Source organism: Lontra canadensis, unplaced genomic scaffold (genome assembly GCF_010015895.1).
Source record: "Lontra canadensis isolate GAN:19392208 unplaced genomic scaffold, GSC_riverotter_1.0 scaffold60, whole genome shotgun sequence".
Classification (NCBI taxonomy): Eukaryota; Metazoa; Chordata; class Mammalia; order Carnivora; family Mustelidae; genus Lontra; species Lontra canadensis.
The window spans coordinates 7,640,104-7,701,051 of NW_022631054.1; the positions used below are offsets into that span (position 1 = coordinate 7,640,104).

General features: G+C 50.5%; 2 protein-coding genes and 1 pseudogene across 3 annotated transcripts; 2 read left to right on the forward strand and 1 right to left on the reverse strand.

Moving 5' to 3' along the window:
* The first annotated feature begins 21,804 nt into the window (after positions 1-21,804).
* On the forward strand, positions 21,805-52,407 carry CTPS1 (CTP synthase 1). Of its 2 annotated transcripts, XM_032877437.1 has the most exons (19): positions 21,805-22,049; positions 26,532-26,710; positions 27,568-27,738; positions 30,319-30,419; positions 31,141-31,257; positions 33,631-33,714; positions 34,531-34,611; positions 38,820-38,971; positions 40,246-40,378; positions 43,272-43,360; positions 44,100-44,194; positions 44,880-44,942; positions 46,889-46,932; positions 48,375-48,471; positions 49,480-49,535; positions 49,636-49,732; positions 50,200-50,344; positions 50,845-50,936; positions 52,067-52,407. In XM_032877437.1, exons 2-18 carry the CDS (start codon positions 26,545-26,547, stop codon positions 50,927-50,929), a joined length of 1,776 nt encoding a protein of 591 aa, XP_032733328.1. In that variant the 5' UTR covers positions 21,805-22,049; positions 26,532-26,544; the 3' UTR covers positions 50,930-50,936; positions 52,067-52,407. The 2 variants fall into 2 exon arrangements, with proteins under 2 accessions (XP_032733328.1, XP_032733329.1); XM_032877438.1 differs by lacking the exons at positions 26,532-26,710; positions 27,568-27,738 and having other exon boundaries at positions 21,806-22,049.
* LOC116879301 lies at positions 23,922-24,685 on the forward strand (annotated as a pseudogene).
* A 203-nt stretch (positions 52,408-52,610) lies between the features above and the next one.
* SLFNL1 (schlafen like 1) lies at positions 52,611-59,875 on the reverse strand (the record flags this gene model as incomplete). Its single annotated transcript, XM_032877439.1, has 5 exons — positions 52,611-52,720; positions 56,077-56,206; positions 56,829-56,972; positions 57,201-57,671; positions 59,420-59,875. Coding segments are annotated over 4 exons (1,194 nt in total), but the record flags the coding sequence as incomplete, so codon positions are not given.
* Positions 59,876-60,948: the final 1,073 nt, after the last annotated feature.

Genomic DNA, 60,948 nt, shown 5'->3' on the forward strand with positions numbered 1-60,948 from the left:
ACAGGAAAGCATTTGGATCCAGCCCACTCTGCAGGAGGGCTCACCCAGCTTAGATCATATCCTGTTGGGCCTTTGGCCAAGCCAGCCTCTCTCAAGTGTTAGTTTCCTCTTTGGTAGAATGGGGGTGGTAAGAGTCCCCCACTCAGAGGACGATGGTGGCCGTGGAACGAGTTAGCACAGGTAAAGCACTTGGCACGGAGCCTGGCCCAGAGTGAGTCCTCGGCAAATGGTAGTTACTATCATTATTAATTCAGGGTAGGAAGTCTGGACATCTCATGCTAATCAGAAACTCTGATTGGAGCTATGTATATTGATTAATAAATAGTAGGAAATGAATGAATGATTAATTATTTAGAGCAGCTTTTTGGAGGAGAACATCTTTCAAAACATGAGACCCCTAGAGAGAAATCAGGATCGTACATGGAGGGACAAAGATTGAACCCCTTAGTGTAAATTCTCTGTCCGCCAGTGTCTAATAAGAGACTGGGCCTTTCCTCGTAGGAGCCTTTGTACAATTGTTCTCTCTGCTTGGAAAGCCTTTCTCTCCTGCTCTCTGCCTGCCTGACTTCTCCCAGGACACCTCCTCCCAGGACACCGTGGCCCTTCCCCAGCACACCGGGCTCACTCCTCTGAAGTCACCCACTACAGCGTGCGGTGCTTTCTTAGACCAGTGATTCTCAACCTTGACCATGCATCAGAACCAAACGAAGGGCTTGTTAAAACGGAGATCCAAGGATCTCACCTGTTTATACCATGGCACCTGCAGCAACTCCTCCGTGTCAAATAACAAGATGTAATACGGAAGATTTCCCAAGATTTTGTGTGCTGACAACCATACGGCAGTGGTGACCGGCTTGGAAGTGTCACGGGCCTGAAGGCTCAAGGTGAGGAGCCCTCCAAGCGGTCAGGGAACTCAAGAGGCCTGTGTCCTAGGTCATAGCGCCCTCTGGTGGCAACAGCTCAGCTCTGCGTCTCGAGCTGGGAGGAGCTGGGTGACGGAAGGGATGGGGTTTCCCTCTCCGCCTGGTGAGGCAACTTGCTGAAACCTGGCCCCGACTATTCTCCCTTTTGTTCTTCCTTCAGGTTAAACCTTATCCATGGCTGTCTACTGCCTTCTGGACAAAGCTAAACATTCAAGGTCCTTTGCTGCCTGGCCCCTCTTCTCCTGCCTCGGGCCCCTCAGTACACTGTGGTTCTCCCCAGAACCCTCTGTTTTATCCACACAGCCAGGCTGTGGCTTTTATGCCTTCCCATATGCTAGTTCTCCTAACGGGACTGCTGCCCACGTTCTCCTCCTAGAAGTGGACTCTTTCTTTAATGTCAAATGTGGACTCTTCCATGAAGCCCTCTTGGACTCCTCCAGACAGAAGTAATTGTTTTTATAACCCTGTGCACAGGCCAGTATAGAGACCCCATGGTGCTTGTAAGTACCAGTTTGTGGGGGCTGGGCCCTCTTTGGGACCAGGAGCTTCTTTGGGGTTCCTGACTTAGCTTTGGTGTCTCAATAAATAATTATAGAATCCAAAAAGCTGTTTTTCTGCCTTTCTTTCTCTCTCACACACACACATCTCCAATACTCTCTCAACCCTCCCCTTTCAAAGCTGAAAATCACTTTCTAATTTCTAAGGCTGCATAGATCCTTCCATGTAATTCATTCGTTAATTCAATCGGCAAATATATTTGAGGCAAGCCTTCTGGCAGGCATTAATCCTAGTGCAGGGTATATGGAGGAGAATAAAGACAAAGTTCCTAGCCCTGGAACTTACATTCCACTGGAGGAGAAAGATAATAAACAAAATATATTATATATTGTTAAGTAGTGATAAGTGTTATAAAGAAAAGTAGGGTAAGAGAAATTGATGGAGGGGTTTACTTTAGGTAGTGTGGTTAAAGAGCCTCACTGATGAGATGATATTTGAGCAAAGACCTGAGCAAAATGAAACTCTGAACCATGCATATATCTGGGAGAAGACATTCCTGATGACATGCAAAGGCCCTGTGACATATTCTAGGAACAGCAAGAAGACCAGTGTCTTAAATTGGGAAATTCGGGTGCAAACTCTGGGATGAGGATATTGCACAAGTGACTTATTAAATGTTCCCTTTGGGTGATCCCCAAGGCCATGGGGAAGGCAAGGCTGAGAAGAGGAGTCCAAGCAAAGATGTGGCTTCAGGCAGAATGCTGCAGGGGGTGGGCTCAGCCTGATTCTTCAGGGAGATCTGGTGCATGAGTTATGCCTTAGAGTTTGTCCCAAGCTAAGGCAAGGTTGCTGAGACTTTCAGACTCCCATCATCCCTCGATTTAGGGCCACCCCAGGGAGATGTAAATGCTCAGACACTTCATGCAGGCAAAGTGGACTCCAGTAGCTTGAGGGCAGCCTTGCCCCCAAAAGAGCCATGAGTACTGAGTGTTGAAAACAAAAGCATACCAAAGTTGGAGAACACACACAATGAGAGGAAAGGGGGTTATCTGAAGCAATCCCAACATTATCGAACATTATTAGTGGAGCACTAACATTATCCATTGTAATCAATGAGGCTGAAGAACAGAAGCCAAGGGGAAGAATTATGAAATGAGATCCAAGAGTTGGCTAAGGCCAGATTAGGTAAACCAATATCTGATTTTGCTCAATGAGGCAAAGTGCCAAGCTAAAAATCTATACTTCCTAGCCTTTCTTGTATCTAAAGGTAGCCAGTTCAAGACACAGATCTAAGTAGTATGCCGGAGGCTTCTGAGAAAGCACTGATTTCCTGATGGAAGCACCACTTCTTCCATCTTGCTGTTCCCTTCTTCTTACCTGGAATGTGAACCTGAGACTGGAGGTTCAGCAGCCACCTTGTAACCAAGAGGTCATAATGATGCAAATGTGATAAAAAAAAAAAAAGCTTCACGCTAAGGATGGTGGAGCAGATAGACAGAAGAGGTCTGAGTTGTTGGGGCTGTGGCAGTGTGGCTGCACAGCCCTAGATGCCCATCTCTGAACTTTTTCGGGAAGAGGGTAATAAATTCCTATTTGATGAAGTCGTTGGCTTTCTATTACGTGCCACTGAGCGTCATCCCTAAGTGACATCACCTCCAATCAGTCTGTGAGTCTACACAGCCTCTTACCTTTTGTGAGATCACCTGTTCCCACCCAAGTACGGTGGATGTTGTAAAGCTTTTTCAGATCTTCTGTGTGACTAACCCTATCTTGTTTTATTGGGCATTTATTTAGCTACGAGTAGGGCTGAGGGTTTTTATATGTTTACTGAATGTTTATGTTTACACGAACTGCATGCCTTTGCGCTTTGCCTGTTTTCATTTGGGGACCCCAAAGAACTCACGCTGGGCATTGGCATCTTAAAGGCTCTGAAAATTCCTGTAGTATTAAATCCGGAGCTTAACTCTAGCATAGAATCCTCTAAAAATAACCACAGAACATGTTTGGTCTTGGAATTCCTTTTGCTATTAGTTAGGACAGAACATTCCAACCAGTTTGCCACGAATGGGCTGTGGGCATGTTGATCTGTTCGACCCCTCAAAAAGTGTCTGCAGCTGAAAACGTGTTTGAACGCTATCAGATGGCTCCCTCTGTAATTGGCAATAATTATCTGTGTGGCCAAGATTTTATGCGAAGTCCCTGCTGTCAGCAAGGCTCTGTCTGGGCCACGTTATGCCACAGCACCCCCGGAGGTGCACAGAAAGTCATCTCCGATAGGCTCATTATCACTCTAGTTCCTGTTTGCTTAGCACCTGCAACATTATTTTATGAGGACCTAGAAAATATTGACATAGCTTTAATTTTCTTATTTGTCATATGTTGCTAATGTGGGAGTATGGATATGATTATTTAATAATGGTGTTTCCATATTAAAAATAACATATCGTGTTAATTTTCTCACTTGTCATTTCTTGACTGAGTGAATGACTGTTGATTTCTAGCACGAATGTTTAACACAGTCTGATTCTTGGTGGAATTTCAGAATGAATTGTTGTTGGATTTTATTTTATTTCATTTTAATTTTTTGTTGTGGTTGGCTTTTCAAGACAAGAAAATGTATCTAAAGATGAACATAACCTGCTCGGTCCCCGTGCTTCTAGTCTTCAGGACTGATTGATCCAATGGCAGGGAGAGCTCGCATCCAGGAAGAGACTTGCACGAGCAGGCTCCTAGCAGCTGTGTTCGTAATAGCCATGAACTGGAAACAGCCCAAATGTTCATCAACAGATGAATGAAGAAATCGTGGTATCTCCCCACAACAAGGCTGAATTTCTCAAACGTGATACGGAGTTAAAGAGCCAGCTGAAAGAGCACCCACCATACGATCCCATTTACTTAAAGTCCTCAAACAGGCCAGTGTAACCTATGGGGATAGAAATCAGATTAGGGCTTCCCTGGGAAGGGAGGAGGCTGCCTCCTGGAAGGATGGCAGTCGTCTCTATCTGGAGCTGGTGCACAGAGTTGGAAAGATACACCAAGTGTGGGGCGCCTGGGTGGCTGAGTGGGTTAAGCCTCTGCCTTTGGCTCAGGTCATGATCTCAGGGTCCTGGGATCGAGCCCTGCATCGGGCTCTCTGCTCAGCGGGGAGCCTGCTTCCCCCTCTCTCTCTGCCTGCCTCTCTGCCTGCTTGTGATCTCTATCAAATAAATAAATAAAATCTTTAAAAAAAAAAGAAAGATACAGCAAGTGTGTCCTCTAGGTGTGTGTACTTCACCCACCCACCTCATTCTATGCATTGAAGCTCAATAAAAATAATGTAAAAGAAACGATAAAAATGTTATGTCTAGAAATGAAAGTAATTGAAAAAAATCAAATCAATTATTTAAAAGACCCAGACGTTATGGCGCCAGAAGATGGATTTTCAAAATATTTTCATTATGCTTGAATAGGAGTAACATCTTAATGTCACGAATTTTCAGAAATTTAATTACTAAATTAAATGAAAATTAACATTTTAGTACTTCCTATTTTGCCTGCTGAATTCTTTTTAAAAAATTTAATGCCCTGTGTATTTAACATTCTTAGAGTTGCAGGAGACATATAGGCATAGAGGCCTCTAGTAACCTTAACTACCTTTTTTTTTTTTTTTTAAGATTTTATTTATTTATTTGACTGAGATCACAAGTAGGCAGAGAAGAAGGCAGAGAGAGAGGGGGAAGCAGGCTCCCCGCTGAGCAGAGAACCTGATGCGGGACTCAATCCTAGGACCCTGAGACCCTGACCTGAGCCGAAGGCAGAGGCTTTAACCCACTGAGCCACCCAGGCGCCCCCCCCCCTTAACTACCTTTTATTTAAATAGATATAACTTAAAAATTATTTAAATTCAATTTAATTAACATATACTGTATTATTGGTTTCAGAGGAGAAATTAGGGATTCATCACTTGCATACAGCACCCAGTGCTCACTACTTCAAGTGCCCTCCTTAATGCCTGTCACCCAATTACCCCATCTTCCCACACACCTCCCCTCTAGAAACTCTGTTTGATTCTTAGAGTTATGAGTCTCTTACGGTTTGCTTCCCCCTCTGTTTTCACATTATTTTAGTTTTCCTTCCCTTCCCCTATGTTCATCTGTTTTGTTTCTTAAATTCCACACATGGGTGAGATCATATGATAATTGTCTTTCTCTGACTTATTTCAGTTAGCATAAGATCCTCTAGTTCCATCCACGTTGTTGCAAATGGCAAGATTTCATTTCTTTTGATGGCTGCATAGTATTCCATTGTGTATATATATACCACATCTTCTTTATCCATTCATCTGTTGATGGACATCTGGGCTCTTTCCATATTTGGGCCATTGTGGACATTGCTGCTATAGTCATTGGGGTGCAGGTGCCACTTCGAATCACTATGTTTGTATCTTTTGGATAAATACCTTAACAGAGCAATTGCTAGATTGTAGGGTACCTTTATCTTCAATGTTTTGAGGAACCTCTGCTCTGTTTTCCAGAGTGGCTGCACCAGTTTGCATTCCCACCAACAAAGAATGTGAGGGTTCCCCTTTCTCTGCATCCTCGCCAACACCTGTTGTTTCCTGAGTTGTTAATTTTAGCCATTCCGATGGCTATCCGCGGTGGTATCTCATTGTGTAATTTTTATGGATAATTATTTTCCCAATATAATGAAAAACTTTTTAATTAGAACTGGGATGTCATCGGAGCCTGGGTGGCTCAGTCGGTTGAACGTCAGACTCTTGGTTTTGGCTCAGGTCATGATTTCGTGGTTGTGGGGTCCAGCCCTGGCATCAGGCTCCACTGAGAGAGTCAGTGGAGAGAGTCCACTGAGAGAGTCTGCTTCAGACTCTCTCTTTCCCTCTCCCTCCCCCTCTGCCCCTGCTCTCACGTTCTTTCTCTAAAAGAAATAGATGAATCTTTGAAAAAAAAAAAAAACTGGGATCAGGATCCCATCAGGATCACTATACACAGTAGTGACAAAAAATGTTTGTCATTCAATAGTCAATAAATACACAAAGATACCCTCCCTTTGGACTCTGGGACATGCCAGCTTTATTCCTTGACCCAGAAGTCTAATGTTCTGGAAAAGTCATCATGTGACACAAGGTGGTCAGGCCTTCCTTGCCCACACCTGCCTGTGAACCATTCAGCTACTGAAGGAAAATAATTGATTTTGGTAAATGTCTGTCAGTCCGAAGCAAGAAACAAAGTACTTTTATAAGCTCTGTTACAATACTTTCAAGAAACAGGTTACAAGTTCCTGCACTAATAGCCAAAGTCAAAATATCTCATCCATGTGCACAATCACTCATCTCACCAGTCCACATGAAAATTATCAGTACTGAGCTTGGGACTGAAAAAGCAAATAGAGGTTTGGTTTCGGTCATTGAAACCCCCGGCTTTGGAGGAGGAATCCTTGTTCACAGAGGACACCATTGGAAATGTTGTCCATATTACCAAAGCCTTGACTAGTATTACGTATTTGAGAGAAACATGCATTGAATCAGATATGACCCAGACTGCTTTAAGGGAATAAGGTTGATTTTATGGAGACAAGGAAGGCCCTTGGAAATGTCAGCCTGATACCTCACTTACGGAGTTCCCAACAGCCTTACCAGACCCCACTCACTCACTCAAGGCTCTGTAGAAGCTTGAACTCAAGATCAACTGATATGGTTCCAGGCGATGAACAAACAAGGACCTGCATTCCTTACCTGAGACAACAAGCCTCAGACCCCGTCCATGTTAGACCAGCTCTTTAAGCAGGCCCATAGGCCCTTCTCCTTGTCCTAAGATAACCTCCTGACATCAGGGACTACATTTCACCTCATTCTGATGTCAAGTCTCTGCCCCGAAGTAAACATGGGAATATACCTTACGCATATGTTTGCTCAGTGTGCCTGCTACATCTTTTCTCCTGAATAATCCTAAATTTCCCTGCCCTTTTATCGAGATACAGGAAAAGGATTATTTGGGGGTTTTTTCCCTCCTGTTAATTCAAGGTTATTCCAATGTCACATTGGTTCCTTCAAATTGTACTTTTAAAAATTCTTTTGAAAGAAAGAGGGGCACTTGTGTGGCTCAGTTGGTTGGGCAGCTGCCTTTGGCTCAGGTCATGATTCTGGAGTCCCAGGATCGAGTCCCACGTCGGGCTCCCTGCTCTGGCGGTGGAGGGGGGAGTCTGCTTCTCCCTCTGACCTCTCCCCTCTCATGGTCTCTCTCTCTCTCTCAAATAAATAAATAAAATCTAAAAAAAAAATAAAATTCTTTTGAAAGAAAGAAAGAAAGAAAGAGAAGTGTCTAGAAAAGTTGCCTCATCCAAACAATACTCAGGACTCACTGAAGCCATCTCAGGGGATATAGAACCAGAGCTATTCCAGAAGCTCAAAAAACCTTCCATTGCAGATGCTGAAGTTCCAGTCATCAGCAGTGGTGTTCAGCCAGAAGCAGCAGCAAGCAGAGTTCTCAGAAGCCAGTGAGGAGCAGGCAGTCAGGGGTAAACAAGCACCCTGGGCTGTGTTTTCCTGGGGTGGTTGCTGCAACAGGATGTAGATGCTTGACTTCACGAGTTCGTCCCCCAAATCCTGAGACGTGAAAAATATGTTCTTTCGTCCACAATAACCTACCATGTGTAAAGATCTGAATTCCACAAGAAATAATGGGATCAAAATGATAAATCAAAACCCAACCCCTGCACCTCCTGAGGGGCCCAGTCAGTTTAGTGTCCAACTCTTCAGGTCTTGAACTCAGGGTCATGAATTCGAGCCCTGCCTTGGACTCCACGCTGGCCATGGAGCCTTAAAACTAAAACCAAAAACCAAAAAAGACCCCCAAGCCTGTCAGCCCTGTGCATTTTCAGCTTCATGTGAAGAAACAGGACAATAAAATGACTCTCTGCTGTTTGGTTCAGAAATACATCAACTCGCCTAAAGAAGGGTTATGTCAAGAGCTTGTGAGCTTAAAAAACAAAAATAAAATGTAAGAATTGTTCACCAGTCTCACTTTGCAATTTTTTTTTTGGAAGGATTATAAGTGGCTTCAAAATCTGACTTACTTAGTTGACATTTCTTGAGTATCCATGAACTTGAACAAAAGTTGGGAGAATTAGGCAAAAGTACATTCGTGCAGTCATGAGTTAACAACTCAGCAGGCCTGGGCTGCCCAAACTCTGCACATTCCAAAGATATTCAGGACTAGCCCTTGACCAGCTCTTGGAAGATGACCTCTGAGCCCTTAGGCCATGGACTGTGAGGCTTTAGTTTACTATTTGGGGACCTGGAGCTGAGTTCACATAACATTGCTGGCAGAATTAGGACCTCTCTGGGTGACTTCATCACAGGAGGACAATTATAAGCTTGTGCCTAGTTTCTCCTGAACTTCTCCACCCAAGCACCTTTTCCCTGCACTGATTTCCTTCTATGAATCCCCTAGCAAATCAGAGCCTAGGGGCGGTCTTGGGATTAGCCTCCCAGGATTAATACATGTTACCAACACTTAGGGACAAAGAAAAAATTTGCCTTTGGAGAAGTGAAATTACCAGTGAACTAACTTGGAGTTATGATTTGAATCCTAAAAAGAAACTGCTGAGTCTGACAGACCAATGCCTCCGTATGTTGGGAGAAAATTTCATCATAACTTCAAAACACCTGACTTGAGAAAAGTACAATGGCATTCTAAAGCCCTTTCTATCACTACTGGAAATTTCAACCTTACGTGTTGTCCATGAAAGAAAACACAGAACTGTTAGTGTTTGAGAACAATGGTCTCATCACAGTAAAATCCAAAGGATTCCAATTCTACTAAGAATAAGAAAGGAGTTTCTGACAGCTGGAGGGGGAAAATGGTGGGTATTGCTGCCATTCACAGTATCTATTTGTGAACTATTTCTTGTCGGTGGTGAGAATCATGAATTTGAAGGGAGCGTAATTGGGAAAACATAATTGGAAGTACTGTGGCCATTTCCGAGATAGAATCTAGTCTAAAATGTTCATGAGAGCAAGCAAATTTTCTATCAGACATTTGAAAAGAGGTTATTTGGAAGTTTTATTCTAGTTCAGTATTTACTATTTGCCTAAAGACTTTGTATTTTGTTTCCTTTCATAATCATGTATGAGAAAGAAAGTATAATTAGTATTTTTACCAAGTTCTATGTAGACAGCCCCAAATCTCGAGTATATTCTAATATGCCATATAAATACTGCCATTTCCTACAGGTCCCATAATGGGGAACATGTTTGGGAAACACTGAGTTAAAAGAGTTTGCTGTAAAAAGATTCAAATTATGGGGGCTTAAAAATACAGAATTGTAGGGGCACCTGGGTAGCTCAGTCAGTTAAGTGACTGACTCTTGGTTTTGGCTTAGGTCGATCTTAGTGATCCGACGGTCCTGGGATCAAGTCCCACGGTGGGCTCCAAGCTCAGCTTGGAGTCTGCTTGGGATTCTCTCTTCCTCTGCATGCCCCATACACATGCAAGCTCGCTCTCTCAAATAAATAAATAAATTTAAAAAAATACAGAGTTGTATTTTTTATATACAATAGTTGCCCCGTCTGGTAACAGTTCAAACGTAAGCAGTCGGGGATGCTATGTTGGCTCCTTGGGTCATCACTTGAACACATGCCGGCCAGTAAGAAGGTATAAGTTTTACTTTTGTCATTGTTGCATGCATCAGGGGATGTCAGTAATCTTCCCACCTCCCTGTTCCCCTCCTGGCCACAGGCTTTCGGGGCAGGGAGCCTCTCTCATTGAATGAAGCATCTTGGAGCCAGACAGACATGGGTTCAAACCTCATCTCTGCTGATTATAAGCTGGGGACTTGGACAGGTACTTATCCTTCCCAAGGCTCAGTTTCCTCATCCGTAAAATGGGGAGAAGAGAATGAACCTCAAAGGACTGCCAGGAGAATTAGATGAGGAAGGGGGGACAAGCACTCAGTGTTGCATCTGGTGGAAAGCGTGGGCTGATGGGGCTCAGGATTCGTCTGTACCCCTGGTATCCAGCACAGAGCCTCGAACAGGTGGGTCTGCCTCAGTGTTGGTTGAGATGAGTAGGACTGAACTGAGCTCAGGGGAAGGCCGCTAATTCTCCAGCACCTCAGGTCTGCCCTGGGTGCACAGAGGCTCCGGCAACCACGAGAAGATCTAGGTGAAGATTTTCGGAAGCGGACAGTTGGAAGTCAGGGTAACGTGCCAAGGAGCGCTAAGCACACGGGCAGGGTGATGACAATATCCGCTATACTGGATGTTGCCTTTTTTATGTTTTTAGAGGAAAATGTCTGCGTGGACCCTACATTCTTCCTGGAATGGAGAAAGAATGTTACAAGAAGTGAGCAGTAATTATCCTCTAGGCCTTAGGGGGCAGCCTGGCCGTGATGGGCTTTTGGTTGTCTACTTCCCGCCCACCCTGCCCCCCACCTCAGATCTATTCTCTGCTTCTTCTTTAGTAATAAGAGCTTCCCTGTGCAGATGGTCACCTGCTTGAGACTACATTCCCCAACCTCCCCTGCACCCCACACATGGCCATCTGGCTCCATTCTGATCCATAAAATGGGACAGAAGGGGTGCAGGCAACGTCTACATTATTGCCTTAAAGGAAATCGTTTTCCCTCACTTCCTTTCTCTCTCCACTCCTGTGGCGGTGTGAATACAGACATGGCAGGAAGCAAGGCTTGGCCATGTGGGAAGGCAGAGCAACAAGATAGAAGGAACCTGGGTCTAGGATGGCCGGCTTGTCAGCCAGGACCACTCACCCCAAGGGCATTACATGGTGAGAGATAAACATGAATCTTATGGAAGCCACACATTCTGGGTTTTCTGCCCTGGGCAATTAGTTTGCCCTGAGCTCTGGGGCGAGGTAGCCTTGATTAAGACAGGAGAACCCACGAAGGGCCCTCCGGAGCTGATGGAGCCCTTGAATGCTTTCACACAACTGGCCAGCTGGCGGGGAAGGAGGTCTCTAAGGGAAAGCATGTGTTCTCCGGGGTGAAGGAGCTCTGCCAGAGCTGGGAGTCTGCAGGGCAAAGTGCAGGCAAAGTGCAGACTGAGACCAGTGTGGGAAGAAGCAAGAAAGCAAGAAAGGCGGGCTGGGCTCCCATAGAAGAAAGAGGACCTCTACACGGGCGGCAGTTTCTCTTCTGCCTGGAGGAAAGGCCATGGGGGGCGGGGGTTGACAGTGAGCGGGGACAAGGCTCTCCTTGGACCATGAGTGGCTGCGGATGTGGAGGCTGCCAACCAGGGCCTGGGAGAGACGACGGGGCAGTTAGCAGATCCACAACCTGGAGGAAGATGACATTTAAAGTGACAATTCCAAGTGGAGAAGCAGGGGGTGTTTTCTCTGGGCTGTGCATTCCGCTGAAGGAACAGAGCCCAGAGCCTCAGGAGTTGGCCCTTCACTTGGTCATGCAGACCTGAGCAGTGCGGGGCTGGAATCGTGCTCCCAGGAGCCAGAGTCAGGCCTTTGTCTGATTCGTTGCTCCCCTGCACTCCAAGCTCCAAGGTTTACTTTCAACTTGGTTGGACTGCAGCAGCATTTCCCAGCACCCCTTTCCCTGTAGGGTTCTGCAAGGATGGCCCCCAGAGGACCTCCTTTGAAGACCCGGCAGCGAAAGCAAAGCTATGGCCACTGTTCTTTGAAGGGAGTTCTGGTGACAGGGGGATGCCAATGTGCTGAGTGGCTTCCCACTTGTCCTGTGCTCCTCAGCCAGCATCTCGGCTCCAGGACTGGTCCTGCTGACCGCGATGGCCCCCTGGGTGCTCCATCAGAGGCCTGGGCCCCTGAGGGGGTGTCGCCAGACCTCCCACAGCCCTTCCCCGTGGCTGGGCCTGGTCGGCTTCTCAACACCCCAGCCACTCCCTGGCGTCCACCTTGATGGGTTTTCACAAGGATTTGTTAATGACCCTTCTCTGATCCCCATCTCCCCACCCCAGGCCTTCACTTCCTCAGCGACTCCTACACTTGTGCACAGTTTAATTACTGTAATACATCCCTCGTGCCTCAGCAAGTCAAGGTGGCTCTCGGTGCTCCCCATGCTGGCCGGGCTTTTGGCTTCTTTGAGTGTCTCAGTTTTCACTCAATCATCCAATTTCTTACGGCCTAAGTCTTTACTCCTGCCATCTCTCCTGCTCTCCTGACTTTATACATATTAGCATGCTTTTATTTTTATTTTTAAGGATTTATGTATTTATCTGAGAGGGAGAGCACGTGTGAGCGCAGGGGGAGGGGGAGAGGAACAGAATTTTCAAGAAGACTCCCCGCTGAGTGCAAAGCCCATGCCGGGCTCCAACTCAGGACCCTGAGATCATGACCTGAGTTGAAATCAAGAGTCAGATCCGTAACCAACTGAGCCATACAGATACCCCTGGATTAACATGTTTTTAAAAAAACATTTCGTTATTATAGTTTTGATGAAGTTTCAGTGGGGAGGGACAGTTTGGCGTGTTTGTTCAATCTAGCAGTGTAACGCAGAGGTTTTCTCACTACTGAGGTCTCAGGGACCGCTGACAGCTTCCTACCAGGATCTGTGACTCAGCACATGAACCCCTCGTCCAACCCCTTCTGTCCCCCACTTTGCCAGTCTGTCCATCCTTAGAGACACTCTCTGGCTGCATTAGGTGCCCCTCTTGGGGGTTTCAAGGTGCCCCTCCCCTTTTTCCCCTAGTCTTATACTGACCTCAGTATGGTAATTGTCTTTGTGACCCAGGCACCTGGGACAGTACCTGGCATGGGGGCGGGGGTGGGCAGGAGACCAATACACGTTTCATCATTGAATGAATGAAATAGATACCCATTTTGCTGACCCTTTTGCTTTGTGTGCATACAAGGCAACAGAGGAAGATGACTTATTTACCTAAAAAGGAAGAGGATCTGGCATGGAGTGGGGAGAGAGGAGACAACTACAATTTAAAGGAGCCAAATAAAATGTTGTTCTTGAAAGAAAGAAGAGCTTTGATGACCATACTATTCTTTAAAAAGAGCCTTGAGGAAACGAATCTACCTTGTCAAAAGTAAGGGCGGTGGTTATGTGGAGGGAGGTGGGGGGGTGTATAAGTGGTAGCTAGAGGGGAATGAGGGGCCCTCTGGGGTGCTGGTAATGTTTTGTCTCTTAGTCTGGGTGCTACTTTCCTGGGTGTGGCCAATAGGTAAAAATACATCACGTCGTGCATTTAAAATTTTTACAATTTTTTGCGGGATGTTACATTTCAGAAAAGGTTTACAAAATATAATTTTGAAAAGATTTTTAAGAAGATTTTATTTATTTATTTGACAGAGAGAGAGAGAGATCACAAGTAGGCAGAGAGGCAGGCAGAGAGAGAGGGGGAAGCAGGCTCCCTGCTGAGCAAAGAGCCTGTTGCAGGGCTCAATCCCAGGACCCTGGGATCATGACCTAAGCCGAAGGCAGAGGCTTTAACCCACTGAGCCACCCAGGTGCCCTTGAAAAGGTTTTTAAAGGTGTTATTGATTTAAGTAATCTCTATACCCAATGTAGGGCTTGAACTCATGACCCCGAGGTCAAGAGTCGCATGCTCTTCAGACCAAACCAGCCAAGCGTCCCAAAATATGATTTTTCAAAGCAAACAAAAATCCAGCCTTAGATTTCTTCCTCCAGAATATCATCACCTCTATCCTATCATCCTCATCCATCTTTCCAGTTATTTAAACCTGCAAACAGATGGGTGTTTTCCCCGTAGTGCCTTGAGATCAGATTAGTTAACTAAGTGTTGGATGCAGGTATTTTAAAAGGTTGAATCATTTTGAACGCTCTAATCATGTGTGACAGGAATTGAAGGGTTAATTATGCAAATGTGGGAGTTGTTGGAGATCCTACACAAGTTTTCCCTATTTCCCCCTAGGTTTAAAAGGTGACTTTCAAGTGATCATGGCACTAATGGCAGGAGTATGAGTCGTTCTTGGAGACCGAAATAGATCTCTGAGAGAGATCCGGGATACAGATGTCTGGAGCCTGGCCCCAGAATTTGAAATGATAACTGTGGAGTTTTGTATACATCCAAGGCTCCACGGAGTGCTTCCTGGAGGCAAATCTTTCCAAATCTCTCTATCTCCTGACTGTTCATCCTCTTTGTGCCAATTGGTTATGTCACGCAACCCTGTGGCAGCTGGGAGAATGCTAGATGCCTACTGGGGTCCGGAGAATACTGACATACTGACTCCCCGGTGATCCTCAGTCCACAAATCACCCTGAGGAAACATTGTCGGGAAACATTAGAGTTCCTCGGATTACTGAGTTGGGCTGAAGTAAGGATTGCTTTCGTGGTGTCTTCTCAACTGAAATACAATTGGTTTTCTTTTTTTGTTTTGTTTTAAGATTTTATTTATTTATTTGACAGAGAGAGAGAGAGATCACAAGTAGGCACAGAGGCAGACAGAAAGAGAGAGGAGGAAGCAGGCTCCCTGCTGAGCAGAGAACCTGATGTGGTTCTCCATCCCAGGACCCTGAGATCATGACCTGAGCTGGAGGCTCCCCGCTGAGCAGAGAACTCGATGTGGGTCTCCATCCCAGGACCCTGAGATCATGACCCGAGCTGGAAGGCAGAGGCTTTAACCCACTGAACCACCCAGGCGCCCCACAATTGGTTTTCTTGCAACAACACTTGTTTGTCTTGTTTGGACAAATAGGTGGAAAAAAGCCACACCACGAGAAAGTTGAACATCACAAGGTTAATTTCATTGTCTTAATCTGGTTCATCAAATATCTATTGAGGGCTTGTTGTAGGCCAAGTACTGTGCTAGGCATGGACAGAATGCTCTGCATCTGGGATTTTCATATGGGAAGGGTAGAGGGGCCACTGTTTGGTTGGAAGTAAGCGGTGGGAGCTTGTCCTGAAGCTGTTTGCACAAGGAACGCAGAGTATTTAGGGAGATGAGACGTTTGCGGTGGTTCTGGGGGGCTTGTGACGTTTGAGGGAGGCTTTGCGACCCCTTCCTGAAGCTACTGGCACTGAAGAAAGGCTGTTCTTTCTCTCAGTCTAGAGAGAAGCAAATCCAGGTAATCTCAATCTAATGCAGAAAGTGCTGGAACAGATGAATGAAAGAGTGCTCTGTAGATCAGAGGCGTAATAGTTAACTAGCATGGGGAGTGGGGAGGGCTTCTTAATTCCAAGGCTACTGGAAATGAGTCCTATTTGCCAGGTTTTCTGAACCCAAAAGTCAAAATATATGATCTAAAAAGTAATCCCTTTCTCATCTGCCTATTTATTTGCATTAGAAGTCTTACACGAGTATAATGACAAAATGGCATTTAGTTATACATGAAATATATTACTTTTATTAAAAAGAGTAAAATTCCAAGAAATCAGAACTGTCCCCCTGAATCTGGGATAGGTGGTGATGTTAGATATAATTCATCAAAGAATTCATTTATGCTTGCATAATAACATGTTTTTAATACAGTGTTTTTAATTCTTTGTCTTTTACTATGTTTTTTCCTTCAATGTGTTATTGAGGTACTAGTGTATGATTATACCATAGGACCATATATCATACTAATAATGCACACTATGATATGCCCTACATGAGACAGATGTCTCTCTTAGATTATTCTAACATCCCATCATGTTCTGGTGAAGGACATCAATTAATTCGGAGATGACATACGAATTTTGCCCCAAGCTCCAACAACTGTTGAAAGCCTTTGAATGTAACGTGAATAGTTTTATTCCATGTCTCTCCCAGAGTGTAATAATCACCACCCCTCACAATCTATCCAGCACTCAGGCTAGAGAAGTTTCTTTACAAAGATTGATTGATTGATTTGACAGAAAGCACAAGCAGGGGGAGCAGCGTACAGAGGGAAAGAGAGAAGCAGGCTCCACAGAGAGCCCGATGCGGGGCTCGATCCCAGGACCCTGGGATCGTGACTTGAGCCGAAGGCAGACACTTAACCGACTGAGCCACCCAGGTGCCCCCAAAGAACTTTCTTTATAGACGAGCACAAGAAGATGCCTCATAATTTGCTTCTGTATAAGCCGGGCTTCTGGTGGCTTCTCCCCGACACTGCATACTCTTGGCATCCTGTTGGCTCTCAGCAGAACTGCTTTGCCGGAATCGCCCTGTGTGGCACTGCCTCCAGCCCTTACCTGAGAATCTTTCCAGGCAGGAGCCCTGTGAGCACACAGTTCTGCTGTACCGGTGTTACTGAGACCATTCTCTGTACATTACATATCCTGCGTCTTCTCCAGGAAGACTCTCAGAAGAAATTGATTTCTGATCTCAGTTATAGGAATAAAGATCCTTTTAATTCATTCAGTAAACACTAACTACAGGCAATGTGAGGGGTGCTGGGGTACACTCATAAACAAAATACAGTGTGGTAGAGAAGACAGACATCAAATAACGAATCATCCCATTCATTGTTACAGCTTTGATAAATACGACCAAGGAAAAATTGTGTGTGGGGGCACTTAAGAGTGCCAATAAGGGGCACTAGGGGGTCAGTGAAGGGTTATTTGAGGAAATGATATTTCTCCTGAGCAACTATTATAGTTTTCTGTGATCCTTCTCACTTTGGCTGCTAGGAAGTTAAAAGTAAAATTTGTGACTCACCTCTAGAAAGCTTATAGGATTTGGGATTTAGTTTAACTTCTGGATTTATTTATTTGCAGAGGAAAAATATTTTCCCAATGTGCACTGTGTGCTGGGACCGGCTAGGTACTGGGTATACACCAGTAAATCAGATAAACTGGTCCTACACCTCACAGAGCTTAGAGATAAGGGCGAGATCTGGACATGGAAATGAGCCGTCAAAACACAACTCATGAGTGCTGTGCTTGAAGTCTAGGCAGCAACAGAGGAATGGAGGACAGGTGCTAGGCCCCGGGAAGGCTGTCCAGGAAAGTTACTTGGGGCAAGTGAAGGCCAAGCTGAAACGTGACATTAGGAAGACAAAGGGAAGGGGGTTTTCCAACAGAGGTCTGCGCAAAGATCCAGATGTGGGAAAGAGAACAAAGGGCATGTTTAGGCAACTGGAAGAGTCTGATGTGGCTAGAATATAGGGGGTGTTGTATGACTGGAGGAGCAAACTCAGGCCAGTTGGTGTATAACCTCATTAAATCCAATTGTGGTTTTGAGTTTATCCTGAAGGCGGTGGAGTGTCATTGAGGAAAAAAAGTTCCTACCCCAATTTTTGCTTTGCCTCATTTTTTCTCTCATATTTTACACACACACACACACACACACACACCTTTCAATCCTCTCATGTCCAAGTGAGGGTATAACCAACTAATTCAGTAAACAGCATTAAAGAAAACTGGCTCAAATGAGGCAAGCCCAGTTTAACGTATTCGTCCTTAAATAATAAATAACCAATAAGAGAGGATACAGACTGTGCACAGAGTATCTCTTGAAAGACAAACAAGAAACTGGTAATACTGGTTGCCTCTGGGAGGAAAACTAGGTGGCTGGGGAATAGATACATTTGGAAAATTTTTACTGTGTGTGTGTGTGTGTGTGTGTGTGTGTGTGTTTCTTTAAGATTTTATTTATTTATTTGACAGAGATAGTTCGAGAAAGCACAGTAGGAGGAGGGGCAGAGGGAGAGGGAGAAGCAGACTTCTCGCTGAGCGGGGAGCCCGACTCCGGACTCGATCCCAGGATCCTGGGATCATGACCTGAGCTGTGGGCAGACGCTTAACCGACTGAGCCACCCAGGCACCCCTGTGTTTTTCCTTTTACCTTCTGAATTTTGTACCATTAACATATTTGTTAAAAACTAAAAAAAATTTTTTAAATTTTAGTATAAGTAGCCCCCATCTGGGCAAAACATACAACTTTAAGTCAGTAGTCATGGGCTACTTTCTGCTCCGCGTCTCGCCCAGAGAAGCTCTTAGCACACCTGGCCAGGGGGACAGCACAGTGATGTGAAAGTGAAGAAAACCACGCAAAGGAGCCTGAGCAGGGAAACAATTAGCAAGATCTGGTGATGGGCAGAAAGCAGGGGGGGTGGGCGGGGTAGAACAGAAAGGATTCAAAGTGAACGTGCACAGGGGCTCTCAGGAAGGAATCCTTACTTCATCATACGGAATATAGTAATAAGCATGGCATTCACATCCCAGGGTGGTAGTGGGAATTAAAGTTATTAAAAGGTGAATGAGAATTATCCCTGATTAGGGATCTGAGACATCGAAACGTGAAGTAATCTCAAAGAGATTGCCATCGGCTGGGGAGGAGACACCCAAGACGGCCTGCAATTCCAGCTCCTGGTGACAAATGTCTTAGGGAAGGCAGGGAGCACACCACAGGAGGGACGAGTAGGAGAGGCGCTGTCCTGGGTCACGTTCCCTAGCAACAGGGACAGAGATGGGGTTCTTGTGTAAGTGAAGAGTTGAGTAATGCTCTCAAGTGAAACCTGAAAGGCGAAGCAGCATAGGGCAGGGAAGGAGCTACACCAGACAAGAGGTGTGTTTAGTTCAGGGTTTGGCAAACTCTGGCCTTCCGATCAAATCCGTATTTCTATTTCTGGGACGCGTGTTTTGTTCAGGTATTACACTTTTTGCGCTACCAAGACAGAATTGAGGAACTGTGACCTTACGGCCCCCAAAGCCTGAAATATTTACTATCGGGCCCTTTTCAGAAAAGTTTGCTTCCCCGCACCCCCCAGGTGTAGGCCTGGGCCTGGTCCCCGGGGTTCCCCAGAGCAGGTCCGGCACTGCCGAATTGTCCCACCTGGAGAGGAGGTGCCTGTTTATTCGTGCCGGGACGTTCAAGCTTAGAAGAACCCCAAACCTGGAGTTCAGGAGACAGGTCTGGGCTGGAAATATCAATTTGGGAGTCGTCAGAATAGAGATGGTACTTAAAGTCTGGATGAGATCATGTAGAGAATGATTATAGATGCTGAAGGGATCTTTTGAGCCCTGGGGCATAGCAATGTTTACAGGTCAGAAACAGGGACGGCTCCAGGAAAGGGCACCTAGAAGGAGAGCCCTGAAAGAGGAGAAAAACAGAGAAAATGGTTTTCTAGAAGCCTGGGAAAGAACACGCTTTAAGGAGGGAGCGGCCATCTGTGACACATGCTGATAGGAAGTGGTCAGTTGAGGAGCAGGACCTGGGGACAGTGTGCCTGGGAGTGTGTGAGCTCAGGGTTGGGGAGAGGAGCAGTCCAAGCATGCAAACACACACACACACACACACACACACTCTCTCTCTCTCTCTCTCTCTCTCACTCACTCATGTTGCACGTATAGCCACACTGGCATCTTTATCTGGGACTTGTGAGACCAGGTTGGGACACAGAGGTCTAAGAACACAGAGCCTTAATTTTCGATAAGCACAGTTTCAGTGGAATTGTGTGAGCAACAGCCTGATCAGAATGAGTTCCAGAAAGAGGGAGGGAATTGGAGACTAGTACAAACAGCACCTTCTAGGAGCTGTATTGAAAAGGACACAGAGAAATGAGGAGTAGCCAGAGAATCACGTGCCGTCAAGAGAGGGCTTTTAAGATGGGACAAACTGCCTCATGCTGGTGGAAATGATCTGGTAGAAAAGGGAGAACTGATGCACGAGGGGAAAATTGCCAGAGTGACATTATCGAGTTGATGAGAAGATATGGTGCTTGAAACAATGAGGGTCGTTTGTCCACAGCCCAGGGGAGAAGACAGAGCCTGTGAGCAGAGATAGAAGCAGGCCCATGGAGCTCAAGGAAGTTCTCCTGATGGCTTCTATTTTCTCAGTGAAAGAGGAAGCAAGACCACTGCTGAGAAAGAGTATGGGGGAGGAGAAGGCAGAGGTTCAGAGAAAGAGAGGAAAGGGTGAAATGATCATCGGAATACTGACTAGCTCATGCTTGTGTCTCCTACAGCATCTCTATTCCTTCAGCAAGTATGTTCTCAGTGTCTACCATGTCCCAGAGCTAAGATAAACACCAAATGCTTCTCGAAAGAATGTGTGGCCATAGCACATCTTCAAACACATCCCAAGCATGTTTTAGATTTGGAGCTGAGTGCCGCTTGGGTAGCTTGGCAGGGTAGGAGCAGTGGTGATCCAGATTTGGAAGAAGCCAGAAGCTCTCATTGGGCCACAGCAGAAACCTCCTAACTGGTTTCTTGGAAACCATGTGTTTGAGTCGTTTTCCTGAAAAACAAACCTGATCATGTCACATCTTCCCTTTAAATCTTTCAATGAAGTCTGCAAGAGCTTGTGACAAATTGCTTCTAGGGAAGAAAACAGGAACACTGGGGTAGAGAGGTGAGATATTTTTCAATGTATCCTGTGTAGTGTTTGAAGGGAAAAAAATTAACTATGTGCACGTATTCACTATTCAAAAGAAAAACAAAATCCCCTCCTCAAAAAAATTTCTATGGCTTTCCACTGTCAGTAGAACGAAATTCCTCATTTTGTCTATAATGCTCTTCATGGTATGGCCGTGCCCACCACTCCACCCTGATCTCATGATTTCTTCTATGCTGGCCTTCCATTCATCTATGCTAGACTCTTCTGGACCTCAGAGCCCTTTCACAGACTTTTCTTTCTGCCTCACTCATTCTTAACTTCCAATCTCTCCCTTCCCTTTCTTCGCCAGTAAATTTCAGTTGTCAGTTTTAAACTACTTTTCCAGGGGAGACTTTCTTGCCAGCATCCCCGATCTACACCAGACTTGGTCAGTTCCCACACTGGGCACTCCAGCCCCCCAAAACTTAAGAGAATCACGATGAAGGGCAATTAGCGATCACTTTGCCCCACGACGTCGTTACACCCAGGATAGGGTCCCCTGGAGCCCAGCATAGCGTGTGACACACGGGCGGGGGGTGCTCAGTAGTGTCAGCTGGACGAAACTCTGTCTCTGGAGTCTTCTCCATCCAAAGCAGCCCCTTTGGATGGAGATGCGGGGGCAAGGAAGTCAGAGGAGGAAGGAATCGGTGCCCAGCCATCCTTCTAGGCTTTCCCATTTAGAGGCCAGGGGTGACACTGCCTCGGTCCCTCGGTCCCGAGGGCGTGGCGGGAGAGATGGGCTGGGACCGCACCACCAGCAGCCGCAAACGCGGTGCCCACAAGGTCCGACGGTTCAGAGACCGAGCGTGATGTCTCTAGCTTCCTGTAGAAGTGGGCTGGAGTCAGACGACAGATTTGCCAGGCTTGAGTCCAAAATTGGCCTCTACTGCAGGAGAGGAAGCCCGGACCACCGACTGCGGACAAAAGCTGCGAGGTAGAAAGACCGCAACAGCCTGGTCTCGAACTGCCCCTTCTCCAACACGTCAGCTACACAAGCGCAGGTCAGCACAGCCGCCCACCCGGACGAGAAAACGCGTCCGCCCTACGCCTGCGCACTCGAGGCCCTGTGTCCCGCGCACTCATACCCCGCCCCTGGGAGGGCCCGCGCGCCCGCCCCGCCCCCCGCCTCTGCGTGCGCACCGCCTGGAGCCCGCCTCCGTGAAAGACTGCCGGGCGCATGCGGCCGGGCTGGTTCACTGGCGGCTCCGGGCTCAGCGAGCGCGTCGCTCCCCTAGCTCCCTGGCGGACGGCAGGCCTGAAAGCCGGCCTCAGGTAGGCTGACTCCAGGGATCCCGGGGGAGCTGTTCTCCCGTGCAGGAATCGGCAGCGCCAGCTGAGCCCGGCGCGGGACAGCCACACCGCCGGCTGACAGACAGCGTTCCCACCAATCAGGGTGAGGTGGCTCGCAGGCCTGACCAATGGGCTGAGTGCCTAACGGGAGTGAGGCGGGCGGGCGGCCAGGCCGGCGAGGAGCCGGCTCCCGCGCGCGGGGCCGCGTGGCCGGGCGCCGCTGGGAAGCCGGGCCGCAAGGGGCGTGGGGCGGCGGGAAAGGCCGCGGGGCCGGGGCCGGCAATGCCCATTTCAGCGCGGCCTGGATCGGCTGGCCGGGGGGCCCGGGATGACGCGTGGGACCGGGAGGGCCGTAGAGGCGCGGGAGCCCCTCTGCTCAGCCCTCCCGGAGCAGCCCCGACTGCCGCCGCTCCGTGGGGACGGCCCCGGCCGTCATCCCTCTGGGCTCGGCGCACGGCCTCGGCCTGGCTGGGAGGCGGCTCAAGGTCCGAGACGCGGCGCCGCGTGGGGGATGGATTCGGCGGCCTGGCCACGGCCCCTCTGGCGAGCCCCGACTCCCGTGGGCAGAAGGGGCCTTGCAGCTCGCCCGCCCGCCCGCCGGGCCCCGGGTGCAGCCCCTCCGGCTCCACAGCCGGCCGGCTCCCCTCCCGGCCGCCCTCAGTGAGCATGCTGCGTTTTATAGAAGTTCATTACGTTTGCGTGGCACACTTAGGTCCACACTCATTATAATGTCCAATCCTCAGCAGTCCTGGTGACAGGCGATGCGGGAGATTCTCATCCCATTTTACAGATGCGAGGACCCGGGCTTTGGGCAGCTTGAGTGACCTGACAGGTCTCACTACGCCAAGTTGTAGGGCTGGAGGTGGATCTCAAAACATTTTTAACAACAAAAAAAGCTTTTTTTTTTTTTCCTTTCCATCTTTGTTGAATTCCTCTGATGCATTTTTTTTTTAAGATTTTTTATTTTTAAGTAATCTGTACACCTAGCATGGGGCTTCAACTCAACAACCCCCAGATCAAGAGTCACATGCTACACCGACTGAGCCAGCTGGGCACCTTTTTTGTTTTTTTAAGAATTCTTTGTTGTTGTTGTTGTTTAAAATTTTTTAAAAAACATTTTTATTTATTTGAGAGAGAGAGAATGAGAGCATGAGAAGGGAGAGATCAGAGGGAGAAGCAGATTTCCTGCTGAGCAGGGAGCCGGTTGTGGGACTTGATCCCAGGACTCCAGGATCATGACCTGAGCCGAAGGCAGGTGCTTAACCAACTGAGCCACCCACGTGCCCCTGTTGTTGTTGTTTTTTAAAGATTTTATTTTTAAGTAATCTTTACACCCAAGTTGGGGCTCGAACTCACAACCGGGACATCAAGAGTTGCTTGCTATACCTACTTAGCCATCCAGGGGCCTCTGATGTGTCTTAATTTGTTACTTCTGTGCTTGAAAACCTTCTGATGTGTCCGTGGCCTTCAGAATAAGTTCAAATAGGACACTCAAGTTTCCCCATGATGTGGTCCCTTGCTTACATTTCCAACTCACTTCCCACTGTCTTCACCATCTCTCTCTCTTTTTCTTTTTAAAGATTTATTTATTTGATAGGGAGAGAGAGATCACAAGTAGGCAGGCAGAGAGAGGGGGAAGCAGGCTCCCTGCTGAGCAGAGAGCCCAATATGGGCCTCAATTTCAGGACCCTGAGATCATGACCCGAGCTGAAGGCAGAGGCTTAACCCACTGAACCACCCAGGTGCCCCTCCCTATCTCTTTTCTTGGCCCTACCTCTGTTTTCTGTGGCTGGCCTTCACCTTCCTGTTCCTTCTGTTCCCTTCCCCATGCTTTAGGTCTTTCAGTGTGTTCTTGAAGACCCACTGCAAGTCTCAGGTCAACAAACCAGGAGCAGTCTGGGTCCTCTCCCTGCCTTCATTCCTCACACCTTTTGCTGGGCCATGATCTATACCCTGGTCTTGTCATTGATAGCTTTCTGCTCTCTTTTCTCCAAGTACGCCTTTCATATGTTGTCCCTGTTTCCCACCATCACTGGATTACTCATTTATTTGTAAATGTTTTGTCTCTAACTGGACTGCCAGCAGCTTGAGTTATGAGCCCAGATCTGATTACGTTTTGTGGTCCCCTCTCTTCCTGTAAAGCAGCCTGAGGTGATCTCTGATAATGGTTTGCTATTCACTCGACCCAGAAAGCCCTACAAAATCATGCAAATCAGGAGGTTCAAATCTTCACGTTTACTGTAAGAACACATGTGAAACTGCTCAGGTCATCAAGGGTGTGCCTGTGCAAAAAGCCACCAGGTAGCTGAAGGATGTCACTTTGTGGAAACCATATTTGCCATTCTGTCACTACAATGGTGGGATTGGTAGGTGTGCCCAGGCCCAACAGTGGGGCTGCACACAGGGTCGGTGGCCTAAGAAGAGTGATGAATTTTTATTGCACATGCTTAAAAATGCAGAGAGTAATGCTGAACGTAGGGTTTAGAGTGACAGAGTAGTGTCCTCCCTCAGTGTCATCATTGAGCACATCCAGGTGAACAAAGTCCCCAGGATGTGGTGTCTTATGGGCTTATGGTTGGATTAACCCACACCTGAGCTCTCCCTGCCATACTGAGATGGTCCTTACTGAGAAAGAGCAGATTGTCCCTGAACCAGAAAAGGAGGTTGCATGGAAGAAAAAGATATCCCAGAAGAAACTGAAGAAACAAAAACTTATGGCCTGGTAGTAAATTCTGCATAAAATAAATGCAAATACAGGTTAAAAAAAAAAAAGTGTTTGGTCGTCGCCCATCAGTGTGAGTGAGTGAATCGTTTTAGCCTCTCCCATCTGGTCTTTGGGCACCGTGGAATCTTTATTGCTGGGCACTGTGGGAGACTCCAGGAATCTTCCCTCAAGAGAGCTGTTACCCTCTTAGAGTAATACTGGGGCAAATCAAATGCAAATGGATGAGATGAGTCTTCTGGAAAACTAACCTGCTCCATAACCCACTCGGGGAGGCTGAGGACTTTCTAGGATCATCTAAAATTGAGGCTGAGACCGGGTGTAGTGTCAGGGATATACCTGATTAGAGCCCATCTAAAATGTAGCCATGTCTGATATTCATGTGTCCCTAAGGAGCCATTTGACTGTGAGGTGACAGGAGTAGTGTCGCCCCCCCCAATTTAGGGACTTGGGGTCCAACAAGTTTGGGAAAACTGCATACTGTATTCCCATTTGGGGAGATCACAGTGTGCATTAGCTTATTAAAGGCTACTGGAGGTCTGGCATTAAACCAACTCACTGTTTAACAGCATTTCTCTGATTTATATGTCTGTAAAAAGGTTTTATGGGAACCCCATACACGTTTTGCAGAAACCAGGGAGCGTGCTCTTGGAAATGCTGTAACAGGATGGAAAGAGCAAGTCATGGTCTGGTGTCTTACTTGCTGTCCAAGGGGGACGTACTTTTGAGCATTCTTCCTTTGCCAAGTGTATTCATTCCTGCCTTGGGGAGGAGTAGGGCAGGGGAATGCTTGAAGCAGAACTCCCCAGTTTCCTTGTTCCTTTCTTAGCTTATTTGTATTATAATTTGGCTTCACAGGAAGTGTTCCCGGAGGAGGAACATGTCCTGACCATGCCAAAGGAGATTGTGTTTTTCATTTTGGTACTGTTTGGATTTACCAACCAGCTGATAATTCTAGACCTCTGAAGCTAGGGGCTGGTGATCAGTCCTCCCTGGCAAACCTGTTGCTGTCCCCTCCGCTGGTCCTGTGTCCATCCACTCCTTTATCTCTCACCACATCTGCTTCCTGCCTCCCCTGCCACAGCTGTACTACTCTTTGGATTTAATCGAATCTGTCCTCTGAGTGTTCTGCCCCCATTCTGTGCTTCAGGCTGGTTTGGTATCTGATATTCTCCTCCAATATACACAGTTTCTCTTTGGGGCATACCTGGGCGAGATTGCTGACAAGGAGTAAGTTGTTATTAATTACAGGAGACAACGACCTGTAATTAAAGGATTTCTCGGCTTCATTACAACTCCTTTTAAATGTTGAAGTTCTTTTATTCTGTCTTCCATAACTGGGAGAAGCTATGTGTTCTTGGTGATACATTGTACGCTAACCAGAGACATTCTCTCTTTCATGGGCAATCGGAGTGTTCACCCAAGATTGAAATCTTTTTTTTTTTTTTTCCCCCGTGCGGGGAAAATAATGAGGCGCCTGCTTCCGTACCCCAGGGTCCCATGGTTCTGTCAGCCAACATTTGAGGCAGAACGTTCTGTCAACAGAGCTGTTTTTAAATTTTTACGTTTTATTTTTTCCTAGGTTGTCTCTCAAGGTTGTTCGTTGTCAGAGCTTTAAACAAAAGCTGCATTATTTGATTAGCGAGTTGTTTTTCAACTCCTGTTTGACTAAAGCCATTCAGTGATCCCAAGAAGTATTTGTTAGGGTCCCACATAACAGCCTTCTAGAGTCGTGTAGCAGATAGGGAAACAGGCTCCTGGGGGATACAGAGGTAGTAAGGGGCAGAGCTAGCCTTTGAACTCAGATATGTGTGCTTTGAGGAGATCTATCTTATTTGTAATTTTTCCTTCTCCCCCTCCCAGGTCAAAAAGTAAAATGAAGTACATTCTAGTTACTGGTGGTGTTATATCAGGAATCGGGAAAGGAATCATTGCCAGCAGCGTGGGCACAATACTGAAGTCATGTGGTTTACACGTAACTTCAATTAAGATTGATCCATACATTAACATTGATGCAGGAACATTCTCTCCGTATGAACATGGTAAGCACAATGCATTTCTTTGCTTTACTAAAATAGTAATTGTGGCGTACGTGAAAGAACAGGTCAGCCCTCGGAACTTGTGTGTGTGTTATATAACGTGACTTGTATTTCCTGCCTTCTAAAAAGTCCTTAGTGTAGCAGAATTTGCTTTTCTCACCTAGACAGAGAGGGAGCAGAAATCCAGACAGTGATCGTGGTGATGAGAGTCCAGAGGTTTCTGTAATAGAAACCTCTCTCTGAGGTGGGGAAAGAAGACCTTTTCTCCTTTCCCATTTTTGAGCTCATCTCCTATTGTGATGGTAAGAACGAACCATCCTGGGCAAGACTTCTAAGAATAACGTCTCAAGGAATGAATGTGAAACAGAGGAATGGGGGAAACTTTGAGTCTCACAACTTTGTTTGGGACTAAAGGGTAGCCCAGACTTCGGTTTTTCTAACCAACAGGCCCTTAATACCCAGTGTGAGTTCAGAAGGAAATCATGCTTTTATCCCATCTGAAACCTTTTTCTGCTCAAGTTAGGAGGCTTTGTTGAAAATTCTTTTTGGGCAGCAGACACGACACTCCTATAAAGCTCCCCGTGCCCCGAGGCCATGATTTCCTTCCATTGCATGCTCTCTCGTACTTCCTGATCCACACTGAGCTTGTGGAGAGGCTGGAAGTATGTTATTACCTTTTAGAGAATGGTTGGTGATTTATCTTTCTTTTGTGTCATATTTAGTTCTCTAGAAATAAATGTCTCTGCTTTATATCAAGGTAACTCAGACTTCATTCTATGTGAGTGTTTACATTTTGAGACTCCAGTTTGCCCTGACGTAGGTTTTCCACTTCCCCTGACCATGTCTGCTGTTCGTCACAGGTGAGGTTTTTGTGCTGGATGACGGTGGGGAAGTTGACCTTGACCTGGGGAACTACGAGCGCTTCCTTGACATCCGCCTCACCAAGGACAATAATCTGACCACGGGAAAGATCTACCAGTACGTCATTAACAAGGAACGCAAAGGCGATTACTTGGGGAAAACCGTCCAAGGTAGAACTGGATTTGCCTTCAAAGTCTAAAGAATCTTAACCAGTTTGCTTTCTTTGGAGTACAGAAATTTACTTTCTATGTAATTTCAGCCTGAAAGTGTCAAGGTATTGTTACTGACATACGCCCTTGGTCGGAAGTTCAGAGCTGTACAGCTGTTGGCTTAAAAGCTCGCATGAAGGGGCCACCTGGGTGGCTCAGTGGGTTAAAGCCTCTGCCTTCGGCTCAGGTCATGATTCCAGGGTCCTGGAATCGAGCCCCGCGTTGGGCTCTCTGCTCGGCAGGGAGCCTGCTTCCTCCTCTCTCTCTGCCTGCCTCTCTGCCTACTTGTAATCTCTGTCTGTCAAATAAATAAATAAAATCTTTAAAAAAAAAAAAAAAGCTCTCATGGAGAAGCCCCTGTGACCCCATGAAAGGCACTGAAGCTCCCTGGGCCCCTTGCAGGGTGTGAGTCCAGAGGGCTCTTGTCCTTCTGCAGGGATGAATGTGGATTGATGAAGGCAGCCAGGTCAGGGCAGCGAGCCCCGTGTTGTGTGTCTGTCGTGCATCTGGGGTTAACTTCAGTGGGAGCAGGAAGAGAAGGTCCCCTGTGCCGCCTGCTGGCTGGTCAAGGGCACCCATGGGCCAGGGGAGCTGGAGACGTGGGGCTCCCATCCTCCTGCGCCTTCCCCAGCCAGCTTCAGTTGTGTCTCTTTGCTGCCCTGGAGGTTCCCCACCGCATGCATTTGAGAAACTTGCCACTCTTGGCTTAGGACTTTGCTGAACTGAGAGCCGAGGGTCTTGCCGACAGTCAGCTCTCGTCTGGGGCTGTCCACGCACGGGGTCGTTTAGAGCGTAGCCCTGCCACTTACAGCTTTGTGAACACAGATTACTGAACCTCTTTGGGATCTGGTTCCCTTTTTTGTCAAATGGAGATAACTTCCTGCCTTTCCTGGTTGTCGGGAGGGCGAGAAAGTCTCTCTGAGTTCCTGACACAAAGGAAGGGGATCAGTTAGGAATCAGACTTGATCACAGTCTGTTGGTCTAGGCCTCCAGTGCAGTCATCTGTGTATGCCTTCAGCCGTCCCGTGTTTCTCGAATACTCAGCAGCCATCACACCCTCCCTGGCGCTGGGGCTACGTGATGAGCAAGACCAGCGAGTCTTCTGACCCTATGGAGGCTACCGTGTGGGAGACACGCAAACAAACAGCTGAAGCAAGACGTCTGATGAGCGCTGTGAAGGAAGTAAATAGGAGAGCGTGGGGCAGCCTGTTTGGACAGGTGGTTAGGGGGAGTCTCCAGGAGGCGGTGTTTGTGCTGGGAGGCTGGCGGGGGGCCTGGGAAGGAGGGGGCAAGGCCACACAGAGGCCCGGGCTGTGGGTGGTCCCTCCGGGTCCTCAGGGAGCAGAGGGTGTCGGGCGCGGTGACCAGGGCAATGTGTGGAGTGGGGGGGAGGTAGCTTGCAGCCAGGTGACACAGGGCCTTCTGGGCGGTGGCCCCGGAGTTCGGATTTTACTCAGAGCCGTGGGAAGCCATTGAAGAGTTTAAAACATGGCAGCAGGGGAGCTCTGTTTTGCATTTTTAAAAGGTCCTGTTGGCTGCACAGTGTGGAATAATGAATATCCTTGTGCCTGAGGCACTGCTGGTTAAATTGGGAGCGAGTTGAACAGTAATCCCTGCCCCCCCAGGAGCTCGCCTCCTGAGTCCTACAAGTAGGATTTTAACACGCGGTGCGGTGGCTGGCTTTCTGGAGGACTGGCCTGTGAGGCTCGCTGCTTAGCATTTTCCCAGTGGTGTCGCAGGAGATCCCCACAGCTTGAGGCAGTAGAAGCTGTCGTCTCCACTGAGCGCATAGGGAAATTGAGCTTAAGAATAGTTAAGTAATTCACTCAAGGATCCGTACCTGATGAGTGGTGGAACTCAGGCTTGAATCCAGACGTTCTGGCCCCGGATGCTGTCCCCTCACCACCCTGCCCTCCCTTACTCTCTCTTACCCGTGGATTGTTCATCTTTCATGAACTGGAACATACCGGAACAGGGGCCTGGAAAGCACCCAATGTGAAGTGGCTGCCTTCAGCAGTTAGCGGTGCAGGTGGCCGCGGGATCTGATGCGTGGGGGGCAGCCGGGGTCATCTCTGCATGGGATGCAAGGGCTCTGATGTGGGTTCCGGACACACTCTTGGCCTTACCCTCGTGTGCGTCCAGCCACAACCTGGAAACCTGGAGGGGAGGCCACAGGAAGTGTGAGCCCAGAGATTATTAAATGCCGTTTAAAAGTGGTCTCAACGGGGTCACCTGGGTGGCTCAGTCAGTTAAAACGTCTGCCTTTGGCTCAGGTCATGATCTCAGGGTCCTGGGATCGAGTCCCACATCGGGCTCCCTGCTTAGCCGGGAGCCTGTTTCTCCCTCTCCCTCTGTTCCTTCCCCCCCCGCCTCTCTCAAATAAATAAATAAATTTAAAAAGGAGTGATCTCAACAATACATTTATGACCCCATCACTACTCCAGGCAAAGACTACAGCACTTAATTGTCATAGTAAGCATGTCTGCCTCCAGCAGGGCTGACAGAAAAGGGTAAGGTATGTATTTCTTTTCTCTTTTCCAGTTGTCCCTCACATCACAGATGCAATCCAGGAGTGGGTCATGAGACAGGCGCTGATACCTGTGGATGAAGATGGCCTGGAACCTCAAGTGTGTGTTATTGAGGTTCGTACGAGTCTTTTCTCACCGAGAGTACACACTTACCTCCTTACTTAGCCAGCAGCACCTGCTAAGACCATGCCCCGTGAGGCCCAAGCCTCCTCCCCATGGTGGGGCGGGTGTGGGCACAGTACCGGTCATGGGAACACCCACCATCCAAAGCAGTCCTCCGTTGAGTGATTCTCCTCTTCAGCATGTGTACATTCACTCACCGTGGACTGTGCCAGTAATGGCGGCAGGACACGTTCTCCTCTGTCCCTTGAGAACGTCGCTGACCTTCCGTTCTCCTCTGGTGGGAACGTTCATGTTCTGCTGGTCCTAGCTGCTGGGTCTGTGTTCCTGCAGAAATAGGGGACTCAGAAATTCTAGCAGTTTCTTTATAACTGATACCTTTTCATACAAAAGTTATTTACGGCTAACTAAGTAGATAAGATTTAGGTTTCTTTGCTTCCTGACATTGTACAAATACAATTTCTAGTGTATCTTTCACCTGATCTTTTTCTTGGCCAGATCTATAACCTTGGGGGAATGGAGAGCCTGTCCAGAAAAGTAACTTTGCAGCATAAGGGAATGTCGGTTACGGCTAAGGGACATTAGCCGGGCTCAGAGAGTCCACATTATGCTGTTTCTGGTCACCGGGCTGAGATGATGAGGTGTGGTTGTTAGAAAACTAAACCACAAGAGGAGAATTTAGTGCTTGACTTCTATAATAACTTTGTTCTTGTAGCTTGGTGGAACAGTGGGAGATATAGAAAGCATGCCCTTTATTGAGGCCTTCCGTCAGTTCCAGTTCAAGGTCAAGAGAGAGAACTTTTGTAATATTCATGTCAGTCTTGTTCCTCAGGTAAGGCACTCAAGTTTTACTTTGTGGGGGATGGAGAAGAAAGAGAAGAGGATGGTTTTCATCCCTTATGTGTTTTAGATATGTGAGGTGCAGGGAATAAAGATCTTTGTGAGTTTAAAATGATTATAATTGTACTATTTGAAAAGATCAGTTGGAAAATATTTAGAAGCTAGCCAGGGAAGGTGCATTTGAAGATGATGGATTGAAAATGTCCGTTTGTCTCTACTACATGGTGAAACCCTGCTACAATTAGAGTAATAGACTTTTTTTTTTTTTTTTTTTTTAAGAGAAACAGTCACATAGGTAATGTGAAAGGGCCAATGGGAACGAAACGTAGGAAGCCAGAAAGCAGGTGCCGTGTAGGAAGTGAGAGAGCAGACTTGTGAGCCTGCAGCAGGGCCGGCGGAGAAGCAGCGGTGTTTGCCCTGCACAACCCTCTTTAGAGGCTCAGGAAGGGGCCGCACCAGATGCATTGGCAGCTGGGGGCACCTCATGGTAACTGCCATTTGAGAAGCAGCTAGAAACCATCATCTCCTTCCCTAATGTGTGCACTTTTGGGTGCCAGTCCCTTTCCCACCTTGGCAGAAGGCTGAAGCTTTTTCTCCAGAGAGGGATTCTAGATGAGCAGATAGTAGCAGTAGTTCAGAGCGGTAATACGGAAGTAAAATCACGGGGGTAAGTGCACTTGGATGCTGTTGGGACACCCTGCCTTCTTCTGCCACTCAGTTCCCAGAATCATCACAGCCAGGCTTGAACTGTGCATGTGAGGTTCATGATGGGGTGTATGAATAGCCCAGGAGAAAACACACTACCCTCAGCGGCTCCCCAGTGAAACAGTGAGGGTCCCAGGGGAACAGGCCCTATTCACTCAGAACTTCCAGTTGGCTTTGAAATGTCAGCCCATGGCCAGAGATCACCAGACATTTGGAGAAAGCACCTAGATGTGCAGGAAATCAAAACAGCGGGACGTAGGGGAACTTAGAAGAAGTTTGGGATCTGGAGGAAGCAAGAAACTTCAGAACTAGAACAGCCTGTCACTTCTGTCCTCAGAGAGTCAAAGGGGAGATCAGCTGCATCTGTGAAACAAGAATTGGATACCCTAAGGAAGGAGCATTCAGAGAACAGAAAATTTAAAAAATGGGATATTAATTTCCATTAAAAATGAGATAGCAGGAATGAAAAACTTGAGAGAAAGAAGGTAGAGGAACTATTGCAGGAAATACATAAGAAGATCAAGAGAGAGGAAATAGGAGAGCAGGGGTAAGAGAAGGAGAGGACAGGGTTAGGGTTTCCAGAAAATAATAGAGAAATGGCGAGGGATGTGTCATCGGAACCAGGGATCAGCAAACTATGCCCACAGGCCAAGTCATTGTACCCCGTTTTCTCCGGGAAAGCTCTTTTGGAAATACAGCTGTGCTCACCTCTGTATGTGTTGTCTGTGCAGGCTTCTGTAGGGAAACAGCAGAGTTCAAGTCCTTGTGACTGTATGGCCCATAAAACCTAAAGTACTTATTACCTGGCCTTTTACAGGAAAAGTTTTCCGATCCTTTGATCTAAATAATTCAAGGAGACTTCAGGACATTAGTTTCTAGATTGAAAGGACCCACCAAATGCTCAGCATACTGAAGGGGACATGACCCCCAAAAAGGCACATCACTGAAATTTCCTAATTATGGGGCAGACACTCTAAAAGGCTGTAAAGAGAAAAACCAAGAATTTGTAAGGTTTTACACTTTCTTAGTAGCAATACTAGAAGTTGGAAGACAGGGAAGCTGTTTCTTTACAAGTGGTCAGGGAAAAGTGCTTTCCAGCCTAGAATACTGTACCCAGCAAATCTGTGAAGTGTGAGAGGGAGATAGGGTTAATTTAGTACTTAGGAAACTCAGCATGCCAAGAAAACAAAACAAACACCCACCAAGGAAAACAAACCAAATTTGGACAGAAAGGAAAAGTGTGGTGCATGGTTTATGATGGCAGGATTTAAGTACTCAAACACACACAACTGTTGAGGGGTATCATGAGATGGGCTGTAGGCACAGGACAGGAGCATGTGTCGTAGCTTTCTAACTATAGTTCCCTCCGTCTAACGGGGGAATCAGTAGGAAATGTCTCAGGCCACATGTCAAGAAGCAGCATGAATCGTACCAGAAGGATCATGGGAGAGTGGCTGCCCCTGGGGTTTGGGGAAGGGGAGGAGTCTGGGTGCCGATACCGCTGTTAGGACAGACCCTGTGGAAAATACATACACATGGGCCTTTGAAAAAAATTAAAACTAAATTAGACACTGATCCACACAAGGGATTCAGAGAAAAGTCATGCCTGAAAATTCTTTATCCTAGAGAAATGAACTTTTTTTCCCCTTTTGTAAAATAGCCAAGTTCAACAGGGGAACAGAAGACTAAGCCCACCCAGAATAGCGTTCGGGAGCTCAGAGGCCTCGGGCTTTCTCCAGATCTGGTAAGGTTTTATGATTCCCTGGTTTCAGCGCGATCTTGGATATCTAATTAAAATCTCTCCTCCACGTACCATGGGACTCCACTTATATGGAATCGGAAAGACAAAAAGCGGAAACAGATCCACAAAGAGAGAAAACAAACTGGTGGTTGCCCAAGGGGAGGAGGTGGGGGGTGCAGAATGGGAGCCGCAGACTTCAGGTCAGGGAGAGAATAAGGCCCCGGGGGTGAGAGGCGCGGACGGCTGCCCTCGTGGTGAGCACAGCGTAGGGCATAGAGTCCCGGAGTCCCGTCGCTACGTTGTGCTCCTGAAACCCACGTAACATCGTCTGTCAGCTGTAGTTCAGTTAAAAAAAAGAGAGAAAATCTCAGCTCCGCAGCAGATAAGACCTTTGCTTTGTTGGCTTGCTTTTCGATGCTGGTGGGGAAACGGTGAGTGCTTTGAGCGGGGGTTGCCTTTTACAAAGATTTCCTCACGGGCCTGTGTGAGGCTGTGCCTTGTCTCTCCTCTGCGCCCATCATTCAGTGTCCCCTCCCTCTTACCCAAGACTCCACCTGAGGAAAACCCACTGGGTTCCCGAAGTTCACCCTCGGCATGTTCATCTGCACTGCCCCCCTCTCCCGTTTCTCCAGAGCGGGACTTTAGGAATTCAGTTTTGAAAACAGGTCCTATTTTCATGTTGGCCTGCACTGGGCTGGAGTTCACGTTTTCATGCGGCTTCACGAGGTGATGTCTGTTTTCATGTCAGTCAGGAAAGTACCCCAGCTCCGTCATCCCTCTTCCTCTTCTGTCTCAACGCCGTTCTTTGTTTCCTGCTAGGTTGTGTGCAGGTGCTCAAATCCTCTGGACACGTCAGTGAAAGAGAAAATCTCAATGTTCTGCCACGTTGAACCTGAACAAGTGAGTCGAAATTCCATCTCCGCGTCGGTCGGGTTTTGGTTCTAGTTATCCTGAGGGGTCGCCGCCGCTTTCGTGAGGCTTGCTGCTTGTTTCACAGTTCAAGACAGGAGTCTGTTGGCTGGAACCGATGCTGTTGGCTCTGGTTTTCTGGACGTACTTGACCTCTTTGGCCTCTTCTCTCCCCACTCCTTGTACCCTTGGCTCCAGCCAGGCTGCATGGCCTCGTCCTCCCCGCTGGCCCCGCCGTCTCCTATTCATTTTCACCCTCCAGGGCTCCCCCGGGACCCAATATTGCCTGAGAAGCTCTACCTGTCAAGCTGCTTCCCCCTCAGGCCTCAAGGTTGACACTTCTTGGGCAACCTGTGTGTCTCACATGGTGAGACATGTTCTGCTGCCCCTTGGGGAGAGAGAGAGAATGAGAGAGAGAGAGAGAGTGTGTATGTGTGTGTGTGTCCGTCCGTCCATCCGTCAGTGTTTGTCTCTACTCATAGACTCGGCTTCTTGAAGGCAGGAACCACTTCAACTAGCTTTAAATTACTAGCGCCTGGTATCTAAGGTGGCGGAGGCTTTAATCCTGATTTAGTCTTTTTCGTTACATGTGCTTATGGAGGATACCTCTTAAATAGGAAATTCAGACTTTTGGGACCTGTCATAGGTCCAGGGTGGGGCATGGTAGGGAAGGCCTGGTGCGGGTAAGTTGAGGCTGTGGCTGCGGTCAGAGCGCCTAAAGGGCGGGAGTGGGGAAGTTGAGGTCCAGGAATTTGTGTTGAGGTTGTGAGTGGTTTGCTTTGCTGCTGGGTTACTGAGGGTCAAGAGGTGAAGCAGGAGGGCCCGGCTGGCCTAGGGGGAGAGAAGGAAGCAGCAGCGCTGGAAAAAGAGCAGTTCGTTAGCAGGACTACAGGGGGTATGGCAGTGAGGGTCAAACAGTCAAAGTCACTGGCGTTGAAGTGAAGAGAGCAGGGCAGCCTCTGACCCCCCATCTCCGTGGGCACTCAGGAGTCCGGCTGTGAGCGTGGCCTGGGGCCCGAGATCAGTGTTCCCATTGCTTCCCAAGCTGGGAGCTCCGTGTCAGGAATTCTGCTTCCTACTAGATACAGATCTCCCTTGACTTAACGATGGGCTAATCCTAGACAACCTGTTGTAAGCTGAAAATACCTAAGTCGGAGTGCCAGGGTGACTCAGTGGGCTTAAGCCTCTGCCTTCGGCTGGGGTCATGATCTTAGGGTTCTGGGACCAAGCCCCACATCAGGCTCTCTGCTCAGCGGGGAGTCTGCTTCCTCCTCCCTCTGCCTGCCTCTCTACCTACTTATGATCTCTCTCTCTCTGTCACATAAATAAATGAATAAAATCTTTAAAAGAAAAAAAAAAAAAGAAAATACCCTAAGTCGAAAATGTGTTAACACACCTAGCCTACTTTAAATGTAGCCTACAGGTGGGCAGAATCACATAACACAAAGCCTGTTTTACAGTAAAGTATTGACTATCTCGTGTAATTCATCGAACACTGTACCGAAAGTGGGGAACAGTGGTTGTGGGTACAGAACCATTGTAAGCTATCGGTTGTTTACCCCGTGACCATGGGGCTGACTGGAGGCTGTGGCTTGCTGCTGTGGCCCGCTGCTATGGCCCCACAACACGAGAGAGCGTATGGCCAGTTGCTAGCCTGGGGACCACAGTTCAAAATGCAGAGTATCCTTTCTACTGAATGTGTGTTGTTTTCACACCACCCTAAAGCAGAGTATCAAATCAAACCACTCAAAGTCAGGAACTATCTGTATAGAGTGTCAGAATAACTACGTTGTTATGAGCAGCCTTCTTATTTATGCATTTCATTTATTTGAGGTATTTCTATCCCAGCAAGTGAAGGTTCCATGATAGAATACGTTATTAAGGGGCATCTGGGTGGCTCAGTTGTTAAGCGTCTGCCTTCGGCTCAGGTCATAATCCCAGGATCCTGGGATCAAGCCCCACATTGGGTTCTCTGCTCAGCAGGAAGCCTGCTTCTCCCTCTCCCACTACCCCCTGCTTGTGTTCCCTCTCTCGCTGTGTCTCTCTCTGTCAAAGAAATAAATAAAAAATCGTAAAAAACAAAAAGAATAGGTTATTAAAAAATACTATTAAGAACGTGACAAGTGTTTCTAGATTTAAATTCGCATTTCAAATTTTTCGCCTATTTTTAAATTGAGTTGCTTATCTTACTGAGTTATAGGAATTCTCTGTATTTTCTGAAGAATAGTCCTTTCAGATCTGTGATTTGCACATTTTTCTCCAAGTCTGTGGCTTGTCTTACCTTTTTAGTGGTATCTTTCGGAGCACAAAAGCTTTTACATTCTGATAAACTCCCGTGTATCCATTTCTCTCTGTATTGGTTGTGCTTTTGGTATTCTGCCCGAGAACTCCACTTAACAAAAAGATTGCATGTTTTCTTCTAGAAGTTTTATAATTCTAGGTCTTATATTCAGGCCTGGGATCCATTGTGAGTTCCCTTTTATGTATAGCAACTTTCTAGTAAAATTGAAATTCGTCTTTTTGCCTGTGGATAGATAGCCAGTTGTCCCAGCTTCTTTCCTTGGAAAGACCATCCTTCAACAGTAATCTATGGTATTTTCTCATTAAGTTGCTTTTTTTTTTATTTTTAAAGATTTTATTTATTTATTTGACAGAGAGAGAGATCACAAGTAGGCAGAGAGGCAGTCAGAGAGAGAGGAGGAAGCAGGCTCCCCACTGAGCAGAGAGCCTGATGCGGGCCTCGATCCCAGGACCCTGGGACCATGACCTGAGCCGAAGGCAGAGGCTTTAACCCACTGAGCCACCCACCCGCCCTAAAGTTGCTTTTTTAAGATTTCTTTATTTGTAAAGTTTTTTTTCTAGATTTATTTATAGGTATTCGTAATATTTGTAGCTATATGAATGGGAAAAATTTAAAAACTACATTTCCTAGGAGCCCCAGGGTGGCTCAGTCGGTTGAGTGCCCGAATCTTGATCTCAGCTCAGGTCTTGATCTCAGGGTTGTGAGTTCAAGCCCCATGTTGGGCTCCATGTTGGGTGTGGAGCCTGCTTAAAAAAAAAATTAATTTTCCTAATTAGAGATGACCATGTATAGGAACCCTGCTGACCTCTGCTCATTGATCTCAAGCCTGGCAGGCTCACTGAAATTCTGCTAGTTCTGTTTGTTTACATGTAAATTCTAGGGGTTTTTGTGGATGAGAAATAATACTAAATGTAGTTCTGGGCAGTTGCTTTTTATTTTCCATTTCTATGTTTCTTATTTAATTGTAATGGGTAATATTTCTAATACATCACTGAATAGAATGTACAATAGTGGCCAGTTTTGCCTTGTTTCAGACTTTAAAGATTAAATGTTAATATTACATATTGAGAACCAAATGATGTTTGCTGTGGGATTTTATTTTTTCTTCTTTATGTTTTTCACATTTTCCCTAATAGTCCTAATTCACCAAGCATTTTTACTGTGGGTTGGTTTTGAATTTTTATTAGCTTCATCCACTGAGGTGACTTTTTTTTCCTTTTTTTGTCTGTTCATGTAGTGAATTCCACTGTTATATATCTTAACGCCATGGTTTTTGGACTCAGCCTGAAAAATGACATCCTTGCTTGCCACCCCCAGAGGTTCTAGTCTGTGTGGTGGTGGGTACGGTATGAGCTTGTGAATTTTTAAAAGCTTACCCAAGTGACTCCAGTGTACAGCCAAGTTCGACAGCCACTATCCTTGGGACAAATCCTACTTGGACGTGAAGTTTTTTCTTTTTTTAAACTACATTTGTGGTTTGGTTTGTGATTTTTTTTTTTTTTAAGATTTTATTTATTTATTTTAGAGAGTGACTCTCTAGGTGACTCCGTGCTGAGTGCGAGTGCAGAGCCCGATGTGGGGATCAGTCCCGTGACCCTGAGATCATGACCTGAGCTGAAATCAAGAGTCGATGCTTAACCGACTCAGTCACCTAGGCACTCCTGATTTTTTTTTCTTTTTTTAAAGGATTTTTGCAGTCATGTTCATAAGAGATTAGCCTCTAATTTTTTATTCTGTTCATGAGTCAGTTTTCGTAATGTATATTTTTCTAGAAAATTGCCCTTGCCATTTTCAGATGTAGAAGTTATTTTCTGAGGTGATAGAGCCAGTAGGAGGCTGCCAGCCCAGTTCGTTTTTGTTTGTTTTTATTAAATAACCTTTGCCTGTTTTTACACAGGTGATCTGTGTCCATGATGTCTCCTCCATCTACCGAGTCCCCTTGTTGCTAGAGGAGCAGGGGGTCGTAGACTATTTTCTCCGGAGACTTGACCTTCCAATCGAGAGGCAGCCACGAAAAATGCTGATGAAGTGGAAAGAGATGGCAGACAGGTTTGCCTCATGATAAGGAGCTGGGAGTCCGGGCCTTATTTCTCTTCTCGGGAGGGTTTCAGGGAATTTGCTCACACTGTCGGCTCACGCTAGGTAAGGACTCGGTGGTAAGAGAGGCAGGGACAGGCTTTTAGCCCTCAGCTTGTTGCATCAGGACTGAGGAAGTCCTAGCAGGGCTGAGCTCAGATCACACACCTGTGGCCTCGTGTCCCCTCCACCAGGAAATCCATGTTAACGGGCGTCTAGTGGCTGTGGGTGAGCCCTTGTCCCCAAGGCCTGGCCTGCTGGCTGACCGTGGCCCGGCACTCCTGAGGTTCCCGCCCCACCCCCAGATAGCTGAGCTGTTGGGAATGGGCCACTTACCACCCAGAAGAGGATGAGCAGGGTGTCCGGTTTTGTGTTACTGCTGCTTCCGAAGCTGCTCGCTTTGAGAATGGTCCCCATTCCTCCAGACACTTCAGTGATGCTCTCGCCTCACTTCAGAGGTGTTTCCGCAGCCTCGGCGCTGGCTCTGCGGGGCGGGGGGCACTCCTGCCTTGCTCTGTGAGGGGCATTTTCCTTTTGCCGTTGGCCCTTCCAGTCTTTGTGCATTTCCACGTATATCCGTAGGCAGCCATGCAAATGTTAAACAGCTCGAGGATCCCGTTTTCGTACGATATTACAAACATGTTACTAATTATACTTTATGATGAAGGTTTTTGGCGAATATAGACCATTGTGTTAATGTCCTATAGTTTGACTATTCCCTTCATTGCATTAACTCCTAAGAATTGTCTGTTAATTTTTTTTTTTAGCTCTTTGGGATTTTAATTTTTTTTTTCCTTAAAGATTTTATTTATTTATTTGACAGATAGAGATCACAAGCAGGCAGAGAGGCAGGCAGAGAGAAAGGAGGAAGCAGGCTCCCTGCTGAGCAGAGAGCCCGATGAGGGGCTCAATCCCAGGACCCTGAGATCATGACCTGAGCCGAAGGCAGAGGCTTTAACGCACTGAGTCACCCAGGCATCCCTGGGATTTTAATTTTTAAGAAAGAATTTGTGTGGGATTTGGAAGCCATCTCTTCATGCCAGGTTCTAAAATCCTACTTTCTTTACAAAGCCTGCCACATGGATTTGAAAGTTGCTTCCTCTTTACTGTTGTGTACGGAGAACTCAGATCATACCCGCTCCCATTGTATGCTTCCCAGAGAGGTTTTCTTTTTAGAAAGCAGTTTTGATCTCATGGTGGTATTTACGTTCTAAATAATTTGGTGTCTCCTGGCCTTTGTGTGATAGATACGATCGCTTGCTGGAGACCTGCTCTATTGCCCTTGTAGGCAAATACACCAAGTTCTCAGACTCGTACGCCTCCGTCATTAAAGCCCTGGAGCATTCTGCGCTGGCCATCAACCACAAGTTAGAAATCAAGGTAAGGAGGGGCAGCACGGGTATAGCAAGGCCTGGACAGGGAGGGCTTCTGGGGTCTCATAGATGGCGTAGGCATATCTGCCATATGTTCTTGGAACTTGGAATTTCTTTTTTGGATTAGAAAGGATTCATGGTTGGCTTTTGGCTTAGCGAGAGAGCAGTAGGGCATTTTCAGGAGACAGTGAAGGGGAGAGGTAGTCAGGGTAGTGCTTGCGGAAGTGCAGATGGTTGATTCTGAGTAGCAGGTGGCCAAGTACAATTGTGCCAGGGGAATGGGGGAGCCCTGGTGGACCAGAGGCACACTGCTGTTCTCTTACCTTGTCTGGGAGGTGGGAGGGCTAATACCCACCTCCGAGAGCGGGGAGGTTTCTCTGAAATGTGTGTCTGGTTGCCCGGCCAGTGCCTGGAGCGTGTGCGGCACCCGTGAGCGGTCCTGATTGTGTTCCGCTCTGTGACAGGACGCGCAGAAGCCGAGCTGGTGGAGTGGGTGCCTGGAACCTTGAGGTTCAGGGCTCAGATTCTGGCCGTCCTCACTGCTGGCATCAGTGGCCTTCTCCTCCTCCAGGTGTTTCTCAGCGTGGTAATTTAGTTGGCTTTGTGCTGGGGAACACTTTCCTACAGAAGGACTACTGTATACATTTTAAGAATTATGGGATCTTATTACACCTCCCTGACTTTTGCTCATTCTTTGGCTCCTTCATCTGTCGTCTCCACGTGGACGTAGTCTGTGCCTTTCATGGTGGGTGGTGGGGGCCGAGAGGTGAATGAGTCTGTGGGGTCTTGAAGGTGTGAGGGGAGCACACAGAAAGGGTGGGGGAGCCTATCTGGGTAGACGTGTGAGGAGGGCAGACTTCCTCCAAGAGGGTCTCTGGCAGAGTTTGGGAAGATGGGGGAGGCAGAAGGGAAGGGCATTCGGACAGAAGGTAGAGTGTATCCCAGGGCGTGGAGACGGGGAATAGTTGGGAACTCAGTGGATGGGAAAGTGTGAATTGGAGGATGTCTGGAGACAGGCCTGTGAGGTCATGAATCCCGTCACCTGGGCCACACAGCTGGGTCTTCCCCTGAGGTTCAGGGAAGCCTTCGCAGGGTCCTGGGCAGGAAACAGTAGGAAAAAGACAAACAAATAAGAATGGGGGCAGAAGATCTGAGTGGACACTTCCGTAGAAGCTGCCCCTGATGTATGTGGAAAGGCAGACAAGGGCAGCAGCTTCATTTGTCAGGGAAATACATGCACATTAAACCACTGTGACCGGACACCTGCCGGAGAGGCCAAGCATGCTGGAGAGGATGGGGAGCCCCGCGCCTTGCTGGTGGGCTGGGGAAGTGGCACGACTGGTGAGAACACAGCCTGGCACTTTCCTACGAAGGGAAACATACACTTACTCCGTGACCCAGCACTTCTGCTCCCTGATACCTACTGAAAACATAGGTCCCCAAGAGATATTTTTATACAAGAGGACTGATACTTAATAACCAAAATCTGGAACCAATCCACATGTCCAGCACGAGTTCGTGTACACGTTGTACTGTATTTCCTCGGTGGGCAACGGCTCAGGGGCGAAAAGGAATAAACCCGTGACACGCACAGCAGCGGGGATAAATCCCAGAAACATCCCGAGCCAAAAAAGCCAGACACGGAAGCTGCGTGTTGTGTGTTTATTTCTGTCAAGTTCTAAAAGGGGCATCTGTGGTGATAGAAAGCAGAGCCTGGGTGTCCAGGGCAGGAGGCCGAGAGGAGGTTGTTTGCGGGGGTGGGAGGGCAGAGGGACTTTATTAGGATGACAGTCATTTTCCTTATTTTTGATTGAGGTGGTGGTCACACCTTTGTGTGTATGTTTGACAAAACTCATCTGTGTACGCTTAAAATGCTTGGGTTTTATTGCATGTAAGTTACTCTGCAGTAAAGAGGTGAAGATGGAAAGCAGTCTTAGTGGCAGACAGGCTGGAGGAAAATGCATTCTGAGCAGAGGGAACACTTTATTATTTTCTTTTTTCTTTTTTTTTTTCATTATATTTTAGTTTTAAAGATTTTATTTATTTGTCAGAGAGATGGGGGAGAGTGAGCACAGACAGGCAGAGGGTGAAGCAGGCTCCCTGCTCATGAGGGAACCCGATTCGGGGCTCAATCCCAGGACCCTGGGATCATGACCTGAGCCAAAGGCAGACACTTAACCAGCTGAACCACCCAGGGGCCCCAGAGAGAACACTTTGGACTCCAGCAGGCTGAGGGTAGAGCTAGTGGAGAGCCATATTGGGGAGGCCAATGATTTTTGAAGGGAACATTTGTATTTTAAAATATAAGAAAGAATTTCTTTATTTATTTACTTACTTACTTTTAAAGATTTTATTTATTTATTTATTTAATTTATTTATTTGCTTGCGCGCGCACAAGCAGGCAGAGGCAGAGGGAGAAGCAGGCTCCCTGCTGAGCAAGTGCCCGATGTGGGACTCGATCCCAGGACCCTGGGATCCTGACCTGAGCCAAAGGCAGCAGACTGACTGAGCCACCCAGCCATCCCTATAAGAAAGAATTTAAAGTTTATTTTAAAATTATTGGGTTTAAATACATGAAGATTATAATTTTGAAGCTTTATTTTTTTTAAAGATTTTATTTATCTGAGAGAGCCAGTGCATGCGTGTGCTCACGAGCAGTGGGGAGGAAGGGCAGAGGCAGAAGCAGTCTCCCCCCTGAGCAGGGAGCCAGACTTGGGACTCGATCCCAGGACCCTGGGATCATGACCTGAGCCAAAGGCAGACACTTAACCATCTGAGCCCCTAAAACTTTTAAGTGAAGAAAGATGGGGCATTGATAGTATCATTTAGGAATTAGAAAGAATGCGGCTCCGGAGTCATGGACTGCTTCTTGTCTCCCCCACACCCCGAATTGTCCCCAGTACATAGATTCCACGGACTTGGAGCCGAGCACGTTGCAGGAGGAGCCTGTGCGCTACCACGAAGCCTGGCAGAAGCTGTGTAGCGCGCAGTGAGTAGGGCCCTCGGCCTTGGGTTTCCGGGGGTTTCGGTGGTGGGAGGAGGCTTTACTGAGCAGAGCCCTGTGCTCTCGGGCTTGTAGCTGGCAATCTGCTTTTTAAAGATCTTTTAATTGTTGAAAGGCTACAGTCTGTAAGATTTAAGCCTTACAAAAATACAGCTTATCAATATAGTTGAATCTAAAGAAAACACGTTCTGATTTCACGGACGTTTGCTGCCTGCCTGCGTCGACGGATGAGGCTTATTTAAAGATTCTCTTCCGGAACGTTTGATGAGGACCCGTCCGCAGAGTCTCTCTGTGGGTTTTTGGCAGCTGTTCTTTATAATAGTAAACAATCAGCAGGAAACTCCAGCTCCCTGGAGCAGTGGGATGTTCTAGAACCCTACAGCCATGACCGAGGCCCCCGCTCGGCAGACACTCTGAGCTGACAGGGAGAGACTCCCTGCCCACGCCAGGGAGCTCTTTAAGCCAAGAAGTAAGAAGTTGCATTTATGTTAACATATGTTAAAAATGATGAAGAACCCATGTGTGCCATCTTTTTTTTTTTTTCCCCTTGTAAGCATTTAGTGCACATTTTCTGAGCCCATAGTGTTTACAGACAGCTCACCGGCAGTCTCCCAAGTCACCGTCATAGCCCCAGTAGCCAAATATAGGGGGAGTGACTTTGTGGCATCACTGTCTTGGGCTGGTGGGAAGGGCCAATCCCCATGTGCTGTGTTCTCTTGTACAGTGGAGTGCTGGTTCCAGGGGGATTTGGTGTTCGGGGGACAGAAGGAAAAATCCAAGCCATCGCCTGGGCTCGGAAACAGAAGAAGCCTTTTTTGGGTAAGAAGTAGGAAAGAGCAAGAAAAAGGGCTGCATGGGAGCCTGCGAGTAAAACAGGGAGGTCACTGGAACCAAGCACAGATGCTGTCTTTCTAGGTAGCAGCTCAAGTAGATGTCGTTTTGCTTCTGTTTGGGAGAAATGCAGACTTTCTTAGTGTGAAAAGTTTAAGAGCTTATACATCCGCATGTAGATGCCATGGAATTTGGGGAGAATGAAAAGCAGTCAGGAAATTTGGTCCTTTTGCGGACCCAGCTGGTCGGCAGGACACCTGACGCTGAGTTTCCCACCCTCACTTCACATTGGCTCGTGATTTTGGATGCTTCCCAGAGCTGCAAATTTTAGTAATTTTCAGCTTGATCATCTGTGATCAAATGGGAACTTAATGAGAGAGGATAGGAAAACTTGAATTTTTAAATATGAATACGCTACTGCGTTTTTCTAAAATTGAGTAGCTTCCAAAACTTGGACCCTTCATATGAGGACTTTTTGAAAGCTTAGACCCACTTTTTGAAAGCTGATAACAGATAAAACACAGCGGGGGTGCTTGTTGGTAGAAGGGAAAGTAAGAGTTTGTGATTGTCGTTCTGTGGGCAAACGGGACACGGAGTCAGGGCAGGCTGGTGGGAAATATAGAAGCTGCTTTTTCAGTAGAGCTTCCTTTGTGTTTTCCCTTCCACCTGCAAGGTGTGTGCTTAGGAATGCAGTTGGCAGTGGTTGAGTTTTCAAGAAATGTGCTGGGCTGGCAAGGTAAGTGTTCGTTACAAACCTTGTTACAATTCTTGCTGAAGTGTTTCTGCAGGGCGTGGAGCCTGGCGCCCCCTGGGTGATAGGGGGCCCCAGAGAAAGCCAGGCCTGGCTTCCCGGTACCTCGTGGGGCACAGTAGGGGGAAGTGCCATGTGCAGGAAGGGAAAGCACAGCTCCTCCGAGCCGTGCTGATAGCAGGAATAAGAAGTCACAGCTGGCCAGGCATCCTGGGTCTCTGTCCCCGCATCTCCAGCTTCAGAGATGCCCGCACTCCCATCCCCCTAGCCACCATCCCTGAGCTGGTGCTGAGCAAGGAAACTCTGGCCTGAGGCTGTGCAGTTACTATGAGCTTGGGCCCTGGAGCCGGTCAGACCTGGGCTTAACTTCTGACCTTCTCTCATTGTGGGTGATTTTAGATAAGTTACTTAGCCTTTCTGGGCTTCTGTTTCTTCTGTAAAATGGGGTGATGATGGTACTTGCTTCTCCTGGTTGTGAGAGTCAAATGAAATTATGCTTGTAAATAGTCCCAGTGCAGTGCATGGCCAGTAGGAAATTCTCCATGCCTCGCTAACTGTCCAGACTACCTGGACACTCCATGGCTCCCAGCAGGGTTTTACCATGTCTCAGAGTGCTGTGGGGCGAGTAGACCCGGTTGGCTGTCTTTCTGCTCCCTGTGGTGTATCAGATCTCCCTGCTGTGTGTTCAGCTCCGCCCAGCGGGGACATCGAGATGGTTCTCTCCCTGGAGCAAGGCTCATCATTCACTACTTCAGCCGAGGCGTCTCACAGCAGGGCAACCTCCCAGAATGACAGGCCCAGTGTGCGGACACTTAACAAGCTTGCTCGTGTCCCGAGGCCTGCGCAGCTGGTGGGAGAGGGGAGCGCACAGTGCGACGGCGGGGGCTAGGCTCCCTGGGACCACTGATGGCAGAGCCCACACAGCCCCTCTCGACTCTGTAGCCCAGCTGACAAACATCACGTTTTCAAGAAGACCTCAGAAGTTGTAGGAAGAAGCCGAGCATCCAGACGCGTGTGAGAGTGGCCTGGCTCCATGAGGGACGAGTGGCCCTCCCATGGCCAGCTTACTGTTAGGGCTGGCTCCTTGGACGTGTTTCTGAGAGGTCGCCTCCCACTCACTCACCCACTCACCTCCCACTCAGCACTCAAGCTGCTCTATAGGCCACATGCCCTTTAGTTTTGGCCCCTGAGCCCTGGCAGGCACTGTCCTAGCTGCCTGTGGCCCAGGAGCTGGCCCTCTGGGCACCCTGGACCCTCTCCCAGCCACTACCAGTCACCTGATGGGGTCCCCAGGTACGTGGGTGACCTGGCGATGAGTCTGCCTTCAGCTGGGACCTGGCTCTGGTCAGGCCCAGGAGGGAAGGTACCAGGCCTGTCACGCATAGGGAGCCGGACGATACCAGGAACAGGATTCTTTTCCTTTTAGTCTTCAGTGGTTTTGCTTATGGCTAGACCATCCGTTCAGTGAGCAAGAGGAAGGCTGTTCGGGTCTCGAGATCAGTGAATTCCTGACTTAGCTGCTGCGTGGAGCGGTTGGGCAGGGCGATACAGAAGATGCCAAGGATGAGAGGAATGTGTTGCCCGTCCTGGAGAGATACACTCTGAGGCAAGAAAGGAGGAGTTGAGGCAGCAGCGTGTGAGCTGTCATGAGGAGGCAATATCGAGCTAAAGATGATGAGTTGGTGCCCCTGGTTCGATTCCGCCATTTTCCACGGCTTGGCTTCCCGGTGCTCGCACATGGAAAACACTCAGCCGTGTGTGTGCACCGAGTACCTCGTATTAATGTGACTCCTGGTTTTTGTTCGAATCACTGAATGGTCACTTTGAACCGGGGAGGGAAATTGTAATTAAGAGCTTAAGAACGACGACACTTGAAAATAATCAGTGTTGTTTGTAACTGTTTTCTTAACTTAAGTATTTCCATTTTTCAGATGCCAATTCTACAGAGTTTGACCCTAAGACCAACCATCCTGTGGTGAGTCCAGTGTTGGAGCCTCCCCAGGGCTGAGAAGGGCGCACGGGGCGGGGCGGGGGGCGTTTGTGAGGGCGCTCAGGGCTTGGACTCAGGGAGACCACTGGGTCTGTCCATGGGTCCCTCAGACCCACTGCATGGGAAGAACTTTTTTTTTTAAAGACTTTATTTATTTATTTGACAGAGAGAGAGAGAGCACAAGTAGGCAGAGCAGCAGGCAGAGTGAGGGGGAAGCAGGCTCCCCACTGAACAGAGATGCCAATGTGGGGCTCGATCCCAGGACCCTGAGATCATTACCTGAGCCAAAGGCAGAGGCTTAACCCACTGAGCCACCAGGCGCCCCATGGGAAGAACTTTTATTTTTCATTGCATAACTTCTCACTGCTCTTCCCAGTTTGCAACAGAAAATGTTTAAGACAGGCCTCACCCCAGCCAGCCAGGATGGTTCCCGCTTAGCATCATTCTCTCTCCGCGCTCCCCTCAGTCCCCAGGAGCACCGTCCCACTGCTGACAGGAAACACTGACGTGGGCCCCTGCTGTGTGCCACGCGCTGTCCTCACCCCTTTACAGATGCTCGTTCATTTCTTCCCCGACAGCCCGGGGACATGGGCTTGTTCTTCAAGACCCGTGGAACATGGGTGTTGAACGAACGTGTTTAATAGTAACCAAAGCTTGTGGAGGCCCATGTCCCTCGTATGGCGTCTCCTGTCAGAGGAATGTGGCTCCTGGGGAGGGACGGCGCCTTTATTCATCTTCAGCTCTCCTGCCCGGGGGTGACAGTTCTGTTCTCAATACCAGAGATGCTGTGATAAACAGGGTGGACCCAGCTCTTGATCCCAGGGCATTTGAACAGCATCAGTGTATGCTTGTTGACTTGAAACTGAACTTTGCTCAGGAGGAGAGGATTGAAGGGTTGGAGGGGCGCCTCCTCTCGGTGGTGGGAAAGCAGGGCCCGAGACGGTACTTGAGGCCAGGAGGCGCTCAGAGGAGCCGGGGACTGAGTGGTGCGCTGGGCTCCCGTGGCTCAGGGCCTCTGCCTCTCTGCCGCCCACACATGCACCAGGCAAACCCTGAGAAGCATCCGTTTCCTTTGAGCAGCCCCTCAGTCCGGCGGGGGATGCACACGTCATGGCCTTTCCCGTCTCACATCCACGCTGCTGTGTCAGTCTCCAGAACGTGCTGGGTTCTGGCAGCCCTCGTGACCCAGAGTGCTGGGGGCAGCTGTTCCCGCAGCTCAGGATGACCGGCCAAAGGCAAGGGCTTGAGGCCCTACCCGGCACGGGCTCTCAATGACGAGAGGGAGGCCGTTGCTCAGTGGTGACCATCCCCTCTGAGCAAGGGCCAGGGTTGGAGCTTCTCACGGGCCCTCGTCCCGCAGCGCTGGAGATCCTTCTGCTAACGGACGCAGCGTGTGGTAGCGCGTGCTTGTTTCCCAACACCTCCAGGTCATAGACATGCCGGAACACAACCCTGGGCAGATGGGCGGAACCATGAGGCTGGGCAAGCGGAGAACCCTGTTCCAGACCAAAAACTCGGTCATGAGTAAGAGCTGCGCCCCCGGCCCCCCAGTGGCACAGCACGGCATGTCCGGAAGCCTGTCCTGGGCTACTCCTGGGGCTCCGAAGAGCCGGGCTGGCCTTTTGGGTTTCGTTCTTGCTTTCAAGTTTTTTTCCCCCTTCCTGCTCACGTTCTTTCAGGATGCGCCAGGATAGCCCAAGAAGCAGTGTGGCTCTTGGGCCCCAGGCTGCGTAGTCAGTGGAGGGGGGGCCCCGGGGCCTCGGGGGCGGGCGGCTCCCCGGGAGGAGGCCAGGACACGCAGTCTCCCGCAGCCTGGCCTTTCCCTAGGCCGCTCGGGTGAACCAGATTAAACTGCCAGTGTCAGCACTGTCCCCAGGAAGGCAGTTTTGTGCGGCCCAACCTAGATAGGTTTTACTCTGAAGGTACTAATAGGTACTGCAGATGTAGGGAAAGTTGGGGCAGGAAAATCCCGGGGAGAATGATTGTGGTCAGTCTCATTCTCTTGCTCACCGGGGAAAATTCTTTGTAGAAGTGGGGCCCCTCGTGTCTCATTGTTTGAGTCAGTTGAGTAGGTGACCGTGCAGTGCTCCCAGCTCTGTGTTCTTTAGACTTGGGGGCCTCCCTCCCCTGGCAGCGTGGGGGTCGCGGCGCTCTGCTGACCGTGACTTAACTGCACGGCTACCCCCGTGGGCCACCTCCCTAGCTTTCAAGTGTCCTTTTCCATTCAGCTGTTCCGTGCATCCTGGTTGGTTTTACAGGGCAGTTTCCAGTGGAAGGTGCTTTGTATCACAGTAATTGTGTGCTGGGGGGGCGGGGTGTGGGATGGAAACATCTGTCTCTGTGACGGTCTTCCCTGGCATGGTCAGAAAAGTCAGAGCCCAGGAACGAGTCTGTGCTGTGCTGCTGCTGCCAGTGGCCATGGTTGGCAGGAGAACCCAGATCTTGCATTCAGGGGGCCGGGCCGCATCGGCACTGGACAGTACACTGGGAAGCAATCAGAATTCTTTGCATCAGTCTGCTTTCTTTTGCCAGGGAAACTCTACGGAGATCCAGATTACCTGGAAGAGAGGCACCGCCACAGGTTTGAGGTGAGGAGTTGAGCTCAGTGACCTTTCACCCTGTCTCCTGGCGACTCTGGAACCACAGCAGGCTGGGAGGTCAGCTGCCTTATTCTTGGCGTGTCCGCAGGTGAATCCAGTCCTGAAGAAGTGTTTGGAGGAACAGGGCCTGAAGTTCGTTGGCCAGGACGTTGGGGGCGAGAGGATGGAGATCGTGGAGCTGGAGGGTGAGCGCGGGGCAGCTGTGGGGGTGCAGGGGGGTGGCTGGGAGCGCTGACCTGGTGGCCAGAGGAAGCAGCCCTGCCCTGCTGGGGGTGCTCTTGGGGAACAGGAGCCTGGAGCCCTGGGAGCCCCTCTTCCTGCGGGCAGCGTTTCACTTCTGGCCTTGGTCCTCATTTTCCAGAATGAGGGCTCGCCCTTGGTCTTTGAGCCCTGTTTCCGATCTGGGGAAGCCGGGGAGCAGGGCTGGCCAGGCGGGAACCCTGGAGGAGGCCCCGTCAGCTAGCTGGGTGACAGCTTGTGGGGCAAGGGCATCTCCTCCCACTAGCTTTGGGGCTGCCTTAACCCGGGTTCTGGTTAAGATGCTATTTTGAGAGAATTTTAGGGTTTGTAGAAACATGAAACACCTGACAGGGTTTGCTCTTCTTTATTTTATGCATATGACCAAAGTACTGCTTTTGTGTTTCTATTTCAGATCATCCCTTTTTTGTTGGGGTTCAGTACCACCCTGAGTTCCTGTCCAGGCCCATCAAGCCTTCGCCTCCGTACTTTGGCCTCCTGCTGGCCTCCGTGGGGAGGCTCCCGCATTACCTCCAGAAGGGCTGCAGGCTCTCACCCAGGTGCCGTCACTCCTCTCTAGTCCGTCGGAGGTGCTCCCTGGCTCGTCGCAGTGGGCATGCGCTCTTTCCTGGGGTCCCCTCAGACTGCCTGTGTGCTGCTAGGACTTTCCCCAGTGTGGGGGCTGAGCCCTCACTGTAGCACCTGACTCTAGGCTCGTATGTGACAGTGGGGCCCTGGGTCTGTCGGGTGCTGGCTTTCACGGGCTGGTGGTCACAGGCCCAGTGTGTCCCTGCCTCGCCGCTGCCTTCCTCTGGAGCCAGTTCCTCACTCGGAGCTGGGGGTTAGAGTTCCAGGAGTGAAGTATAAAGCGAACCTATATCCTTTCTAACTAGAAGAAGAAAATCCCTCTAGGGCTCTGTGCTCAGTTCATAAGGCAGGTTAGCGTCTCTTGTTCCTGCTGTGTGCAGACAAGGGTCCTGTGGTGATGGTGGCTAGGAGCACAGAGAAGGAAAGTGGGTCTGTGGTGGGAGACAATGAATAAAGCATTCGAATTCCACAGGGACACCTACAGTGACAGGAGTGGAAGCAGCTCCCCGGACTCTGAAATCACCGAACTGAAGTTCCCGTCAATAAATCACGACTGATGGGAAAGTAAGTGGCGTTTCTCGGTTCTAGTATTTTTGTTCGTGTGTTTTAATGGCAATTATGCTAGAATTGTAAGATAGCAGAGAAGTCAGGTGTTGAGGATTTTATGTGCCGGAGTGTGTAAGTGGTAAAGTCGGTGTGGCGCCCAGTGGACAGGGCCCTGAGTTATGACATCGGCGTCCCCAGGCCTCGGGACCTCCAGTATGGGACGCAGGGGACAGCAGCCACGGGGCAGTTGTCTTGTCGCCGATTGCGACATTCAGGAGCCAGTCTGACCGCCTCTGGGGGAGCTGGGCTCTCAGACCCTGTTATCTCATGCAGCCGTAAACTTGAGATCTTGAAGGTGGTGACCGGTGTGACAAAATGGTCACGTTTGCAGAAACGCAGGCTTTCATCAGGAAGTGCTTTAAAACTGACACAATGTACAGCTCTTGTGTTGATTTCTGTTTATTCTGGAAATCCCCTAAATTCCGAATAGTTCTCGGGCAAACTTGGAATGTCAGTCTTGACAGTAATAATGTTGTATGTTATGATGCGGCACAGGGCTGCGGGCGCTGACATAAATGACATTCAGTAGGACTGTGATAACTGAGTGAACTGTGTTCACCTCCTGCTGATGCCAGTGCCGAGAGAGGGTTGGGGAGTCCACTCTTTGGGGTCCAAAAGGAGACCCGGGGATGTGGTGTGATCCCATAGGTGGGGGCCCCAGCAGGCCGGTGGGAGATGTGGGTTCCTGCCTGGAGGAGGGCCATGGCAGTGTTCGGGCACGGATGCCCTCCTCCGTCTCTCCCGTTGCTGCTGGCTGCCTGCTAGTCTGAGCAACCGCCCGGAAGAGAAACCAAACGTTCCCATCGGCCCGGGTAGTCGGTGAAGTCTGGAATCTCGCCCTGCCGGGAGCGCTGTGAGGACGCTGGGTGTACTGACAAGAACAGGGTGGGGGAAGAAGCCTTGTATGGTCTGGAAAGTGTAGGATTGTGCAGGAACTACAAAGTTAGCTTCTAATCCTATTCGGGTCCTCCTGCTGGTGTTCCCGGGAAAGTGGCCTTGTTTGTGGTCGCAGCCGACTACACACTCTAACTTCCCCACTTGCGTATACCTCCCGTAACTGCTCTGTGTCGTTTGCTTTTCCTAAACAGGCATGACTCTTCGAGAGCGCCTTCGGACTTTGAGAGTTTACAGCTTTGATTTTACACTCAGCTTTTGACACTTCCTTTAAATTATGTTTTTATTAAGATTATTTTATTATGGGGGAAAGGTATCTGGAAGACTTTGTGACTCACATGTCCCATCCCGTGTGCTGTCCCCTACCCGGTGCCGCCCTGTGTCGACACCCCACGTGGTCCCCGTGGCACCATGCCAGGGAGGGGGGCCTGTGGGCGGGGGTGGGGGATGTACACACCGGGAGAGCGCCCGTCGGTCATCTCCAACTACCTCCCGTCATCGTGGATTCAAGCGTGCAGCCCGTCACTCCTCCTGGAGGACGTGTGCCCCAAGGACCGCATGCGAGGAGGGGTTGTTTAGTGAGTGCCGGCGATGCTTGGTGCTGGGAACCTGAGGGCACTGCCTGCCACCAGGAGTGGTGAGACCAGAAGCGGCCTCGGCACGGGTCCACTCCCCAGGGCCCCTCGCTGCCCACAGGCGGCAGGGATGTGGTGGCCAAAGGGAACGGTTTCGTTTGGTGTCCCGTGAATGGTGACTAGTCTGTCCCTCTGCGGTGTGGTTTCAGAATGCCTGTCCTCAGCCGCGCGTCCCTCCCCGGGCTGGGAATTACTCCTTGTATCAAGGGGTTGCTTAAAAAAAAAAGAACAAAGAATCTTTTGGGGAAACTGCCTCTTGAAGCCTCTGCTATACAGACCGCTTTGCTCGAGGCCAGTGTGTCCTTCCAGAATGGTGTTACTGCAGTTGAAATGCAACCTGAAAAGCTATTTTCTTACCGTGGTGTCACCGCAGGCACTGCCGTGGGCCCGCTGTCCTCTGGCCAAGACTCCGTGTATCCTCTAACTTAAGGAAATAAATAACGCAGAAGGAGACATGTTCTGTGTGTCGTGCTCTTGATGTCGCAGCCAGGTGGGCAATGTCAGTGCGGTCCGGGACGTGCCTGTGTCACCTCAGTGGCCAGCACCCGGCTGTCCTCAGTGGGACGGCCTTAAGGGCATGAGCTGATCGTCTGCACAGAACCTGAGAGGAGCCTTTCTTTTTCGTGGGAAACCAGAATTTCCCCCTGAAGGCTTCAAATTCAGATTCCCAACATCAAGAGATACAAAGAAGCATGGGGGCTGCTTGGTCTTGGGGGGGCAGTGGCACATGTTATTCACGGGGGTCCCTCCCTCTGCTGGCCATGGATGTGGCCCCTCATACATGTGACCCCGGAGCAGCAGACCGACCGCTGTCAGCCAGCAGGACCACTTTCTCCACCGCTGGTCCTCCCATCCCCCGGCCTTGTGTGTTCAGGGCAGCATCCCGAGGGCTTTCTCCCCAGGGTGAGGGGCCCGTTGCTGCCGTGGGCACCCACCCACCCTCTGGCCGCCAAGCTCGCCTTCTCGTGAGCCAGCTCCTTTCAGTCCGAGGTGGAGGCCCAGGCTGGGTTGTCTGTCCGTGGTCAACCGCCTTTCCTCACGGACATTCGAGAAACCAGGGTGGGGAGAAAAATGTTTCTTTCTCAGCGTTTAGCCCAACTTCCCTGTCAGGGGGATCCAGAGAAGCAGCAGGCTTCCCTGTGTGCCTGTGCTCATGGCTCAAAGCCACCATCCGCACTGGGGCCCAGAAGCTGGGGTGCCCGCCCTGACCCAGCAAGAGCGAGCGAGCGAGCCCCCTTCGTCTCCGCTTCTTGTGGACCGAAGTAAAATGGGTCCCTCGCAGGGCTCTTCATGCCTGTCTTGCTACCTGGAATGCGGCTAACGGGGTGGGTTCTAACCACCGTTCCCAGCTGGTCACACAATCTGAATAGTTTCTGTACGAGCCATTCCCCAAACTGCGGGCGCTGAGAAGGGTGACAGCCGTGCTCCACACAACGGCGAGGATTCGGTTGTGTGTGGGATGGTTTGCGGATGTCCTGTGGCCTCAGCTGACCTGTTGCTAAGTGCTGGCCACTTGGATGACCTTGTGGAGAAGGGACCCTGCTGGCTCTCCTGGGCTGGCGGAGCCTGAGCGGCCCTGCCCCCCCCAGGGCTGTGGCAGGGGGCCTGGAGCCCTTCAAGCCAGCTGGTCTGGGCCAGGCTTAGCAGCCTGGAGCAGCTCTTTGTCGCCATGGGCTGTGTCCCAGGAAGGGCACTTCCGAGGACTACACTGCCCAGACCAGCATCTGGCCTGTGCTGGGCACATGGAAATTGCCCACAATTGGCCCCCCTCTGACTTCCTCAGCAGCACATGCTCTGTGCAGTTCTCACGGAGCCTCTGAAAACTTGGTTCGGGCCCTATGTTTGGGTGACTGAGGGGCCCAGTGGACGAGGAGCAGGACTTGGGTAGGTAACGTGTCACAAGACAGGCCTCCCTTATTAGCTTGTGGGTAAGTGGGATGAGCAAGTCGCCGAGCAGCTGAGACATACAGGCGGGGTCTCCTGGCTGACAAACCAGGGGCCGTGGGGCCAGAGCTGCTCCATCTACTCCATGGATATGGCCAAGGACCTCTAGACCAACGAGGGAGAGCAGGTCTGCGCAGGTGTGTTGTGGGCCCTCCCGGGAAATGCCCCGTTTGACCAGGTTCCATGGTTTTCTAATGGCTCAGACCCGAAGCTGAGTGTCCCTACTTGTTTCCCCAGCAGTTAGCTGTTGGGCATCTATGACCTGCCAGCCGTGTTTCAGGTTCTGAACGTCAGCAATGAACAAAATAGACCCAAATCCCTACCCCTGGAAGGGTGCTTTCTACTGCGGGGAGGGGAACAGCAAGGAAAGCCACGGAGTGTGGCGAGGCTGGAAGCAGGAAAGTAGGGGAGGGAGGTGTTATGTGCAGTAGGGTGGGTAGAGAACTGACTATCCCCTCCACTCGGAGGTGGAGCCCAGAAGAAACCATCCTGCAGCTCTGGGGGAGTGGCCTTCCAGGTAGGGAAGCAGCCAGTGCAAAGGCCCTGCGGCAGGTGTGTCCAGGAGACAATGGGTGACTGTGGCGGGGCACACCCGCTCAAGGGGCAGAAGGGGCTGAGGTCAGATGGGCCAGGTTGTGCAGAACTGTGTAGGCTGCTGTTCAGACTTTGCCACTGATGAAATGGGGAGCTCTTGCAGGGCTTTGAGCCCAGCATGGCATGATCAGACACTGGCTCGAGTGTGTCTGTTTCTGCTGGTGGAGATGAGGGGAATGGCCAGAGCAGAAGTCCTCACCAGTGGCTGGAGGGTGCTTGGGCTGGAGGTCACACCCTGTGCAGGTGCTGGTGGGTGCTGGGGAGACACGGTGTCAGGGTGATGATGACCGAGTGTCCCTGCTTCCTGTCCATTTCACTGTCCCCTAGAAGAAGAACTGAACAAAAAGGTGTCAGTTTGCCCCCAAGGGACCTGGTCTTTAAGGCCAAGCTAGAACAGATTGCAACTGTCTGGGCCCCACAGCTCTGGGTGGGAGGAACCTCTATCTGGCTCAGCCTCTGGACAGAGAGATGGGCTGGGCATGGGACTCAGGACTCAGCTGCATCCAGCTGGCTGACCGAGAGGCCTAGAAAGAACCATCCTTGCCCCAGGTGCATGTAATTTATTGACAATCATAAATTCCAGCAAGCCCAGGGTGGGGTTTGCAGGGTGGTGGCCTGTCTGCCCCATAGCCACAGTGACCTGAGTGTGTCTGGACATCTGCAGAAGCGCTTTCCCAAGAGGACACATTCCAATCTGGCCTGTCTCGCCGCTGGGTCAGAGACCCCAGCCTGGGCAAAATGGGCATCTGAGGAAGTAGGGCGGTCCCTGACAGCTCGGCCCTAGGAGGGCTCTGGCCGAGCTTTTACCAGTTCTTTCTGGAAGTAAGGTTCCTGGGGGATCAGGCTCCATAGACCGGGGCCTGCTCGGGATCGAAGCCCGCACACTAGCAGTCGTTGAAGGAGCGAGGACGGACGTGCTGCTCGCATCTGCCTCCGAGCAGCCTACACAGCTCTGAAGGGAGACCTTGGGCTCAAAAAGAGGCGGTCCCGTGTTTGCCGGGTGGAGCCAGCCCTCAGGCCCGCACACTCACCGGGCGCTCACAGGACGCAGCAGGTGCAGGAGACCGGCGCGCGCTGCTGCAGCTGCTGCTGGAGCTGCTCCTTCTCCGCCGTCAGCGCCTTCAGTCTCTGCTCCAGCTTGCTCAGCTCGGCCGCCCACTTCTGCGGGGGCCACAGAGGCAGAGGTCCACGCTGGGGCCTCCCGGGGCCGCGCCCCTCTGCCCGGGGCCACGCCCCCTCTGCCCGGGGTCCAATCCACCGAGGAGGACGAGACCCAGGAGGGCTTGGGGAGGGGTGCTACTCGAGGCCAATGGGAGCCAGGCTCCCGGCTGTGTGGCCGCCCCTGACAAGTCGGTCAGCCCCGGGTCTTGAGGGAAGCCGGCTGACCTGAGGCCTGCCTGCATCCTAGAGCCCGGGCTGACCCATTCTCTGCCGCCTCCTCGAGTTCCAGGGGCAGACCGGGTTGGCCGCTGCCTCGCAGCGTCCTTGCCCTGCCCTGCTTCTGGGCCACCTGGTGTGGCGCTCTGGAAGAGGCTTTTTCTTGGGACCGTGTCTAGCGCTAACTGCCTCCGCATCGTAAGGGGTTCCCCCCAAAGTTTTCAACCTTCTCCACACAGTCTTCTCCCAGTCCCCCAGCCGCGTGGGGTGGGGGCGGGCACACAGCCGCGGGGATGTTCTCCCCGGTGATGGAGCACGGCGGGGGGGGGACGTGGCGGGGGTTGGGGGGAAGCTGATGGCAATGCCCCCGACCGCGCAGTGAGTGGCCCCCGCCCCGGGCACTCACCTGCCTGCACCACTCCTGGATGGCGTGGCCGGACAGCGGGCCCTGGATGCTCCCGTCCCGCCGCAGGAACACCTCCCCCTGGTCGGTCTCATAGAGCTGCGGCTCGGCCTGGGCCCTGGGGGCGTGCACGCTCAGGCGGATCACCTTGGTAAGGGCGACAGCGGCTCTGGCAGGCACAGTGGCCCCCACATCCCACGTCACTCACTCCTGGGGGCAGCCTGGCGAGGGGGCTTCCCGCCTCTCCTCCGGTCGCTCCCCCCAGTGCCCCCGCCCCCGGCCCCGCCCATCCCTGCTCGGCAGAGGAGAGGCTGGCCGTCCCTCGCTGAGTGCCGGGGACCAGACAGACCCGAGACCGTCCCGGCGGCGGCTCACCTTGAGGGGCGTGCTGCCGGCCGAGGCGCTGACCACCGGGATGAAGGAGAGCGTGTAGGCGTCGGGGAAGACCTGGGGCTGGAAGCCCTGCAGGATGGAGTCCACTAGCAGGCGCACGCGGTCCTCATCGCGGTGGCCGCAACGGACGCCCTGCACCAGGCCGCTGTCCTCGACGCCCACGAACAGGCTGCCGCCCTCGCTGTTGAGGAAGGCGCACACGTAGCGCCGCAGGTGGTGCTTGAAGGCCAGGCTCAGGTACTCGCCGCCCCCGCGCTTGAACTCCACGCTGCGCGTCTCATTGCCCAGGAAGGCGCCCTGGAAGAGGCGCTCCTGACCCTCGATCTCCTGGCGCACGATGGCGCTGTCGGAGCGCGTGCCGCCGGGCTGGCCCCGGGACCCCCGCCGGGCCCGAGCTGGGGTGCTGTGGGCGGGTCTGGGGTTGGAGCGGGGACTTGGGCCGCTCTCCTCCTCCTGCCGGGACGGGGACCGAGAGTCAGAAGCCCCGAGCCTGGCAGCGAGAGGGACAGGACACCTCTTTCCGCCTGGGGCCCACACACTCAGGCACCCTGATGCCCCGCCCAGGGGAGGGGCCTAATTCTGCCCATCGTCCTGGGCCAGTGCGGTAAACCCGCCGAGCCAAGGACTTGAACCGCCACTGCTCCCTCCTGCCCGGTGGTGGGAAGCATGGCGGGTCTGACACGCTCTCCTTCCCAGGGCTGGGAGCTGGAACTGCTGTGGCCAATGTCTTCCCTCTTAGTTACAGACAGGCCTCTGAGTCCCGGGGCCAGATCACAACAGGACGTATCTCAGCACCTGCAGTTGCCTGTGACAGGTCTCTGAATCACGAGGCGGGATTCCAGAAACCCATGCCCTGCCTGGTCTCCCCGAAACGCCTGTCTGTCGCTTTCTAGACCACTGACCAGTCCTCCTGAATCTCAGCCCTCTTCCAGCCCCCCCTGAGACTCCTTCCATGGTTTCTGCTCTGTTCCTGGGCTTTGAGCATGAGCAGACTTGTGGCCATGGGGGCCGAATCTGGGCCTCATCACTGCCTCCCCACCTCCAGACTCCTCCCATCCCATCCACTCTCCTCACTGACCCTGGAGACAGGATGACTCTCACTCCCCCTAACTGGGCTTTCTGCGGCTGTCCCAGGCTCCTTGCTGCCTCCCAGTCTCCAGCAGTGGCTTCTGCAGTTGGGGGCACTGTGGGGGCTGGGGGTGCCATGGGGGCTGAGGCACGGTGGCGAGGGGCCCATCCCTACCAGCCCCATGCCTCCCAGAGAAGACAGTTTATCAGAAACATGAGGAAATGGTCACACAAACATGAAGTCAGGCTCACAGGTCTTGAAATGTCAGTCACAGAGCTGCTCAGTTCTGCAACAATTTAAACACCACAGAGTTTTCATCCCAAAAGAAAAGGAAAACCAAGACCACCTGTCTCACGGAGGGCCCAACCATAGCGGCAGTGAGTTGGTGCTCCCTCCCATCCCCCATGGAGGCCACCACACTGGCCCCTCCAACACCCTCCCTGCTCTGCTTTGGTCTTGCGGCCCTTGCGGGCCCAGGCCCTGCCCTCTGGCCCAGCTTTTTTCCTTAGCTCCTCAGCAGCCTTCAGCTGGAACTCCAGGGGCCCCAAATGGCTTGCCCTTCTGCAGATGGGCCATCACCCCCCTCACCGTGTCCCCCTGTCTAGAACGTCCTTCCACTCCCTAAATCCCAGCTGGGATTTCAGCTTTTCTGTGCAATTGTCCCTGCAGCCCACAGCTTAGTGACTGGCTGTGCCTGGCTCTGCTCAGAGAGCCGGACCCTCCAAGGGCAGGGCCAAGCCTTTGCTCTCTGCTTTGCTGCCTGGCCCGGAGCGGACACCGATGTTGTCAACTGCAGGAATGAGGGGGAGCCGAGGAGGAAAGGCCCCGGCTGGCCCAGACCCGGAGGATGGGATTCAGAAGGACCCAGGGAGGAGGCCCCACACTTTGGCCTCCGTTCCCAAGCTTCCAGCCTGGAGGCGAACCGTAAGCGGCAGCTGCTTCTGGGAGTGAGCGGACAGCAGTCAGCAGCTGTGGGCCAGTCTGCCCATCTGTTCCAGAGCCCTCAGACACACACCTCCGCCCCTGCCCTGCCTCCCCAGCACAGGCCAACCTGGCCCAGGCTTCTCCCGCTCCCGCTCCCTGAGGCTCTGGGGCTCGCTGGCCGGGGGTGTTCCCGGCCAGCCTCACTTACCTCCTTGCCGCTTGAGGGCCCTGGGCCCTCACCCAGCACCAGCTCCTTCCCGCGGGCCGCCAGCTCCTTGGGGATCTGGTGCTCCTCCAGGGCCACTTGCAGGCGCCAGGGGAGGGCGGCCAGAGTGGCCTCGTGGGCCGTCACCTGCACCAGCGCGTAGGCCTTCCGTGGGCGTCTCACCACCTCGATGTGCTCGCGCGCCACTGGCAGCTCCAGCCGCTCCAGTGTGTCCCGCAGCAGGCAGGCGAGCACGGGCACCGAGAACTGGGGGTTCAGGTGGTCCACGTAGAGAATGTGCGTGCTGGGGGCAGTCTCGGGGGCTTGGTCCTCGGGCTGGGACTCTTGCGGGGGCTGCTTGCCTGGGGGCTCCATGAGGGGCTCCTGCACCTGGGTTTGCTGGGATCTCTTCCTGGGGGTCTCTGGAGAGGTCTCCCTCAGAAGGGCTTCTGGGAGTCCTCACGGCCGGCTGTTCCTCCCGGGGCCTCCCAGGGGGCTCAGGAGGTGCTGAGGCTCCTGGGAGGTTCACAGATGGGCAGGGGCTGGGCAGGGCCAGAGAGAGGGAGGGAGGGTAGAGGGCCAGCCAAAGGCGCCTGCCACCAACCCAAGGCCTAGGACAGGGAAGAGGGGAGTCAGCGCTGAGGTGGACAACAGAGCCTGGGGGCCTGCCCTTCCATTCCACAGAAGGGAAGACCGAAGGGAATGTGTCTCAAGAGGGGAAGAGGGGCCCAGGACTCAGGTCTGAGGGCCCTGCCACTTCCCTTTCTGGGCCTCAGGCCTCCTGTCTTCCCGCCTGACCAGTCCACAGGTGGGAGGAAACGCTTTGGATTTCCTGCCCATCAGAGATGAGTGCTGCCTCCAGGCCCCAGGGAAGCCTTTTTTAGGGGTCTTTGGTGAGGAAGGTGTCACCCAGGGCTCTTAGGACTGGCAGCGGCCACTCTGCTGCTGTTTCTCACCCAGTCCGAGCTGGTGCGAGCCTAGTGGAGGCTTTGAACCAGGCAGGCCTGGGCCGGAGGGTTTTAGAGCAGAGGCCCCCTGACAGATGGAGGCTTCGGCCCCTCCCCCAGAAAAATGGCCTTTGTACGTCTACAGCTAATATGAGGAGGCTCATGGTCTGGTCTAGACAGAGTCCAGAGAGTAGAAGTGAGGAAGTGCCAAGCCAGGGCCCTTTAGTGCGCCCCCTTCCGCCGGGGCCGGGGGCCTCATGCGGGACTGTGTGCCCTTGGCAACCAGCGGCCCCTCCACTCACCCCCACACACCCGGCCTCCGCTCTGTGGGGCAGCGACCACCGGCCTGCATCTTTTCAGATTGGCTCCTTGAGATAGTCAGGGCCTGGGGACCACCGCGGCCGGGGTGGGGGCCCTCCGGACAAGCAGGAACAGGAGGAAAAGGGAGGCCTGTGACCCTCATATCCTGATGGTTGCTGGGACAGCGTGGGAGATGCCAGCCCTCAGATCCCACGGACCCCTGACCCTTGACCAGCAGCTCCCTGGAGCGGGGGTGGGGGGGTTGTTCCCCTGGGGGCCCAGCAG

Coding starts and splice junctions, on each gene's coding strand:
- CTPS1 (XM_032877437.1), top strand. CDS start 26,545: ATGAAGTACATTCTAGTTACTGGTGGTGTTATATCAGGAATCGGGAAA. Junction 40,379..43,271: donor ACCACAAGTTAGAAATCAAG/GTAAGGAGGGGC, acceptor AATTGTCCCCAG/TACATAGATTCCACGGACTT. Junction 50,345..50,844: donor GGCTGCAGGCTCTCACCCAG/GTGCCGTCACTC, acceptor CGAATTCCACAG/GGACACCTACAGTGACAGGA.